The 72089-nt window shown below is 44.0% G+C and overlaps 3 protein-coding genes and 1 long non-coding RNA gene across 4 annotated transcripts in view; 1 reads left to right on the top strand and 3 right to left on the bottom strand.

Moving 5' to 3' along the window:
- Positions 1-13526: 13526 nt before the first annotated feature.
- On the bottom strand, positions 13527-38840 carry LOC139229616 (zinc-binding protein A33-like). The gene is made up of 6 exons (XM_070861128.1): positions 38214-38840; positions 38033-38128; positions 37706-37939; positions 32428-32450; positions 32224-32339; positions 13527-14155 (listed from the first exon to the last, which is right to left on the bottom strand). Exons 1-6 carry the CDS (start codon positions 38622-38624, stop codon positions 13605-13607), a joined length of 1431 nt encoding a protein of 476 aa, XP_070717229.1. The 5' UTR covers positions 38625-38840; the 3' UTR covers positions 13527-13604.
- Positions 38695-46441, top strand: LOC139229622 (uncharacterized). Its single transcript, XR_011587764.1, has 3 exons — positions 38695-38826; positions 42640-42756; positions 46097-46441. It is a non-coding gene; the product is annotated as an uncharacterized lncRNA (long non-coding RNA).
- Positions 46442-47175: 734 nt separating this feature from the next.
- Positions 47176-59936, bottom strand: LOC139229617 (zinc-binding protein A33-like). Its single transcript, XM_070861129.1, has 6 exons — positions 59490-59936; positions 59307-59402; positions 58980-59213; positions 56474-56496; positions 56271-56386; positions 47176-49254 (listed from the first exon to the last, which is right to left on the bottom strand). The coding sequence occupies exons 1-6, from the start codon at positions 59907-59909 to the stop codon at positions 48713-48715; spliced, it is 1431 nt and encodes a 476-aa protein (XP_070717230.1). The 5' UTR covers positions 59910-59936; the 3' UTR covers positions 47176-48712.
- A 10782-nt stretch (positions 59937-70718) lies between these two features.
- LOC139229618 (nuclear factor 7, brain-like) overlaps positions 70719-72089 on the bottom strand; it is a 20216-nt gene continuing 18845 nt past the window's right edge. Inside the window, exon 7 of the mRNA XM_070861130.1 lies at positions 70719-71230. The gene's annotated coding sequence lies outside the window, so the exon portion shown is untranslated. The remainder of the gene's footprint in view (positions 71231-72089) is intronic.

Here is a 72089-nt window from a genome sequence, read left to right as displayed (position 1 = left end):
TAGCTCCATTACCGAGACGAGGTTGCAAGGATGAGGTCCTACTTTTTAATTTAGCTCCTAGCTCCTTAAATTCATTTCGTAGGACCTCATCCCTTTTTTTACCTATGTCGTTGGTACCAACGTGCACCACGACAACTGGCTGTTCTCCCTCCCTTTTTAGAATGTCCTGCACCCGCTCCGAGACATACTTGACCCTTGCACCAGGGAGGCAACATACCATCCTGGAGTCTCGGTTGCGGCCGCAGAAACGCCTATCTATTCCCCTTATAATTGAATCCCCTATCACTATCGCTCCCCCACTCTTTTTCCTGCCCTCCTGTGCAACAGAGCCAGCCACGGTGCCATGAACTTGGCTGCTGCTGTCCTCTCCTGATGAGTCATCCCCCTCAACAGTACTCAAAGCAGTGTATCTGTTTTGCAGTGGGATGACCACAGGGGACCCCTGCACTACCTTCCTTGCACTACTCTTCCTGCTGGTCTTCCATTCCCTCACTGGCTGTGGACCCTTCTCCTGCGGTAAGACCAACTCGCTCCACGTGCTACTCACGTCATTCTCAGCATCGTGGATGCTCCAGAGTGAATCCACCCTCAGCTCCAACTCCGCAACGCGGACTGTCAGGAGCCGGAGGTGGATACACTTCCCGCACATGTAGTCGTCAGGGACACCGGAAGTGTCCCTGAGTTCCCACATGGTACAGGAGGAGCATATCACGTGACCGAGCTGTCCTGCCATGACTTAACCCTTAGATACACTTAAATTGGCGACAACAATGTTAAAAGTTACTGACTAATAAAGAAAAAGAAAAACTACTCACCAATCAGCAGCCAATCACTTACCACGTTGGCTGTGACGTCACCTTTTGATTTCTTTCTACTTCTTTTTTGCCTTCTCTCCCAGCTGGAGCTGCACCGGTACCACCTCTCTCGACTCCCGCCTCTCTCGACGCTCCCCGGACTGCTGAGCCTTTTATAGGCCGCTGCCTCTCTCGACTCCCACCTCTCTCGATGCTCCCCGGACTGCTGAGCCTTTTATAGGCCGCTGCCTCTCTCGACTCCCGCAACATACTGTTCAAGGAAACTATCCTGGATACACTCTATGAACACTTCCTCAAGGCTACCCTGGCCAATTTGCTTTCTCCAATCAATACGAAGGTTAAAATAGCCCATGATTATTGCCGTTCATTTATTACAAGCCTGCATTATTTCTAGATTTATACTCCGTCCAACAGTGTAGCTATTGTTAGCAGGCCTATAGACGACGTCCAGCGGAGACTTTTTCACTTTATTATGCTTTATCTCCACACAAACTGATTCAACATCCTGATCTTCTGAGCCAATATCGTTTCTCACTAATGCACTGATCTCATCATTTATTAACAGTGCTACCCCACCTAAATTTCCTTTCTGTCTGTCCTTCTGAATTGTTAAATACCCCTGACTATTTGGTTCCCAGCCCTGGTCACCTTGGAACCTCGTCTCGGTAATGGCTATCAGATTATTCCTATTTGAATCTATTTGTGCCGTCAACTCATCTATTTTGTTACGAATGCTATGTGCATTTAGACAAAGAGCTTTTAAATTTATTTTTTTTCTCCAATTTTTACCTGTTTGTTTCATCTGTCATTCAAATTCACTTTCTATATTTTTGCTTTCGAATTCCAGCATTACTCCCCTCCCTATTGACTCTATTCACAATTTCCCATCCCCCTGTGAAGCTAGTTTAAACTGCGCCCCCTGCGAGGATATTGGTCCCGGCTCTGTTGAGGTGCAACCCGTCAGGCTTGTATCGGTCCCACCGCCCCCAGAAGCGGTCCCAATGCCTCAAGAATTCAAAACCTTCTCTCCTGCACCTTCTCTCCAGCCATGCATTCATCTGCTCGATCCTATTTCTGTACTCACTAGATCGTGGTACCAATCCGGAGATTACAACCTTTGAGATCCTACTTTTTAATCTCTCTCCTCGCTCCCTAAACTCTGCCTGAAGGACCTCATCCCTCTTTCCACCTATGTCATTGGTCCTGATATGGACCACGACCTCTGGTTGTTATCCTCTCCCCCCAGAATGCCCTGCAGCCGCTTGGTGACATCCTTGACCCTGTCATCAGGGAGGCAACATACGATCCTGGAGTCACGTCTGCGGCCGCAGAAACGCCTGTCTGCTCCCCTGACTATTGAATCCTCTACCACTATAGCTCTTCCATTCTTCTTCCTTCCTGCCGTGCAGGTGAGCAACCCGGGGTGTCGTGGACTTGGCTCTGGCTGCACTCCCCAGGTGCACCGACGCCCCCCACCAGTACTCAGAAGAGAATACGTGTTTGACAGCGAGATGGACAATTATGGACAACACTAAATGGGGGGGGAGGGTGGCGGGGGTCTGTGGGCGTGTAGTTAATACAGAGGAGGACTGCGACAAAATACAACAAGAATGAATGAACTTGCAGAATAACTTCCATATTGTTACGTGTCAGATGGTGAATTGTAGGAAGAATAAGGAGGCCACATACTCCTTGAAAATAAGAATCTAACTGGGTCAGAGCATCAAAGAGATCTGAGGGTACAGGTGCACATCACTAATCACTAGCGATGCAGGTTAATAAGGTACTAAAAGTCAAACCAATCACTGCAGTTCATTTCAATATAAAGCCATATTAAACGTGTATAGAGCGTTGTTTATACGTCACTTAGAGTATTTTGAATATCACTGGTTTTCAAATTACAAAAAGGATATTGAGGCACTCGAGGAGGTGCAAAATCGATTTACAACGATGATAGCATCCAAGGGTGAGAGGTTATAATTATCAGGGAAGATTGAACAGGCTGGGGCATTTTTCTCTAGAAATGGGAAAGCTGTGGGGTGACATGATAGAAGTCATTAATATTATGAAAGATTTTGATAGGGTAGATGTAGAATGGATGCCCACTTGTGAGGAGAACAAAACTGCGGTTTATAAATATAAGACAGTCATTAATAAATCTAACAGGGAAGTAAGGAGAAACGTCTTCAACCAGAGAATGGTGAGCATGTGGAACTCGCTACCACAGGGAGCAGTTGAGGCAAAAAGCACAGATGCATTTAAGTGAAAGCTAGGTAAACTGATGAGGGAGCAAGAAATAGAAGGGTATGCTGATATGTTTAGATGAAGAGAGGTTGGAGGAGGCTCGTGTGGAGCATAAACATTGGCTGGATCTGTTGAGCCGAATGGCCTGTTATATACTGTAAAATCTGTGCAATAAAAAATCTTCAGGCTGGATCATCAAAGCATTGTTAGGGACGGAAGGGACATGAGAGGGCAGACCCCTCGAGGGAACATGTTGTGATGGGATTGTCCGTATCAAAGGCTGGGAGTTTCTGTTGGGGGAGTTTCTGTTGGGGGAGCAGGATGCATGGATTCCGTTACATCTTGAAACTTTATTGTGCCTAGCAATGTGGGTATTTAACTGACGCTGCAGTCTCCCGTCAATCTGAAGGTTGGGAACACTGTCAGAAATAATATACACTGCTTCTGTACAGCACCCTCGCTCCTGGATCTGATGTGGGGTCAGAGGCAGTAACACTGCTTTCACAAACTAGTTTCAAACTCTTTGTGGAGATTATTTCATGATTTTCTTGACCGACTTATCTAAGTACTGTAGCTGTGTTTCATTATTTCGATGTGTTCGCACAAGGGGACTTCCATCAAGTAGGGGCGATGAAAACTCTTTACCTGGGCTGATGTTCACGATCATTTCTTTCCACACTGTGTACTTTCGGGGGCCTTTGAATATTCCCAGCGGCAGATCCTGGCCGTCCCACGAAAGGACATAATCCTCTGCACTGATTCTGAAAATATCAAACTTAAACTGTAGAATTCTCGCATTTGTTGCTGTAACAGATTCAATAACACTTCAGTTCAGTGAACCTCATACCTTCTATTTCGGGAAGCTGCCTCCTGAAATCAAAGAGAAACACAGATCTGAGTTGACAGTGAGGGTCTAGGAGCAGAAATTCTTAATGCTGTGGTAAACACTGAAATATGATGCCAAGTGTGAAATATTTCAGCTGTGTCAGTGGGAGGAACAGCCCAGAACAAACAGTGACAGGACCGAGTTACTATTCGGATTCACACCCGGAAATGAACTTGGTAAAGGTGCATTACCAGATAATATTTCCCGAAATACACCGCGTAACACTTGTAGTGAGATATTTTATACTTCTGGAATAAAAATGCCATTAACAGTTCCTTAGGCGGCAGTGTTATGACAACTGAATCTCGACAGGTGACAGAGTCGTGGCGAACTGTGAGTGAGGTGCCTATCGCCAAACTTGTGAACAATAAAGATGTTTAATAATGATGAAAACCTAGGCATGTATTTCACAGCCATGTACGGTTTCTAGGACTGGAAGTTTTTTTTAATGTTTGCAATAACCAGACACTAACTGTGATGCTTCAACCAGATGCCAAGCGACTTCATAGATAGGCCAAGAGCTGTAAGGATGCATATATTTAATTCAATCTCCATTTTGTAGTCAAACAGTCCGCATTTTTGCCCTCTGTTACGAAGTGCTGTGCTTACACATATATCCAGAAGAGAAGGAAAGTAAACTTTACTGTGGGAAACATCAGGAAGAATTGACGCTGTTTTGTGAAACTAACACGAAACGCATCTGTGTGAAGTGTCTTGTTGCTAAAGGTCGGCGGGGTCACAAGACCCACAACTTCATGTAGGTAGTCGAGGCTGCGCAGATATACAGAGTACAATTGGAGGGTACAATCCATGGCAACATTTTAAAAAATCTGTTTTCTTTTCAAATTTACATTCAATTACTTTCTAATTCCAGGAAATCATCCCTGGAATCGGCCTCAAAGAGACAGGATTCGGCTCTGGACACCGCACGACGGCAGAAACAGCAGATTTCTGGAGTTAGGGTAAGGTCTCGCTTTGCTGATTTTGTGGGATCTCGGTTAGTTTTGTTCCCTTTATCGCGGTACGTTAATTAAGTTTCACTTTTCATTTGGTAGGAACAGTCGAGCAGCCTGCAGACCCACATCACATCAGAGTTCACTAAAATGCAACAGATTCTCACTGAGAAAGAGCAGCGTTTGATCAGCGAACTCAGGGAACAAGAAAGTAATATTCTAAAACCGATGGAGGAACACGTCCGTGGAATCCAACAGGAGTTAGATTGTATTAATCGAGAGATATGAGAGTTACAGAGACTGATGTAGTAACAAAACACAGTCAGACTTCTGAAGACAAGACCTTGTTTTATTTCAATACATGCTGTCAATCCAGAATTGGAGGAGCAGAAGTTTCATCCATTGTCTTTGATCCACGGCACAAACTCCGTTCCCAACACACCGACTGCATCCCTCTCATTGACCACTATCTGAGGCTGATCCAGGCTGTTCACAACCTCAGCATGCTATTTGACCCCGAGATGCATTCCGAGCACATAGGAATGCGAGGCTGTAGTCCCTGGAGGGGAGAGGCGCATTTTTTTTTGCTCTATTAGTTAGGGAAATTAACAGCTGGGAATCTGTAACTTGCCGGTACTTAATAAATTAATAACTTCAGCTAGATAAAATTATCAAACAGGAAAACTAAATCTCATAGAAACATAGAAAATGTGTGCAGAGTAGGCCATTCGGCCCTGACCATGCAACTTTAATACCCCATTCCTGCTTTCTCTCCATACCACTTGATCCCTTTAGCCGTAAGGGCCACATCGAATTCCCTTTTGAATATATCTTATGAACTGGCCTCAACAACTTTCTGTGGTAGCGAATTCCACAGGTTCACAATTCTCTGAGTGAAGAAGTTTCTCCTCATCTCGGTCCTAAAAAGCTCACCCTTTATCCTTAGACTGTGAGCCCTGGTTCAGGACTTCCCCAACATCGGGAACTTTCTTCCTGCATCTAACCTGTCCAATCCCGTCAGAATTTGACATGTTTCTATGAGATCCACTCTCATTCTTCTAAACTCCAGTGAATTTAAGCCTAGTCGACCCAGTCTTTCTTCATATGTCAGTCCTGCCATCCCGGGACACAGTTTGGTGAACCTTCGCTGCACTCCCTCAATAGCAAGAATGTCCTTCCTCAGAATATATAGAATGATAAGAAATAGGTACAGGATTAGGCCATACAGCACTTCAAGCCTGCACCACAATTCAATAAAATGATGGCTGATCATTCACCTCAGTACCCCTTGACTCCTTTCTCCCCATATCCCTTGATCCCTTTAGCTGTAAGGTCCATATATAACTCCCTTTTTAATATATCTAATGAACTAGCATCAACAACCCTCTTCGGTAGAGAATTCCACAGATTAACAACTCTCTGAGTGAAGAAGTTTCTCCTCATCTCGGTCCTAAGAAGCTTATCGCTTATCTTCAGACTGTGACCCCTGGTTCTGGACTTCCCCAATATCGAGTATATTCTTCCTGCATCTAACCTGTCCAGTCCCATCAGAATTTTATATCTTTCTATGTGATCCCCTCTCATTCTTCTAAATTCCAGTGAATACAGGCCCCGTTGATCCAGTCTCTCCTCATATGTCAGTCCTGCCATCCCGGGAATCAGTCTGGTGAACCTTCCCTGTGCTCCCTCAATAGCAAGAACGTCCTTCCTCAGATTAGGAGACCAACACTGAACAAAATATTCCATGTGAGGCATCACCAATGCCTAGTACAACCCCAGTAAGACATCCATGCTCCTATATTCAAATCCACTAGCTATGAAGCCAACATGCCATTTGCCTTCTTCACTTCCTGCTGCACCTGCATGCCAACTTTCAATGACTGATGTTCCATGACACCCAGGTCTCGTTGCACCTCCCCTTTTACTAACCTGTCACTATTCAGATAATATTCTGCCTTCGTGTTTTTGCCACCAAAGTGGATAACCTCACATGTATCCACATTATACTGCATCTGCCATGCATTTGCCCACTCACCTAACCTGTCCAAGTCATCCTGCAGCCTCTTAGCATCCTCCTCATGCAACTTAGTTTCATCTGCAAACTTGGAGATATTACGTTCAATTCCTTTATTTAAATCATTAATGTACATTGTAAATAGCTGGGGTCCCAGCACTGAACTTTACAGTACTCCACTAGTGACTGACTGCCATTCGGAAAAGGACACATTTATTCCTACTCTTTGCATCCTGTCTGCCAACTAGTTCTCTATCCAAGTCAATACATTACCACCCAATAACATGTGCTTTAATTTTGCACACTAATCTCTTGTGTGGGAGTTTGTCAAAAGCCTTTTAAAATCCAAATACACCACATCCACTGCCTCTCCCTTGTCCACTCTACTAGTTACTTCCTCAAAAAATTCTAGAAGATTTGTCAAGCATGATTTCCTTTTCATAAATCCAAGCTGATTTCAACCGATCCTGTCACTGCTTTCCAAATGCTCTGCTATTATCTCTTTAATAATTGATTCCAACATTTTCCCCACTGCCAATGTCAGGCTAACCAGTCTATAATCCCTGTTTTCTCTCTCCCTCATTTTTAAAACAGTGTGGTTAGATTAGCTACCCTCCAATCCATAGGAACTGATCCAGAATCTATAGAATGTTGGAAAATGACCAACAATGCATCCACTATTTCTAGGCCCACTTCCCTAAGTACTCTGGGATGCAGACTATCAAGCCCTGGGGATTTATTGGCCTTCAATCCCATCAATTTCCTTAACATAATTTCCTGGCTAATAAGGATTTCCTTCAGTTCCTCCTGCTCACTAGGCCCTCGGTCCCCTAATATTTCCGGAAGGTTATTTGTGTCTTGCTTATTTAAGGCGGAACCAAAGTATTTGTTCAATTGGTCTAACATTTCTTCATTCCCCATTATAACTTCACCTGATTCTGAATGCAAGAGACCTATGTTTGTCTTCACTAATCTTTTTGTTTCACATATCTATAGAAGCTTTTGCAGTCAGTTTTTATATTCACGGCAAGCTTACTCGCATACTCTATTTTCCCCCTCCTAATTACGCCATTTGTCCTCCTTTGCTGAATTCAAATTTCTCCCAGTCCTCAGGTTTGCTGCTTTTTCTGGCCAAATTATATGCCTCTTGCTTGGATTTGATGCTATCCCTAATTTCCCTTGTTAGCCAATGTTGAGCCACCTTCCCCGTTTTATTTTTACTCCAGACAGGGATGTACAATTGTTGAATTTCATCCATGTGATCTTTAAATATCTTCCATTGCCTATCCACTGTCAACCCTTTAAGTATCATTCGCCAGTCTATCTTAGCCAATTCACGTCTCATACCATCGAAGTTACCTTTCTTTAAGTTCAGGACTCTAGTCTCTGAATTAGCTGTGTCACTCTCCATATTAATGACGAATTCTACCATTTTATTGTCACGCTTCCCCAAGGGGCATCGCACAATCAGATTGTTAATTAGTCCTCTCTCATTACATAACACCCATCAATTGAATAAAAGTTCTACTTAATTAATTAAAAAGCAAAAGTAGGTTAGAGGTGGCAGGGCAGGTGGTGTGTCATAACTGCAGGATGTGGGAGTTTGTGGAGGGCATCGCAATTCTGCACAACCAAATATGTAATAAGTGTGTGCAGCTCGAGGAATTTTGGCTCAGAATTATTGAGCTGGAATCTGACTGGCAGACATTACAATGCATCAAGAAGGCGGAAGGTTACCTTGAAACTTTTTTGCACGAGGTAGTCACACTCTTTACCTTAACTAGTACTTTAGCATTCTGCAGTGGTCAGAATGGTTTGACTGCGAGTCTGGCAGGTATGGGGATCCAGAATGCACTAATGGAGGAGCCTTAGCTCTTGACCTTATCCAATAAGTACAAGGTACTTGCTGCCTGTAAGGATGAGGAAAAGGATTGCAGGGATGATGGGCAAACTGGCCACGGCACCGTGGGTACAGGGGTCCATCCAAGTGGGGGTGGGGTGATTAAGAAAGGAATGTGTTCGTGCTGGGGGACAGTATAGTCGGGGAGAGATACTGTTCTCTGCAGCCGAAGGTTATATTGCCTGTCTGGTCCAGGGTTAATGAGATAATCTTGCAGCTGGAGAAGAACTTGGAATGGGAGGGGGAGGATACAGCTGTTGTGTTTCACGTAAGAACTAACGACACTGGTAGAACTAAGAATAAGGTTCTGCTGAGGGAATTTGAGGAACTAGGGTCTCAATTAATAAACAGAAACTCAAGGGTAATAATCTCTCGATCACTACCTGAGCCTGGTGCAAATTGGCAGAGTGTCGAGCAGGCCACACAGTTAAATGTGTGGCTGAAAGAGTAGTGTGGGAAGAAGGGGTTTCAATACATGTTCCACTGGCATCAGTACTGTGGAGAGAGGAAGCTGTTCTGTCAGTAGAGGCTCCATTAAACCGGGCTGGGACCAGTGACCTGGCGATTCGGATAACTAGGGCTGTAGATAGGGCTTCAAACTAAAGACGGCGGAGGCGGCAGTGATCAGGTGAAGGGAAATGTAGAAATTTGAAGGGGAAGTTCAAAACAATAGCACAATGTAGCGTCCTGGGTAAAATAAGCAATGTGACTGGCAGGGACAGACAGTTTAACGGTAGCAGTGCAGCATAGAATAAGGTCAAAGGAAGAAAAAATCATTACAAATGTAATTAAATGCTCTATCTGATTACATGAAGCATTCGTAACAACATAGATGAACCAGTAGAACAAATACAGATCAATGGCGTTGATCTAATAGCCATTAAAGAGGCGTGGTGGCAAGGTTACCAAGATTGGGAACTAAATGTTCCAGGTTACTTGATGTTTCGACAAAACATGGTAAAGGCGTGGATAGCCCTGATAATAAAGGATGACTTCAAGACAGTATAGAGAATGGATCTCGGCTCGGAAGATCAGGAAGTTGAATCAGTATGGATGGAGTTAAGAAATAACAAGGGGCAGAAAAACAGTTGTGGGAGTAGTATATAGGTCCCCTAGCAGTAACTACACCATTGGAGAGAATATTAATCAAGAAATAGTAGCAGCTTCTAACAGAGATAATGCAATAATCATGGCGGACTTGAATCTCCATATAGATTGGACAAATCAAATGGGCAATGGCAGCCTGAGGACGTGGTCGTGAAATGCATGTAGAACAGTTTCCTAAAACAATATATAATTGACCCAACTAGGGAACCAGTTATTTTAGGTCTTGTATTGTGTAATTAGAAAGGGTTAATTATTAATCTCATAATAACTGGTCCACTGGGACAGACTGAACATAATATGATTGAATGTCACGTTAAGTTTGAGAGTGACTTGCCTCAGTCCGAAACTAAAGATTTATACTTTAATAAAGCCAAGTACATAGGTAGAAAGGATGAGTTTTCTGTATTAGAAAAATAGATTAATAGTGGTGGTAGAAAAGCATTGGTTGGCTTTAAAATAAATATTTCATAATTCGTAACAAAAATACATTCTATTGAGAAACAACAAATTCACGGGAAAAGTGACCCATCTGTCACTAACTAAAGAAGTTAAGGAGAGCATTAGATTGAAAGAAGAATCTTATCCATTTGCAAATAACAGTAGTAAGAGAGAGGATTACGAGAGTTTCAGAAATCAGCAAAGAATGACGAAACTAGTCGGTTTTGATCTCCTAATCTTGCTATTGAGAGAGTGCAGCGAAGGTTCACCAGACTGATTCCCGGGATGGCAGGACTGACATATGAGGAGAGACTAGATCAACTGGGCCTGTATTCACTGGAGTTTAGAAGGATGAGAAGGGATTTCATAGAAACATATAAAATTCTGACGGGACTGGACAGGTTAGATGCAGGAAGAATTAACCCCATGTTGGGGAAGTCCAGAACCAGAGGACACAGTCTTAGGATAAGGGGTAAGCCATTTAGGACTGAGATGAGGAAAAACTTCTTCCCTCAGAGAGTTGTTAACATGTAGAATTCCCTACCACAGAGAGTGGTGATGCCGGTTCGTTGGATATATTCAAGAGGGAGTTAGATATGGCCCTTATGGCTAAAGGGATCAAGAGGTATGGAGAGAAAGCAGGAAAGGGGTACTGAGGTGAAAGATCAGCCATGATCTTATCGAATGGTGTTGCAGGCTCGAACGGCCGAAAGAAACATAGAAAATAGGTGCAGGAGTAGGCTATTCGGCCCTTCTAGCCTGCACCGCCATTCAATGAGTTCATGGCTGAACATGCAACTTCAGTACCCCATTCCTGCTTTCTCGCCATACCCCTTGATCCCCCTAGTAGTAAGGACTTCATCTAACTCCTTTTTGAATATATTTAGTGAATTGGCCTCAACAACTTTCTGTGGTAGAGAATTCCACAGATTCACCACTCTCTGGGTGAAGAAGTTTCTCCTCATCTCGGTCCTAAATGGCTTACCCCTTATCCTTAGACTGTGACCCCTGGTTCTGGACTTCCCCAACATTGGGAACATTCTTCCTGCATCTAACCTGTCTGAACCCATCAGAATTTTAAACGTTTCTATGAGATCCCATCTCATTCTTCTGAACTGAGACAGGAAAGGACTACTCTTGCACCTATTTTCTATGTTTCTATGTTTCTATAAAAAGGGAAAACATAGAATATGGGAGAAAACAGGGAACTACAGACCAGTTAGCCTGACATGAGTCATCGGGAAAATGCATTGTTAAGGAAGTGGTATCAAGAATCAGAACATGATTAGAATCATAAAATCATAGAAATTTACTGCTCTGATGCCATTTCGGTCTATCGTCTCCGTTGCCGGCCGAAAAGAGCTGTACAGCCTAATGCCACTTTCCAGCTCTTGGCCCATAGTTATTGCACTTCAAGTTCGTATCCAGGCACTTTTTAAATGTGGTCAGAGTTTCTGCCTCTACCACTCTTTCAGGCAGTGAGTTCCAGACCCCCATCACCATCTGGGTGAAGAGATTGCAACGCAAATCCTCTCAGCAATTACTTTAAATCTATGCCCCCTGGTTGTTGACCCTCTTCTAATGGAAATAGGTCCTTCCTATCCACTCTTTCTAAGCCCTTCATAATTTTATGCACCTTAATAAGGTTTCCCCTCAGCCTCCTCTGTTCCAAAGAAAACAACTCCAGCCTATCCAATCTCTTATTCATAGCGAAAATTCTACAGTCCAGGTAACAGCCTCGTATATCTCCTCTGTACCCTCTCTAATGCAATCACATATTTCCTGTAATTTGGTGACTAGAGTGCATGGAGCACTCTTGCTTAGGCAGAGTGAATGTGGTTTTATGAAAGGGAAATCATGTTTGACAAATTTATTAGAGTGTTTGAGGATGTAACTAGCAGGGTAGATAAAGAGGAACCAGGGAATGTAGTATTGAAAAGGCACTCAATACGTTGGCGCATAAAAGGTTATTACACAAGATAAGGGCTTATGGGGTTCGGGGTAACATAGCAGCATGGATAGAGAATTGGTTAACAGACAGAAAACAGAGAGCAGGGATAAACAGGTCTATTTCAAGTTGGCAGGCTGCAACTAGTGGGGTGCCACAAAGATCAATGCAGGCGCCTCAGCCAGTTGCAATCTATATGAATGACCTAGATGAAGGGACCGAGTATAATGTATCCAAGTTTGCTGATCATGCAAGGCTATGTGGGAGGTAATTTGTGAGGAGGATAAAAGAAAAAGTCTGCAAAGGGATATAAACTGGTTAAGTGAGTGGATAATAAGGTGGCAGATGGAGTATAATACAGGGAAATATGAGGTTATTCATTTTGGTTGGAAGAATAGAAAAACAGCCCCATTTGTTTAATGGTGAGAAACTTTTAAATGTTGGTGTTGAGAGAGATTTGGGTGTCTCCGTGCTAGAAACACAGAAAGCTAGTATGCAGGTACAGCAAGCAATAAGGCAAATGGTCTGTTGGCCTTTATTGCAAGGGGCTTGGAGTATAATTCTTGCTACAATTGTCCATTGCCTTGGTAAGACCACATGTGGAGTACTGTGCACAGTTTTGGTCTCCTTAATTAAGGAAGGATATTCTTGCTTTGGAGGCGATGCAATAAAGATTCACTACATTGATTCCTGGGAGGAGAGGGCTGTCCTATGATGAGCGATAGTACAGATTGGTATTATACTCTTTGGAGTTCAGAAGAATGAGTGAGGATCTCATTAAAACATACACTATTCTGTAGTGGATTGACAGGATGGATGCTGAGAAATTGGTTTCCCTGCCTGGGATGGCTAGAACTAGGGGGCATCGTCTCAGGATAATGGGTAAGGATTTTATTTCAATTAAAAGATTGTGAATGTTTAGAATTCTCTGGCCCCGAGGGCTGTGAATGCTGAGTCTTTTATTATATTCAAGACTGAGATCGATAGATTTTTGGACTCTACGGAAATCAAGGGTTATGGAGATCGGGCAATAAAGTGGAGTTGAGGTCAATGATCAGCCATGACCTTATTGGGCTACTCCTGCTCATATTTCTTATGTTCTTATCTTCTATTCCAGTACAGGTTGGGCGCAGGTGATGCGTTGCAGGGTGAGGGTGGGCAAGTTACTCAGTGACCCGGCCCTGCTGGGGTTACAGTCAAACATTGATTACAAGCTGCATGAAAATTTGCAAATATTTATTTCACAAAAAAACCTGAAAGGAAATTGAATCAGAAACTGAAATTGGAGCGAAAATAATGTTAGTGACCTTTAATCCCGCAGACTTTCAGTGGTCCAATGTTTTTGCCGTCGCTATTCCATCCCGGATTGAAGATAGGAAAAATTTTGCCAGTGAAAGTGTGGGTGAAAGTGTAGAGATGGTGCATGTTGCCCGCATTGTAAATTGACACCTGTCCACCATTATAGTCGAAGTATACCCCAATCTTCCGGGGCTTCACACTCGGGCTGAGAGGGGTCTCTGAGGGGGAGGTAAAGGCAAGATAGCCTCTGCTGGGGAGTAACCCCACAATCCAGTATCCGACCTCGGGTCTCAGGTCGAGATCCCCTTTCCTCTTGGCAGACTGTCGAGTCACTCCCACACCCCACTCAGTCTTGTCTCCCAGCTCCACCTCCCAGTAGTGTCTACCTGATGTGAATCCCTCAGATCCCAGAACAAAAGCCCAGGAATCAAATCTCTGCAGGGTGTCAGGGAGCGGTTGCCGTTTGTTTCCGAGTCTGACACTGGTCCGGTCCTCAGAAACAATGAGCCAGGGATTCACTGTGTTCGGATCCAGAGTCAGAGAGGCTGGAACTGAGAGAAATTTAAGATAACACAGTCAGTGATTTCATTTCTTGCTGTGATTTAAACATATTCTTTGTGAATTTCCTTTTTAATCACTCCGCCCTGCTACATGTCTACCATCATACTGTTTAATGTCGTTTCCCAATCTACCTGAGCCAACTCATCCCTCGTTCCTACCTAGTTTGCTTTGTTTAAACATAAGACCCGAGATCCGGATTGAAATAAATCACTTTAAAACATACTATCAAATTTAGAACTGAGGTGAGAAGAAACTTCTTCAGTCAGAGGGTGATAAATCTTTGGAATTCTCAGCCTCAGAGGGCTGTGGACGCTTAGTCGCTGAGTATATTCAAGACAGAGATCAATAGATTTTTGGAAATTAAGAGAATCAAGGGGTATGGGGACAGTGCAGGAAAGTGGAGTTGAGGTAGAAGATCAGCCATTATCTTATTGAATGGCGGAGCAGGTTCGATGGGCGAAATGACCTATTCCTGCTCCAATTTCTTATGTTATTATGTTCTTATTTAAATGGTAGAGAATTCCTAAGATTCACAACACTCTGAGTGAAGATATTTCTACTCTTCTCAGTCCAAAATGGCCGACCCCTTAATCTGAGACTGTGAGCCCTGGTTCTAGACTTCCCAGCCAGAGGAAACATCCTCCCTGCATCTACCCTTTCAAGCCCTGTAAGAATGTTATATGGGAGATCGAGGAGGTGGCGCGGTGAGTCGTCGAGGAGGCCTATAAAAGGCCCAACAGTTGGGGAGCAGTCAGCAAGAGATCGAGGAGGCAGCACGGTGAGTCGTCGAGGAGGCCTATAAAAGGCCCAACAGTTGGGGAGCAGCCAGCGGAACGTTGAGGAGGCAGTGCAGTGTGTCGGGAGGCCAGCCGGTGCAGCTGCTGGGAGAGAAAGCAATAAAGAAGTAGAAAGAAATCGAAAGGTAACATCACAGCCAAGGGGGTAAGTGATTGGCTGGTGATTGGTGAGTCATTTTCCTTCTTTTTCTTTTCCTTTATCAGTAGGTAATCTTTATCATTGTTGCCCAATTAAGCGAACCTAAGGGTTAAGTCATGGCAGGAGAGCTCGGACACGTGTCATGCTCTTCCTGTGATATGTGGGAACTCAGGGAAGCTTCCAGTGTCCCTGACGACGACAGCTTGAAGGACCTCATCCTGTTTTTTACCTGTATCGTTGGTACCTATATGCACCACGACAACTGGCTGTTCACCCTCCCAATCCAAAATGTCCTACACCCACTCCGAGATATCCTTGACCCTTGCACCAGGGAGGCAACATAACCATCCTGGATTTCTGGGGGAAGTGGGACCTGTACAAACTGGATGGTCTGCACCTGGGCAGTTCCTGAACAAATGTCCTAGGGGCAGTGTTTACAAATGCTGCTGGGGAGGGGTTAAACTAATATGGCAGGGGGATGGGAACCTATGAAGGGAGACAGAGGGAAGTGGAAGGGGGCAGAAGCAAAAGATACAAAGAAGTAAAGTAAAAGTGGAGGGCAGAGAAACACAAGGCAAAAATCAAAAAGGGCCATAATACAGCAAAATTCTAAAGGGGCAAAGTGTGTTAAAAAGACAAGCCTGAAGGCTCTGTGCCTCAATGCGAGGAGGATTCGGAATAAGGTGGACGAATTAACTACGCAGGCAGCTATTAACGAATATGATATAATTAGCATCACGGAGACATGGCTCCAGGGTGACCAAGGCTGGGAACTCAACATCCAGGGGTATTCAACATTCAGGAAGGATAGAAGAAAGGAAAACGAGGTGGGGTAGCGTTGCTTGTTACAGAGGAAATTAATGCAATAGTAAGGAAGGACATTAGCTTGGATGATGTGGAATCGGTATGGGTGGAGATGCAAAATACCAAAGGGTAGAAAACGCTAGTAGGAGTTCTGCACAGACTACTAAACAGTAGTCGTGAGGTTGGGGACAGCATCCAATAAGAAATTAGGGATGCGTGCAATAAAGGCACTGCAGTTAACATGGGCGACTTTAATCTACATATAGATTCGGCTAACCAAACTGATAGCAATACGGTGGAAGAGGATTCGCTGGAGTGTATTAGGGCTGGTTTTCTAGACCAATATGTCAAGGAACCAACTAGAGGGCTGGCCATCCCAGACTGGGTGATGTGTAATTAGAAAGGACTAATTAGAATTTTTGTTGGGAGAGGCCCCTTGAGGGAAAGTGACCATAATATGGTAGAATGCTTTATTAAGATGGAGAGTGACACAGTTAATTCAGAGACTAGGGTTCTGAACTTAAGGAAAGTTAACTTCTATGGTATGAGATGTGAATTGACTAGAATAGACTGGCGAATGATACTTAAAAGTTGAACGGTGGATAGGCAATGGCAAACATTTAAAGATCACATGGATGAACTTCAACAATTGTACATCCCTGTCTGGAATAAAAATAAAACAGGGAAGGTGGCTCAACCGTGGCTAACAAGAGAAATTAAGCATAGTGTTAAATCCAAGGAAGAGGCATATAAATTGGCCAGAAAAAGCAGCAAACCTGAGGACTGGGAGATATTTTGAATTCAGCAGAGAAGGACAAAGGATTTAATTAGGAATGGTAAATTAGAATATGAGAGGAAGCTTGCTGGGAACATAAAAACTGACTGCAAAAGCTTCGATAGATATATGAAGAGAAAAAGATTAGTGAAGACAAACATAGGTCCCTTGCAGTCAGAATCATTTGAATTTATAATGAGCAACAAAGAAATGGCAGACTAGTTGAACAAATACTTTGGTCAATCTTCACGAAGGAAGACACAAATAACCTTCCGGAAATACTAGGGGACCGAGGATCTAGTGAGAAGGAGGAACTGGAGGAAATCTTTAATGGTCGGGAAATTCTGTTTGGGAAATTGATGAGATTAAAGGCTGGTAAATCCCTGGGGCCTGATAGTCTGCATCCTAGAGTACTTAAGGAAGTGGCCCGACAAATAGTAGATGCATTGGTGATCATTTTCCAACAGTCTGTCGACTCTGGATCAGTTCCTATGGACTGGAGGGTAGCTAATGTAACACCACTTTTTAAAAAAGGGAGAGAGAAAACGGGTAATTATAGATCTGTTAGCCTGATATCAATAGTGGGGAAAATGTTGAAATCAATTATTAAAAATGAAATAGCAGCGCATTTGGAAAGCAGCGACAGGATCGCTCCAAGTCAGCATGGATTTATGAAAGATAAATCAAGCTTGACATATCATCTAGAATTTTCTGAGGATGTAACTACTGATGGACAAGGGAGAACCAGTGGACGTGGTGTATTTGGAATTTCCAAAGGCTTTTGACAAGGTCCCACATGAGAGATTGTTGTGCAAAATTAAAGCATATGGTATTGGGGGTAATGTACTGACATGGATAGAGAATTGGTTGGCAGACAGGAAGCAGAGAGTCGGGATAAACGGGTCCTTTTCAGAATGGCAGGCAGTGAATAGTGGGCTGCCGCAGGTCTCAGTGCTGGGACCCCAGCTATTTACAATATATATCAACAGTTTAGATGAAGGAATTGATTATAATATCTCCAAGTTTGCAGATGACACTTAGCTGGGTGACGGTGTGAGCTGTGAGGAGGATGCTAGGAGGTTGCAGGGTGACTTGGACAAATTAGGTGTGTGGGCAAATGCATGGCAGATAGAGTACAACGTGCATAAATGTGAGGTTCTCCACTTTGGTGGCAAAAACATGAAGGCAGAATATTATCTGAATGGTGGCAGATTAGGAAAAGTGAAGGTGCAATGAGCCTTGGGTGTCATGGTACATCAGTCATTGAAAGTTGGCATGCAGGTACAGCAGGCGGTGAAGAAGGCAAATGGTATGTTGGCCTTCATAGCTAGGGGATTTGAGTATAGGAGCAGGGAGGTCTTTCTGCGGTTGTACAGGGCCTTGGTGAGGCCTCACCTGGAATATTGTGTTCAGTTTTGTTCTCCTAATCTGAGGAAGGACGTTCTTGCTATTGAGGGAGTGCAGTGAAGTTTCACCAGACCGATTCCTGGGATGGCTGGACTGACATATGAGGAGAGACTTGATCAACTGGGCCTTTATACATTGGACTTTAGAAGGATGAGAGGGGATATCAGAGAAACATATAAAATTCTGATGGGACTGGACAGGCTAAATGCAGGAAGAACGTTCCCGATGTTGGGGAAGTCCAGAACCAGGGGACACAGACTAAGGATAAGGGGTAAGCCATTTAGGACTGAGATGAGGAGAAACTACTTCACTCAGAGAGTTATTAACCTGTGGAATTCCCTACCGCAGAGAGTTGTTGATGCCCGTTCATTGGATATATTCAAGAGGGTGTTAGATATGGCCCTTACGGCTAAAGGGCTTAAGGGGTACGGAGAGAAATCAGGAAAGGGTACTGAGGTGAATGAACACCCATGATCTTATTAAATGGTGGTGCAGGCTCGAAGGGCCGAATAGCCTACTCCTGCACATATTTTCTATGTTTCTATGTTTCAATTAGATCATCTCTCATTCTTCTAAACTCAAGAGAATATAGGCCTAGTGTACTCAATCTCTCCTGATAGGACAAAATCCCATCTCAGGAATCGGTCTAGTGAAGCCTCATTGCACTCCCTCTATAGAAAGTATATCCTTCCTTCGGTAATGTGCCAAAAACTGTACGCAATGCTCCAGGTGTGGTCTCACTAGGGCCCTATATAATTGCATTAGGACGTCTTTAGTCCCATACTTAATCCATAAATAATAAAGACAAACATACCATTTGCTTTTCTAATTGCTTGCTGTACCTGCAGGTTAACTTTCAGTGATTCGTGTACAAGGACATCCAGATCCCTCTGAACACCAGCTCTTCCCAATCTTTCACCATTTAAAAAAATACTCTGCTTTTCTATTTTGCCCATCAAACTGGATAACATCACATTTCTTCATGTTATATTTTATTCACCATGTTCTTGCCCACTCATTTAGCCTTGAAGCCTCGTTGCATCTTCTTCATAACATATATTCCCATCTAACCTTGTGTCTTCAGTAAACTTGAATATATTACATTTGGTCCGCTCAACCAAATCATTGATATAGTTTGTGAATAGCTGGGCCCAAGCACCGATCCTTGCGGTACCCCACTAGTTACAGCCTGCCAACCTTAAAATGACCCTTTTATTTCAACTCTCTGTTTTCTGTCCGTTTACCAATCCTCAATCCATTTTACCCCCAATCCCATGAGCCCTAATTTTGTATATTAACCTCTTGTTGGCACCTTATCGAATGCCTTCTGAAAATCCAAATGCACCATATCCACGGGTTCCCCCTTACCTACTCTGATAGTTACAATCTCAAAACAATCTAACACATTTGTCAAAAGATTTCCCTTACATAAATTCCTGTTGACTCTGCCCAATCCTATTATTTTTTTCTAAGTTCCCTTAATAATAGTTTCCAGCATTTTCCCTACTAGTGATGACAGGCTAACTGGTCTGTAGTTCCCCGTTTTCTCTCTCCCTCCTTTCTGAAATAGCTACCTTATAATCTGCGGAAACCGTTCTAGAATCTATGGAATTTTGGAAGCTGACATCGATTATCTCTATAGCAGCCTCTTTCTCAACAATCGTCTGTTGGCCGTCAGGTCCAGAGGATTTATTGTCTTTCAGTTCCATTCATTTCTGCAGAGTAGTTTTTTTTTATCAGTCCCTCATTCTCGCTAGACTCTTGGTTCTCTACTATTTCCGGGAAGGTTTTTGCATCTTCTTCTGTGAAGACAGACACAAAGTATTTGTTTATTTTCTCTGCCATTTTCATGTTATATATTTTCCAACCTCAGCCATTCAGGAATTTGCATTTACTTTTGCTAATGTTTCCATTTTTACATATCTTTAGATGCTTTTACAATCTGTTTTATGTCTCTCGCTAGTTTACTCTCATATCTATTTTCCCTTTTGTTATCAGATTCTTGGTCCTCCTTTCCTGAATTCTAACGTTCTTCCAATCTTCAGGCTTACTACACTTTTTGCAACATTATAAGCCTCTTCCTTTGATTTAATAATATCTTTAACTTCTCTTGATAGCCACAGTTGGACCATTTTCAATTTTAGATTTTTGTGCCTTAAAGGAACATATGTTTGTTGTAAATTATGTATTAATTATTTAAATGCTAGCCATTTCTTGTCTGCCATCATGCCTTTTAATATAGTTTCACAATCTACCTTAGCCAACTCATCCTTCATATCTAGACAGTTTGCCTTGGTTAGATTTAAGAACCTCATTTTGGATTGAACTAAAACACTTTCAAACTCAGTATAAAATGTTGTCATATGTTCATTAATCGCTAAAGGCCATTTAATTACAAGGTTATTAATTAATCCTTTCTCATTGCACAATACTAGATCTAAAATAATCTGTTCCCAAGTTGGTTCCTCAACATACTGATCTAGAAAACTGTCTTGTGTACATTCCATCAATTCGTCCTCCATGCTATTGCTGCAGATTTGGTTTCCCCAGTCTATATCTAGGGTAAAGTCCCCATAGATTACTGTATTACCCTTGTTACATGTATCTCTAATTTCCTGATTTCTATTCTGCCCTAAATTAAAGCTACTGTTTGGGGGCTTACATATAGCTCCCAACAATGTTTTCTGCTCTTCATTAGCTCCACACAAACTGATTCTACTTGTTGATTTTCTGAGATAAGATCCTTTCTCTCTACTGTCTTAACTCCATCCTTTATCAGTGCTACCCCTCCTCTTTTTCCATTCTACATATATTTTCTAAAATTTAAGTGGCCTGGAATATATAGTTTCCAACTATTCACTTTGCAACCATGTATTCGTGATGGCTGTTAGATCAAACCTATTCATTTCTATCTGTGCTATTAATTCTTCTATTTTGTTGTGAATGATTCGCGCATTCAGATAGGAACATAGAAACTTGGAAAGTAGGACCAGTAGTAGGCCATTCGGCCCTTAGATTCTGCAACGCCATTTAATATGATCATGGCTGATCCCCTACCTCAACACCATATTCTCGCTTTCTCCCCATACCCCTTGATGCCTTTTGGTTTTAGAAACCTATCTATCTCCCTCTTAAATATATTCAGTGACTGGGCCTCCACAGCCTTCTGTGGTAGAGAAATCCACAGGTTCACCTCCCTCTGAGTAAAAAATTTCTCCTCATCAGCTGTCCTAAATTTCCTACCCCGTATCTTGAGACTGTGACCCCTTGTTCTACACTTCCCAGCCCCGGGGAAACATGCTCCCTGCATCCATTCTATTCAACACAGTCAGAAATGTACATGTTTCAATGAGATCCCCTCTCATTCTTCTAAACACTAGTGAATACAGGCCTAGTCGATCCAATCTCTCTTATACGGCCATCGCAAATATACTGCCTTTAGCTTTCGGTTATTTCTATTCTCCCTGATGTCATCTGAGTCATTCTTTCTATTGCTTCCTGTCTCAATCTGCTTATTTTTACCCAAGACGCCACTCTATGCTAGAGCCTTGATATTTCGCTTGCTGCTTATAACTTTACTCTTTCCTGCATCCTGCCACACCCCCACCAACCCCCCCCCCCTCCCCACACCCCCACCCCATACCACCACCCCTCTTCATTAGTTTCAAGTCCTGTTCACTGCCCTAGTTATTCGGTTCGCCAGGAACCTGGTCACAGCCTGGTTTTATTGTCTCCATCCAAATGGAACAGCTCCCTCTTTCTCAGTACTGATCCCTGCTTCCCACACTACTCTTTGAGCCACACCTTTAAACCTCCACTCATTTTGTCCCTATACAAATGTTCATGTGGCTCAGGTAATTATTACCTTTGGAGTTTTGCTTTTTAATTTGGATCCTAGCTCATCAAACACCCTCAGAAGAAAGTAATTACTAGTTCTGCATATGTTGTTGTGGACCAGGACAACTGGATACTCCCCCTCCGATGCTTGACCAGCCGAATTGAATTTTTTTAAGAACTAACAGAAAGAGTAGACAAGGGTGACGCAGTAGATGTACTATATTTTGATTTTCGAAACATCTTATATAAGTTACCGCAAAGTAGAATTGCGACTAAGGTCAGAACATGTAGAATCAGGGGACAAGTAGCAGAATGGACACAAGCTTGCTACAAAACAGAAAACAGAGACAAATAGTTACGGTGGCTACTCAGACTGGCGAATGGTGGGAAGTGGTGTTCCATGAGGATCGATGCTGGGACAACTGTTGTTCAACTTTTACATAAACAACGTGGACTTTTTAATAATATGTACAATTGTGGAAGGCAATAATGTTGGGAGGGACAGGGATGGAGCTATAGTAAATAAACAGCAGGACTGCAACAAAATACAGCAAGATATTAATAAATTTGCAGGACCGATGTTTAATTGGCAAATTGACTGTGAGAGCGGAGGAGCAAAAGCATGTCATAAAGAGCGCAGTCAGTGAGCAGCGCACCAAACCGGGATCCGGGGCACAGAGAAGAAAAATGTGTTTTCTTTTCAATCCTGGAGTGTCATCACAGGATAGCTGGTAACTGATTGGTTCGTTTTTGCTCTTCAAGTTACGGGCCGAGATTAAATAGCTGATTAGAGATAAAGCAGTAGCTTGGAGATTAGGAACTGAAAATTCTACATAAAATTAGTAATTTTAATAATATATTATATTAATAACTTGAATTAGGTACATCATAGTCTTAAGTTTCTGTAAAGTTAGTTAATAGTTGTATAAATAAAGACATGGCAGAGCTGCTCAGTCCCACATCCTGTGCAATATGGGCTATCCAAGTCACTTCCCGTATCCTGGACAACCAGGTGCAGGAAGTGTCATCAGTTGGAGGAGCTCGAGCTCCAGGTTTCTGAGCTTCAGTGGCAGTTGGTGTCACTGCGGTGCATCTGTGAGGCTGAGAGCTTTGTGGATAGCATGTTTCAGGAGTTGTTTACCCACAGCTAAGGTATGTGCAGACAGAGAAAGAATGGGTGACCGCCAGAAGAAGAGGACCAGGCATGTAGTGCAAGAGTCCCCTGAGTGCATCTCGCTCTCCAACCAGGATTTTGTGCTGAGTACAGGTGAGGACGATGGTTCCTCTGGGGACTACAGCCAGAGCCAGGTCCATGGCAACAAGTTTAGCTCAGCTGCACAGGAGGTGAGGAGTAAGCTGGGGAACGCAATAGCCACAGGGAAATCGATAGTTAGGAGAGCAGACAGGTGTTTCTGCAGTGGCAGATGTGACTCTAGGAATGTATTTTGCCTCCCTGATGTCTGGGTTAAGGATATCACTGAGCAGCTTCTGAGGGGAGGGGGGGGGGTGGGGTGAAAAGTCAGAGGCCTTGGTCCATATTGGAACAAATGACATAGATAGAAAGAGGGATGGGGTCCTGCAAGCAGATTCTCAGCAGCTAGGAGAGAACTTAAACAGCAGAACCTTAAAGGTAGTAACTTCTAGATTGCTACCAGTGCCATGCGCATGAGTATAGAAATTGGAGGATAGAGAAGATGAATTCGTGGCTGGAGAGATGATGAAGGCGGGGGGTGGGGGGGGGGGGGGGGGAAGAAGCTTCAGATTCCTGAGGCATTGGCACTTGCTCTGGGGAGCTGAGATCTGCATAGGTCAGACGAGCTGCACCTCAACAGAGCCAGTACCAATCTCCTCGATGGCAGGTTTGCTAGTGCTGCTGGAGGGGGTTTAAACTAAGTTTGCTGGGGGATGGGCATGAGGATGTAGCATTAAAAAGAGCCAACGAGCCCAAAGGATTGGGAGAGACAGATAGCATTAATGTTAGAAATGGTAAAGTATTGCATGTGGTCAGAGTAAGAGAGAACACAGGATGGTCTGATACGTTTACTTACATGCACCGTAAACCTATGTAGCATAGTAAACAAGATTAATGAGCTGCAGGTGCAAATAACCAGCTGGGAATATGATGCTGTGGCAATAACGGAGACCTGGTATTAAATATTCCTGGATATAAGATGTTCAGGATAGATATGGAAGGAAAGATAGGAGATAGTGTGGCAGTATTGATTCAAGAGAATGTTACAGTGCTGGAGAGAGAGGATGTCCTGTAGGGGTCAAGGACAGAATCTACGTGGCTAGATTTAATAAATGATAGACGTGCGATTACACGACTATAGACCACCAACTTGTGGGAAAAATACAGAGGAGTAATGTGGCAGGGAAACTAGAGAGAGGTGCAAGAACTATAGAAAAGTGATAATGGGGGATTTCAACTGTCCTAAAGAAAATGGGATCGTAACAGTGTAAAGGGCAGAGGAGAGGAGGAGGAGGGGGGAGAATTTCTGAAGTGTGTTCAGGGAACTTTCTTGATCAGTATGTTTCCGCCCAACGATGGAGGAGGCATTGCTGGATCTGGTTCTGGAATATGAGGTGGGTCAAGGGGAGCAAGTACCAGTAGGTGAACATTTGGTGAACAATAATCAAAGTATCATCAGGTTTAGATTCATTTTGGAAAAGGACAGGGAGCAACCAGGAGTAAAAATATTGAGTTGGAGGAAAGCCAATTTCAATGAGATGGGAACGGATCTGGCCCGGGTAAATTGGAATCAAAGATTGGCAGGCAAAACTGTAAGGAACATTAGATCGGATACAACCAAGGTGCATTCCCATCAGTGGTAAATGTAGAGCAACTAGGGGCAGGGCTCCTGGATGCTCCTGGATGCTACAGTTGTACGGGGCCTTGATGAGGCCACACCTTGAGTATTGTATACAGTTTTGGTCTCCTAACTTGAGGAAGGACATTCTTGCTATTGAGGGAGTGCAGCGAAGGTTCACCAGACTGATTCCCGGGATGGCGGGACTGACATCTCAAGAAAGACTGGATCAACTGGGCTTGTATTCACTGGAGTTCAGAAGAATGAGAGAGGCTCTCATAGAAACATTTACAATTCTGACGGGTTTAGACAGGTTAGATGCAGGAAGAATGTTCCCAATGTTGGGGAAGTCCAGAACCAGGGGTCACATTCTAAGGATAAGGGGTAAGCCATTTAGGACCGAGATGAAGAGAAACTTCTTCACCCAGAGAGTGGTGAACCTGTGGAATTCTCTAAATATATTCAAAAAGGAGTTAGCTGTAGTCCTTACTACTAGGGGGAATCAAGGGGTATGGCGAGAAAGCAGGAATGGTGAACTGAAGTTGCATGTTCAGCCATGAACTCATTGAATGGCGGTGCAGGCTCGAAGGGCCGAATGGCCTACTCCTGCACCTAGTTTATATGTTTCTACAAAGGAGATAAGACAGTAAGATGAAGCAGAAAATGAGCACGTATGACAGATGTCAGCTCGAGAATACATCTGAGATTCAGGCTAAATATAGAATGTTGAGAGGTGAAGTGAAAGAGAAAATAAGCGGGGCAAAACGATGGTATGGGAATAGAATGGCAGCTAACATAAAGTTAATCCAAAAGTCTTCTATAAGCATATAAATAGTAAACGGGTAGTAAGAGGATGGGTGGGGAAGATGTACTACCAAAAAGGAGACCTATGCATGGAGGCAGAGGATATGGCTGAGTACTTTGCATGTGCCATCACCAAGGAAGAAGATGCTGTCATAGACAGAGTATAGGAGGAGCTAGTGGAGTTACGGTATGGGATAAGAATTGATAAAGACGAAGTACTAGAAAGCTGGCTGTTCTAAAGTAAATAGGTCACCAGGACCAGATGGGATGCATCGTCGGCCATTGAGGGAAGTGAAGGAAGAAATCTCGGAAGTACTGGCCAGAATCTTCCAATCCTCATTGGAGACGGGCGTGGTGCCAGAGGACTGGAGAATTGCAAATGTTACACCCTTGTTAAAAAAAAAACATGTAAAGATAAACCCAACAACTACAAGCCAGTCAGTTTAACCTTGGTAGTGGAGAAGGTTTTAGAAATGATAATCAGGGACAAAATTAAAAATCACTTGGATCGGTGTGGATTAATTTAGGAAAGCCAACACAGATTTGTTAACGGCAAATCGTGCTTAACTAACTTGAGTTTTTTGATAAAGTAACAGAGAGTTTATCAGGGAAATGCGGTTGATGTGGTGTACATGGACTTCCAAAAGGCGTTTGATAATAGGCTTGACAGCAAAGTAGAAGCCCATGGAATAAAAGAGACAGTTGCACCGTGGATACTAAATTGGCTGAGTGACAGGAAACAGAGAGAAGTGATAAATGGCTGTTTTTTGGGCTTGAGGAAGATATCCAGTGGTCTTCCCCAGGGGCTGGTAGTGGGACCATTGCTTTACTTGAAATATATATTCATGACTCGGATGTGTGTGTACAGGGCACAATTTCAAATTGTGCAGATGATACAAAACTTGAAAGTATGGTGAACAGTGAGGATGATAGATTTCAAGATATAGACAGCATGATGAAATGGGTGGACACGTGGCAGATGAAATTTAATGGAGAAAGGTGTGAAGTGATACATTTTGGTAGAAAAAAATTAGGAGAGTAAATATTGTCTAAAGGGTACAATCCTAAAGCGGGTACATGAACAGAGAGACCTTGGCGTACATTTGCGCAAATCATTGAAGGTGGCTGGCCAGGTTGAGAAATCAATTAAAAAAGCATACGGGATACTGGGCTTCATAAATAGAGGCATAAATACAAAAGCAAGGAATATAAGTACGTAAGAAATAGGAGCAGGAGTAGGCTATACGGCCCTCCGAGCCTGCTCCGCCATTTTATATGATCTTGGCTGATCATGAACTCAGGTCCACTACCCTGCCCGCTTCCCATAACCCCATATTCCCTTATTGGTTAAGAAACTGTCTATCTCTGTCTTAAATTTATTCAATGTCCCAGCTTCCACAGGTCTCTGAGGCAGAGATATCCACAGATTTACAACCCTCTGAGAGAAGAAATTACTCGTCATCTCAGTTTTAAATGGGCAGCCCCTTATTCTAAGATTATGCCCTCTAGTTCTAGCCTCCCCCACCAGTGAAAACATTTTCTCTGCATCCACTGTGTCAAGGCCCCTCATAATCTTATACGTTTTGACAAGATCACCTCTCAATCTTCTGAACTCCAATGAGAAGGAGCCCAACCTACTCAACCTTTCCTCATAGGTTAACCCCCTCATCTCTGGAATGAACCTAGTGAACCTTTTCTGAACTGCCTCAAAGCAAGTATATCCTTTCATAAATATGGAAACCAAAACTGCACGCAGTATTCCAGGTGTGGCCTCACCAATGCCCTGTATAACTGTAGCAAGACTTCCCTGCTTTTATACTCCATCCCTTTTGCAATAAAGGCCAAGATTTTCTGTACCTGCATACTATCCTTTTGTGTTTCGTGCATGTTGGGGTAAAAGGAAGGCTTCTCTTTCTTGGGGCGGACTACCTGATATAGGAAATCGACACCTTGCCCTTCGCTCTCCGTATAATAACCACGGAATTAAACAAACGAAACATTAGGTTCAACCGGATTTATTTCGAGCAAATGCAAGGGAAGGTTCAATCGTGGAATCTTCAAAATACAAGAGGTTTCGAGTATAATTCATACAGGTTTTGGAGAGGAGCTACCCTCCTGCAAAATCACCGATAGGTCTATTGTTATCAGCGGAGTTACATTGATTTATAGATATTTATCAGACTGGCTGAGTGGTACATGCAATTGTCCATCTCACATCATATGTTAATTGCGTTGTTCCATGATTTGTACTTTGCCATAGTCGAAATGTCGCCTGAAGTAACTGTTCCAAAATACGACTTTCTTTTATCTTCCTCAGAGACTGCTAATCAAAATTGTAACTGCTGACCTTGGCTGTTTTGGTAAGTGTTACTAATGTTAACCATAATTGCGTTACAAGTGTGCTATAATTATATAAGCAAGTGTTACATACAGAGGCAATTATTCCGCAAACCCTCCTAATAATGATTAGTTGACTACCTTCAGCATTGTGTTGAGACCAACTATCTGTCTGCTCTTTGCCTGCTACAATTCTATATATCCCTTACAATGTACAAGTACCCCCACGTCCCGCTGTACTGCAGCACTTTGAAATCTTTCTTCATTTAAAAATAACTTGTTCTTTGATTTTTTTCAGCCAAAGTGCATGACCTCACACTTTCCAACATTATACTCCATCTGCTCAATTTTTGACCACTCACTTAGCCTGTCCGTTTGCAGATTTTCTGTTTCCTCCTAGAAATATAGAAACATAGAAAATAGGTGCAGGAGTAGGCCATTCGGCCCTTCGAGCCTGCACCACCATTCAATAAGATCATGGCTGATCATTGCCTCAGTACCCCTTTCCTGCTTTCTCTCCATACCCCTTTATCCCTTGAGCCGTAAGGGCCATATCTAACTCCCTCTTGAATATATCCAATGAACTGGCATCAACAACTTTCTGTGGTAGAGAATTCCACAGGTTAGCAACTCTCTGAGTGAAGAAGTTTCTCCTCATCTCAGTCCTAAATGGCGTACCCCTTATCCTAAGACTGTGTCCTCTGGCTCTGGACTTCCCCAACATCAGGAACATTCTTCCCGCATCTAACCTGTTCAGTCCTGGCAGAATCTTAAATGATTCTATGAGATCCCCTCTCATCCTTTTAAACTCCAGTGTATCAAGGCCCAGTTGATCCAGTCTCTCCTCATATGTCAGTCCAGCAATCCCGGAACCAGTCTGGTGAACATTCGCTGCACTCCCTCAATAGCAAGAACATCCTTCCTCAGATTAGGAGACCAAAACTGAACACAATATTCCAGGTGAGGCCTCACCAAGGCCCTGTACAACTGCAGTAAGAACTCCCTGCTCTTATACTCAAATGCCCTGGCTATGAAGGCCAACATACTATTTGCCTTCTTTACCACCTGCTGTACCTGCATGCCAACTTTCAATGACTGATGAACCAAGACACCCAGGTCTTGTTGCACTTCCACTTTTCCTAATCTGCCGCCATTCAGATAATATTCTGCCTTCGTGTTTTTGCCGCCAAATTGGATAGCCTCAAATGTATCCACATTATACTGCATCTGCCATGCATTTGCTCACTCACCTAACCTGTCCAAGTCACCCTACAGCCTCTTAGCCTCCTCCTCACAGCTCACACCGCCACCCAGTTTAATGTCATCTGCAAACTTGAAGATATTACACTCAATTCATTCATCTAAATAATTAATGTGTATTGTAAATAGCTGAGGTCCCAGCACTGAGCCCTGCGGCATTCCACGAGTCACTGCCTGCCATTCTGAAAAGGATCCGTTTATCCCGACTATCTGCTTCCTGTCTGCCAACCAATTCTCTATCCACGTCAGTACATCACCACCAATACCACGTGCTTTGATTTTGCACACCAATCTCTTGTGTGGGACCTTGTCAAAAGCTTGAAAGTCCAAATGCACCACATCCACTGGTGCTCCCTTGTCCACTCTGCGAGTTACATCCTCAAAAAATTCCAGAGGCTTTGTCAAGCATGATTTCCCTTTCATAAATCCATGCTGACTTGGACTGATCCTGTCACTGCTTTCCAAATGCGCTGCTATTTCATTTTTAATAATTGATTCCAACATTTTCCCCACTACTGATGTCAGGCTAACCGGTCTATAATTAACCATTTTCTCTCTCACTCCTTTTTTAAAAAATGATGTTACATTAGCTATCCTCCAGTCCATAGGAACTGATCCAGAGTCGATAGACTGTTGGAAAATGATCACCACTATTTCTATGGCCACTTTCTCAAGTACTCTGGGATGCAGACTATCAGGCCCCAGGGATTTATCGGCCTTCAATCCCATCAATTTCCCTAACACAATTTCCCGCCTAATAAGGATTTCCTTCAGTTCCTCCTTCTCACTAGACCCTCGGTCCCCTAATATTTCCGGAAGGTTATTTATGTCTTCCTTCGTGAAGACAGAACCAAAGTATTTGTTCAACTGGTCTGCCATTTCTTTGTTCCCCATCCTCACACATTGCTATTCATCCCATCGTTGTATCTTCAGCAAACTTGGCTACTCATTCCCTTCTTCCAAGTCGTTAATATAGATTGTAAATAGTTGGGGTGCCAGCACTGATCCCTGCGGCACCCCACTAGTTACCAATTGCCCACCCAAGAATGAACCATTTATCCAGACTCACTGTTTTCTGTTCGTTAGCCAATCCTCTAACCATGCGAATATATTACCCCCAACCGTGTGAACTTTTATCTTGTGCAGCAACATTTTATATGGCACCTTCTCAAATGCCTTCTGGAAGTCCAAATTCACCACATCCACTGCTTCCCCTTTATCCATCTGGTTTGTTACATCCTCAAAGAATTCCAGCAAATTTGTCAAACATGACTTCCCCTTCATAAATCCATGATGACTCTACCTGACCGAATTATCCTTTCCCAAATGTCCTGCTACTAATTATTTATGATGTTATGATGAAACTTTATAAAACACTAGTTCGGCCACAACTGGAGTATTGTGTCCAATTGTGGGCACCGTACTTTAGGAAGGATCTGAAGCCCTTAGAGTTGGTTCAGAAAAGGTTTAGGAGAATGTTTCCGAGGAAGAGGGATTTCAGTTGCGTGGATAGAATGGAGAAGATAGGGTTGTTCTCCTTGGAGCAGAGATTGAGAGGAGATTTGATAGAGGTGTTGAAAATCATGAGGGGTCTGGATAGAGTAGATCAAAGGAAACTATTACCATTGGCAGATGGGCCAATAACTCGAGGACACAGATTTAAGGTGATTGTGAAAAGAACCAAAAGTGACACAAGAATAAAAAATTACGCAGCGAGTGGCTATATTCTGAAATGCATTGCCTGAAAGTGTAGTGGAGGCAGACTCAATTACGAAATTAAAAGTGAGTTGGATAAGTACCTGAAAGAAAAATAATTGAAGTGCTACGCAGAAAGGGTGGGGAAGTGGGACTCGCTGAAGTGCTCTTGCAGAGAGCCGGCTAGGGCTTGATGGGCTGCTCGTCCTTCTTCTGTGCTGTAACCATTCTATGATATGAATATAGATCAGTGTGAGGTGGTGAATTTTGGTAGGAAGAATAAGGAGGTCACATACTCGTTGAAAATACGAATCTAAATGGGGCATAGATGCAAAGGGATCTGGGGTACTGAAATAAATACGGAATTAAAAGGCAAACTAATCACTGGGGTTCATCTCTAGAGGGATAGAGTAGAAAAGCAGGGAAGTCATCTTAAACGTGTATAGAATCTTGGTTAGACTTCACTTAAAGTATTGTAATCAGTTCTGGTTTTCATTTATAAAAAGGATATACAGGAATTGGAGGAGGTGCAAAATAGATTGACAAGAATGATAGTATGCAACAATGGGATGTTATAATTATCAGGAAAGATCGAACATGCTGGGGCATTTTTCTCCAGAAATGGGAAAGCTGAGTGGTGACCTGATAGAGGTCTTTATTATTATGATAGGGTATGACAGTGTAGATGAAAAGAGGAAGTTTCCACTTGTGTGGTGACCAAAACAAGGGTAGGAGGAGGCGCGTGTAGAGCATAAACACTGGCATGGACCTGTTGGGCCCAATGGCCTGTTTCGGTGCTGTAAATACTTGGTAAACATTAATTATCAGGCTGGGCTATTAAAACATAGTTAGTGAATCAAAGGGACAAACAGGATGACAGGAGGGCGGAACGGACCCCTTGAAGGAACAGCAGTGAGAGGGAGGGCGTATGATGGGATGGAGTGCCTCAAATGCGGGGGGGGCATAGATGGGAAAGTTGGGAGGGGTGTGGTGGGACTGAGCCACTTGGATGTGACCGTGGTGGTGGGGAGACGAGCCACTGAGCCAAGTTTCTGCCATGGGAAGGGGGAATCACAGATTCCATTATATCTTGAAACTGTTTTGTGACTATCAATCTGGCTATTGTTCTGAACCTGCAGTCACCCATCAGTCCGAAGGGTTACAACATTCAGAAATAACATACACTGCGTCTGTACAGCACCTGCACTCCTGGAGCTGACGTTGGATCAGAGGCAGTAAAGATAATTTCATAAACCAGTTTCAAACTCCTTGTGAGATTAATTCATGATTTATTTTGTTCCTATTTGTCTAAACACTGTATTTCATTATTTCGATGTGTTCACACAACGAGACTATTACAAATCTTAAATAGGGGGCGATGAAAACTCTTTACCTGGGCTGATGTTTTCTATCATTTCTTTCCACGCTGTGTACTGTAGGGGCCCTTTGAACATTCCCAGCGGCAGATTCTGGCCGTCCAATGAAAGGACATTTACCCGTTCACTGATTCTGAAAATATCAAACATTCAACTCTATATTTTTAGCAGTTTGTACTTTTAACAAGTTCAATAACGATTCAGCAGAGAGAACCTCATACCTTCTCTTCCAGGAAGCTGCCTCCTGAAATAAAACAGAAACACAGATCTGAGTTCACAGGCAGGGTCTGGGGTCAGACATTCAGAATTCAGCATCATACACGACAACATGACACCAAGTGTGAAACATTTCATCTGTGACTATTCACATCCTTGTTTACAAATCCCTCCATGGCCCTCGCCCCTCCCTATCTCTGCCATCTCTTCCAGCCTCACAACCCCCCGAAATGTCTGCACTCTAATTCTGCCCTCCTGAGCATCCCTGATTATAATCGCTCAACCATCGGTGGCCGTGCCTTCAGCTGTCTGGGTCCCAAGCTCTGGAACTCCCTCCCTAAATCTCTCGGCCCCCCTACCTCTCTTTCCTCCTTGAAGACGCTCCTTAGAACTTACTTCTTTGACCAAACTTTTGGTCAGCTGCCAGAATTTCTTCTCATGTAGGCATGGTGTCACATTTACTTGTTTTGTCTTATAACACTGCTGTGAAGCGCCTTGGGATGTTTTACTACGTTAAATGCGCTATATTACTAAACATTGTTGTTGTTTTTGTGCCAGTGGGAGGAACAGCCCAGAACAAAGAGTGACTGGACCGAGTTACTATTCGGATTCACACAGGGAAATATACTTGGTAAAGGAACACTGCCAGGTATTATTTCAGGGGATGCACAGAGCAAAACGAAGTCACATATTTTATACTGCTCCGTAAAAATGTATTGTTGCCATTAACAGTTTCTTGATTCATTCCTCAGGCGACAGTGCTGTGAACAACTGAATCGCGACAGCTGACATAGTCATGGCAAACTGCGGGCGAGGTGGCGATCGCCAAGCTTGAGATCATCATCGGCTGTCCCTCGAAATCGAGAAAGACTTGATTCCACTCTAAATGTGAGTTCTCAGGTGACTGTACAGTCCAATACGAGAACCATAGTCTCTGTCACAGGTTGAAGGAAAGGGTGGGTGGGACTGGTTTGCCGCACGCTCCTTCCGCTGCCTGCGCTTGATTTCTGCATGCTCTCGGCAACGAGACTCGAGGTGCTCAGCGCCCTCCCAGATGCTCTTCCTCCATTGTGGGCGGTCTTGGGCAAGGTACTCCCAGGTGCCAGATGCAAACAATACATATGTTTACTAATGTTGAAAACATGGATGTGTATCTATATTATTTCACAGCCATGTACGATTTCAATGATTTATAGTTTTGACGGTGACGATAACCAGACACTAACTGTGATGTTTAACTTCTTGCAAAGTGACTTCACAATAAGGTCAAGAGCTGTAAGGATGTATAGACTTAATTCAATCCCCATTTTAGTCATCTCGTCTGCATTTTGAAACCTATGGCGAACGCCTACACTTGTATTCAAAGCGCTGTATAGCTACAGCCTGCCATACTGTAGTTACACAGTCACCCACTGCTGGTGCCACAGTGCCCTCACTGGCAGCTGCAGCCTGACATGTCCGCATAATCCAATTTGAATCTAAGTGTGGACACGGCAATTTTAAATGGGAGAAAATGCAAAACATTTTCAATATCTCAGATGGTGGAAGATAGATAGATGCGAAGAGACAGCCTGCATGCCTGTCGCCTCTCGCCTGGTTTTAAAAGCACAGCCTATCAGCAGTATAGTTTTGCGCATGCGTGCTCTCTCCCTGTGTGGGATTAGCAGCCAGCAGCTTCACAGTTGGAGTCTGCCAGCTGTGGAATGTAATATAATGGGCGTCCCCACCAAGGCACTCTTACTTCTCTCTCACACACACACACACAAATTGGCACAAGATCAGGAAGATAACATGATGGTAACAAGAATGTGATCGATTGTACTTTATACACAAATTAACCGAGAGACGGAAGAAACTCCTCATCAATGATTGAACCGGACCTCCCACCACCTGGAGTTAAACTTTGCAGTTAACACCATGAGCGGCGCTTTCGCCTCAGGATCACACACCGCTTGAATTCAGTACATTGAGAGTAAGCTTGGGGCCTTTAGAAGCCTGACATGGTTATAAGTAATTAGCTTATTGGTGCAAAACTTATCATTTGGTGTAAAATCGAACCATAAGGAAAGGGTCAGTAGAAAATGAGAATGCAGTAAGGCAGATTTCAGTAAAATGAGGAGCAAAGTAGCCAAGGGGAGGTGCTAAGATATTAATGCACAGGACTGAAGAGCAACGAAGGATTCTAAATGTATAGGAGTTTTAGAAGTATAGTAGTTTTAGAAGTCCCTGGAAAAATAACGAGCAATTGAAATTAAAGCACAGATTTCAAAAGACGCGATCTTGCGGGAAATGCTTCATAGATTTAATTGAGAATATAATAGACATGATAGATCGGGAACTGCAGTGAATGCAGTGTACATGGACTTTTGGAAAGCCTTGCTAAGGTAACACACAGGCGATTACGAGAGAAGCTCATGTGGTTTGGAATTTGCGGAGGATAGCAAACTGGATTAAAACTTAGTTGGAAGGGAGAAAACAGAGAGTAGGGATTAAGGGTGGGTTTTTAGGGTGATTAGAGGTGGGTAGTGGGTCCCACTGGGTTCCGATCTGGAGGTGCAGTTAATTTGGTACAAGACCAAAGGAAGTGGTGAAGTGAGATTAATAAGATGAGGGAATGTGCTAAGTCTTGTTGGACAGAAGTAAATGCCAGTAGGTGTGGGCTGAGACAGGGGCACTAAGAGCAGAGGGATTTGGGGCTATAGGTTCACAGAGCATTAAAGGCAGCAACTCAGGTTGATAAGGCTGTTTAAAAACCTAATGGGATTCTAGGTTTTATCATGAGAGGTATGGAATATAAAATCGAATAGTGATGCATTATTGGGCTTTACACTCGAGGGACAATAATTACAATCCACTAGAGGGCAGGTGATACTAACTTACACAGAGTTGTACAGCTTTTTGAGGATGTAACTAGAAGAGTGGATGAGGGCGAACCAGTGGATGTGGTGTATTTGGACTTTCCAAAGGTTTTTGACAAGGTACCACACAAGAGATTGGTGTGCAAAATTAAAGCACATGGTATTGGGGGTAATGTATTGAAGTGGATAGAGAACTGGTTGGCAGACAGGAAGCAGAGAGTCAGGATACATGGGTCCTTTCCAGAATGGCAGGCAGTGACTAGTGGGGTGCTGCAGGGCTCTGTGCTGGGACCCCAGCTATTTACAATATACATTAATGATTTAGATGAAGGGAATTCAGTGTAGTAGCTCCAAGTTTGCAGATGACACTAAGCTGGGTGTTCGATGTGAGCTGTGACGAGGATGCTCAGAGTCTGCAGGGTGACTTGGACAGGTTAGGTGAATGGGCAAATGCATGGTAAATGCAGTATAATGTGCATAAATATGAGGTTATCAACTTTGGTGGCAAAAACATGAAGGCAGAATATTATCTGAATGGTGGCAGATGAGAAAAAGAGGAGGTGCAATGAGACCTGGGTGTCATGGTACATCAGTCATTGAAAGTTGTCATGCAGGTACAGCAGGTGGTGAAGAAGGCCAATGGCAGGTTGGCCTTCATAGCTAGGGGATTTGAGTATAGGAGCAGGGAGGTTTTACTGCAGTTGTACAGGGCCTTAGTGAGGCCTCACCTAGAAAATTGTTATCAGTTTTATTCTCCTAACCTGAGGAAGGATGTTCTTGCTATTGAGGGAGTGCAGCGAAGGTTTACAAGACTGATTCCCGGGATGGCAGGACTGACATACGAGGAGAGATTGGATCAACTGGGCTGTATTCACTGGAGTTTAGAAGGAAGACAGGGGATCTCATAGAAACAGATACAATTCTGACAGGACTGGACAGGTTAGATGCAGGAAGAATGTTCTCAATGTTGGGGAATTTCCAGAACCAGGGGTCACAGTCTAAGGATAAGCGGTAACCCATTTTGGACCAAGATGAGGAGAAAGTTTTTCACTCAGAGAGTTGTTAACCTATGGAATTCTCTACCACAGAAAGTTGTTGATGCCAATTCGTTGGATATATTCAAGAGGGAGCTAGATATGGCCCTTATGGCTAAAGGGATCAAGGGGTATGGAGGGAAAGCAGGAAAAGGGTACTGAGGTGAATGATCAGCCATGATCATATTGAATGGTGGTGCAGGCTCGAAGGGATGAATGGCCTACGCCTGCACCTATTTTCTATGTTTCTATGTGGAATTCACTTCCAAATTTAGTGGTTGAGGTAGAAACTAAGTTAACATTCAAGATTAGATTGAATAGGTGGACGAAGGGACATGAAAACCGTATGAGTAAATATGATTTGCTCTATCTAATTTCTGTTGCTTTACAACAACAACAATAACTTGCATTTATATAGTGCCTCTTCAGTAGTAAAACATCCCTAGATGCTTCACATGAGCAACATGAATTTGACAACGAGCTACTTGGGAGATATTAGGACAGGAGACCAAAAGCTTGATCCAAGAGGTAGGGTTTAAGGAGCCTCTTAAGAGAGGAAAGCGAGGTAGAGAGATTTAGGAAAATATTTGCAGAGCTTAGGATCTCGGCAGCTAAAGGCAGAGCTACTAATTGTCCAGTGATTAAAATTGGGAATGTGTTTGAGTCCAGATTTGGCAGAGCGCAGCTATCGTGGAAGGCTATAGGGCTGAAGGAAGTTGCAGAGATAGGGAAGGGCGAGGCCAAGGAGGGATTTGTAAACAAGGATGAGAATTTTAAAATCGAAACATTGATCCACCGGGAGCCAGTGTAGATCAGCGAGCACAGTGGTGATGGGTGAACAGGACTTGGTGAAAGTTAGAATATGGGCTGCGGAGTTTTGGATGAGCTCAAGTGTACGGAGGTTGGAAAACAGGAGGCCGGCTAGGAGAGCATTGCAATAGTCAAGTCCCTAGGTAGCAGAGGCATGGGTGACCGATTCAGCAGCTGATGAGCTGAGGCAGGAGCTGAGACGGGTGATGTTAAGGAGGTGGAATTAGGGGGCTTTGTTGATGGCATGTATATCTCATCTCGGGGTCAAATAGGACACCAAGGTTGCATACAGTCTGGGTCACTCTCAGACATTGGCCAAGGAGATGGATGAAGTTGGCATCTTGGGAACGGAGTTTGTGGCGGAGACCGAAGACAATGTCTTCAGCATTACCAATATTTAGTTGGAGTAAATGTCTGCTCATCCAATACTGAACGTCGGACTAGCAACGTGACATATCAGAGACAGCGCCGGGGTCGCGAGAGCTGGTGATGAGGTAGAGCTGGGTGTTGTCAGCATACATGACTTTGTGTTTTCGGAGATGTCATCGAGGCCCAGCATGTATTTAAATAAAAGGTCTTACCTTCAGAAACCAGATTGTGTCTTGTTCCTCCATCTGTCGCTGTATCGCTGATATTTCTCGGTTAATACAATCTAACTCCTGTTGGATTGCACGGCAGTTTTTCTCCATTGATTTTAGAATATTCCCCTCTTGTTCCCTGAGATCACTGATCAAACGCTGCTCTTTCTCAGTGAGAATCTGATGCATTTTAGCGAACTCGGATGTGATGTGGGTCTGTAGACTGCTCCACTGTTCCTGCCGAATGAAATATGAAACATAATAAATGAACGGCGATAAAGGGAACAAAGCTAACCGAGATCCCAGAAAACCAGCTCAGGGAGACTTTACCCTAACTCCGGAAATCTGCTGTTTCTGCCGCCGTTCGGTGTCCAGAGCCGAATCCTTTCTCTTTGTTGTCGAATCCAGAGATGATGTCAATTTATCCTAGAATCAGAAATTAATTGAATGTAAAGTTTCATCATAAAACAGATTTTTCAATGTTGCCAGAGATTGTACCCTCCCATTTTACCCTGTACATCTGCGCAGCCTCGTCTATCGCCATAAAATTGTGGGACTTGTGACCCCTCGGCCCTTTAGCAACAAGACACTTCACACAGACCAGTTTCTTGTCAGTTTCACAGAACAGCGTCAGTTCTTCCTGATGTTCCTCACAGCGAAGTTCACTGTCCGGATTCAGGTTTAATTCTCGAACTTTCTCGGCCAGATTCGCCAAGGCCCGATTAACCCTGAGGTTTATTTCCGGAAACTCCTCTCTACATTCCGGGCAGGAGTTTGTCTCCGTCTTTTCCCAACACTGTGTGATACAGGAGCGGCAGAAGTTGTGCCCACACTCCAGTATTACCGGAGCGGTGAAGAAATCAAGACAAATGGGACAAATTAATTCATCTGTTAGCTTCTGTGTCCGATGTGTGGAAGCCATGTTTTCTCTCAACACTTCCTGGTTCAATCCGCTCCCAGTTTCAATGTTTTTTTTACAGGGAGGAGCCAGAGCGAGATTGTGCCTTTACTGCGCGATCTGTTCAGCACTGAGATGTTTACCAGTTCACAGAGGTCAACGCCTACATTCGAACACAAGAGGGAAAAGATTGAACTTTGCGTGTGTGGAAAGTTCTCAATTGCAGGTTGGTCGCTTCTTCTCTTCCCAGAGAACAGTGGACCTGTGGATCAAGGTGCCCGCTTACGGTGAACGCTGATTGACGGTATTCCTTCAGGAGAGAACTAGCCCTATCTCTGGGTGGGGAGGAGATGGCCTGGGACCAGAGATAGCTACTCTGAAGGTCAGGGACAGTGTGAGCTCCGAGACTACTTTCGATTACCTAAAAGAGCCGGAGAGGAATGTTTCAGATTATCTCTCCGCTAAACTCCACTGCCTGGATATTATGTGACTCCCTCTGGTTTGGGAGTGTCTCTGTGATGACGCATTAAGGCATCACAACTGTATGGGGCATTCTGAAGAGACCCGAAGATCTTTTCAGTCTGATATTTAGTACGTTCGCCATCGAGTATTATATTCTGTTGGTGGAAAATGAAACAATCCACTCACAGTACAGATTGCTGCAGTATGTAGATTTAATCAGCAAACTGTGCATCTACAATCAATGTTAAACAAACAAACACTTGCATTTATATAGCACCTTTCAGGACCACTGGCCGTCCCAAACCGCTTCAGAGCCAAGGAAGTACTTTTGTAGTCTAGTCACTGTTGTAATGAGGGGAAAGTGGCAGCCAATTTGCACACAGCAGGCTCCCACAAAAAGCAATGTGCTAATAAGAACATAAGATGCAGGAGCAGTAGTGGGCCATACGCCCCCTCAAGCCTGCTCAACCATTTAATAAGATCCTGGTATATCAGCGATCAAAACTCCACTTTCCCGCTCGATCTCCATATCCCTTGATTCCCTGAGACACAATTTTAAAATTACCATTCATGTGCTCAAATCTTTCCATCGCCTCAACACTCCCTATATCTGTCCCCACCTCCAGCCCTACAATGCTCGGGGAAATCTGTGTGTCACCAATTCTGGCCCCTTGTCCATCCCCCATTTCTATCACCCCACCAGTGGCGGCCTTGCCTTCAGCTGCTGCGTGCTAAGCCCTGGGATTTCCTCCCTGAACTCTCTGGCTCTCCACCTGCCTTTCCTCCTTTGAGACGCTCCCTAAAACCTATCACTTTGAGCTCGCATCTAGTCACCTCTCCTAATAACTCCCTATGTGTCTCTGAGTCAATATTTGTCCAATTACGCTTCTGTGACGAGCTTCGGCATGTTATTCTACGTTAAAGGCGCTATTTAAATGCAAGTTGTTGTTAAGAACAAATAAATAAAACCCTTAAAGTAAATGTGCTGATTGCAGACTATGGGCGGCCCTGTGCTATTCTTAATCTGTTTGCTGTTATAAAACGACAAGGAAGTTTTTCCCAGGACCAAACAGATTAATTATTTTTAGTCCCAACGTCCCGAGTCAGTGATGGAATGGTCCCCTGTGGGTGAAACATTGACACTGCGGGTTCCCATCCCTGTTCTAATGATGGCCCTCTTTTTGGCATTTGGAGCCGGTTGGCCGTCAGATCAGACTGGCTGCAGGAAGTCTCGCCCCACTCCGCCGCATTTCTTGCAAGAGCACACGAGAATTGCAGCATCTGGTTCTTCACAACTGATGTAATTTTGATCTTTACAATTGGCAAAATGGGAAATACATTTCTTTGAATCCCTGTACGACATACCAGCCAACCCGTCTCTCGCCTAACAGCTGCTGCAGCTGGTGAGCCCTCAGAACATGCCACCCTCTATCCCTCCGAACCCCCAGCTCACAGAGACACTCTGTCCCTATTTCCAGCCACGCTCTATCCCGCGTGAAGAGACACTCGCCTTCTCACCTCAAGTTGCTTGAGACACTGGGCGATATTTCCCGGGACCCTGACCCAGCAGTGAGGCCGTGTCCAACAGTTGGATGAACTTTCAATCATTACTGACCTCGTCAGTCCACAGAGAGGTTTTCCACTTGCTAAGCTGAAGATACCTTTCGATGTGTTAGCCTTCCCCTTGGCCCAGATTCTCTGTAGCACAAAGGCGGCAACACATTTAGCATTCCTGGACATTGTTTCACTTTTGAAGTTGGATGAGGTTAGTTCCCTGAATAAAAACACCACTCGAAGTTATCACCGAGGGAGAACACTCAATATGACACGCTTTATGAGACAGAGGACACCCAACCTCTCTCTCACCTAGGATTATTGCCCAATTTTGTTCTGCAAGTTACGGACTCGCGTTCTTTAATCAAGCCAGATAATTTATTGAGTCTCACAAAGATACACAAAGTTAATATTCAACAAAGGCAATATGTATCCAGCGAGACTTTTGTCCGACGGTTCCTGCTTGCAAGCTCTCTGGGGCACCATCTCCTGTTCTTGCTCTGTTCTGTTGACCGTAGTCGATATTCTTCCTCTCGGTGTGTCACCGATTTTCTGCAGCCTTACGTTTACCCCCCTCGCGGTGCTGGTGCCTCACCACATTAGTCCATGGATCGTATCGGCCGAACTGATTGCATTATAGACGCATGCTGTTCCTTCGTGTCCTCCGAATTTCCCAGCATGTACACCTCGTACAGGTGGTTCCTGTTTTCTGATCTTGCCAGCGACTCAAAGTTCAGAATTCGTCTAACTGCCACTCTGCGGTTTCACAAACCTCTGTTCGGATCTTCAATTCTCGCAGACAAGTACAGATGAATTATATCGCCTCTGCCATTGTTATTACACAAATTTTAACGTTGAAAAACATATCTTTCAGTAACAGTCCTGCCGATTACACGTCACCACACTGCAGCAGAACCTAATGCACTAATGCAAGTGCTTACAACATATTGGATTAGCCTTTCCATCTTGCCTTGCAGTTACGGTTCCGCCTTAACAAAACAAGTAATAATACAAAGTCAGTTTACAAAGCAAGTAATAACACAACGTCAGTCACGCAGAGTTTTAGTTAAAACAACATATGTGAATCTATGAAACCCCCTACAGTTCCCCACCTCCAAGTTGAAGTGTTATTCACACTGAATCTTCGCAAAATCTATTGAGGTCTCAGCAATAGTTAATACCCTCCCACTTGCAGTCTTTCAATACCTTCACCACACGGACTGCATCGGTTCAAGAAGGCGGCTCACCACGACCTTCTCAAGGGCAATTAAAGATGGGCAATAAATGCTGGCCCTGCCAGAGATGCCCACATCGCATCAACGAATTTTTAAAAAGAGAGAGAAGGACGGACGCTCAGGCAGAGAGAGGGACACCTCAGGGCTTAAAATCATCATCATCATTATCATCATAGGCAGTCCCTCGGAATCGAGGAAGACTTGCTTCCACTCCTGAACTGAGTTCTTTGGTGGCTGAACAGTCCAATATAAGAGCCACAGTCCCTGTCACAGGTGGGACAGATAGTCGTTGAGGGAAGGGGAGGGTGAGACAGGTTTGCCGCATGCTCCTTCCGCTGCCTGTGCTTGCTTTCTGCATGCTCTCGGCGATGAGACTCGAGGTGCTCAGCGCCCTCCCAGATGCACTTCCTCCACTTAGGGTGGTCTTTGGCCAGGGAGTCCCAGGTGTCGGTGGGGATGTTGTACTTTATCAGGAAGGTTTTGAGGGTCTCCCTGTAAAGTTTCCTCTGCCCACCTATGGCTTGTTTGCCGTGAAGGAGTTCCGAGTAGAGCGCTTGCTTTGGGAGTCTCGTGTCGGGCATGCGGACAATGTGGCCTGCCCAGCGGAGCTGGTCGAGTGTGGTCAGTGCTTCAATACTGGGGATGTTAGCTGAGTGAGGACGCTGATGTTGGTGCGCATGACTTCCCATGGAATTTGTAGGATCTTGCGGAGACATCGTTGGTTAAAATAGGTGCTTTGTGTCTGTGTTTCCCATTGCTGCCTTGTGGTGACGCTGTTGTCTGTTCAGTTACAGCAGGCGCTCGGTTCCGCCAGATATACCTGCAGCGGTTCGCAGTAATGTACAATGAAAGTAGGCCTGCCTTAAACCCAGGGACCGTGGGGAGGCAAACACGCCCAGAGACAGGTATTTTCTGTTTAGCCCGATGCAAACAAATGGACATAGGAACCGCAAACCGAAAAGGACTGAGGCCCACAAAGTTCCCCTTCTACCATCGCAGCAGTCGCATATTGATCAATATTGTAAATGGTGACACATCATAGCAAATCGGTCTGCGGACTGACTGCGTTAAGAATGATTCAGCCCTTTCCTACTTAGAAGCTTGACAATAATCAGATAACTGAGACTAACCCAACCTGCTGTCTACGGATTTCTGACTTATTTAGGATGAACAGGAGACAGTTATTATGTTCTTTTTACACCTGTTTTTATTAAGATTCTGCAATATAATCTCCTTTACAATTATTTTACATTCTCCTTTAATAACAGTCATATAGCGAGTTAATTCTTGTATTAAAGCGAGTTGTACAACAGGTGCCAACCGTGGTTCAGTGGGCAGCACTCTCCCCTGTGAGTCAGAAGGTTGTGGATTCATGTCCACTCCAGAGACTTGAGCACCGCAGTACAGAATGACAGAAGTTTACAGCACGGTAGGGCCCATCGTGTCCGCGCCGGCCGACTAAGAGCTATTCAGCCGAATGTCACTCTCCAGCAAATGGTCCGTGGCCCTGTAGGCTACTACACTTCAGGTGCACATCCAGGTACTTTTAAATGTGCTGAGGCTTTCTGCCTCTACCACCCTTTCAGGCAGTGAGTTGCAGACCACTACCACCTTCTGGGTAAAGATATTTTCCCTCCTGCCAATTACTTCAAATCTATGCCCCCTGTTTGTTGACCATTCTGCCAAGGGAAACGGGTCCTTCCTTCCCACTCTACTTAGGCACCACATAATTTCATATACTTCAATCAGTTCTCACCTCAACCTCCTCTGTTCCAAAGAAAACAGACCCAGCCTCTTCAATCTTTCCTCATAACCCAAATTCTGCAGTCCAGGCAACGTTCTTGTAAATCGCCTCTGCACCCGTTCCTGTGCAATCACATCTTACCAGTAATGTGGTGATCAGAACTGCACACAGTACTCCAGCTGCAGCATAACCAGTATTTGATATAGTTCAAGCATAACATCCCTGCTCTTGTATGCCGTGCATTGACTAATAAAGGCAAGTATTCCATAGGCCTTCTTAACACCCTTATCTACCTGGTCTGCTTCCTTCAGGGACCTGTGGAACTGCACTCCAAGGTCTCTTTCTTCTTCTACTTTTCAGTGTCATACCATTTAATATATATTCTCTTACCTTGTTAGATCTCTCCAAATACATTACCTCCCACTAATTATGAGTGAATCAAATTTGTCCCTGTTCTGCCCACCTGACCGGTACATTGATATCTTCCAGCAATCTGCAGCTTTCTTCTTCATTTTCAACCACTCAGTGCCATCTGCAAACGTTTTAATCATAACCCCAACATTCAAGTCCAAGTCATTGATATATAGCAGGAAAGCAAGGGACCCAGCACTGAGCCCTGCAGAACCCCATTGGATACAGCTTCCCAGTCAAAAAACACCCATCAGCCATTACCCTTTGCTTCCCGCCTCTGGGCCAATTTTGATTCCAACTTGCCACTTTGCCCTGGATCCCATGGGCGTTTACTTTCCATAACAAATCTGCCATGTGGGACCTTATTAAAAGCTTTGCCAAAATCCATATACACTACATTATATGCACTGCCCTCATCGACCATCACAGTTACCTCCTCAAAAATGTCAATCAAGTTAGTCAGACACGACTTTCCCTCAACAAATCGATGCTGACTGTCCTTGGTTAATCCATGTCTTTCCAAATGAAGATTTATTCTGTCGCTGAGGAATATTTCTGATAATTTTTCCACCACTGAGGTTAGGCTGACTGGCCTGTAATTACTTGGTCTATCCCCTTCTCCCTTTTTAAACAGAGGTACAACATTAGCAGTCCTCCAGTCCTCTGGCGCCACATCTGTTGCCAGAGAAAACTGGAAAATGGTGGTCAGACCTGCTTTTTTCCCCTGTTGCTTCTCTTAACAGCCTGGGATACATTTCATGGAATACTCTCCACTTGCCTGGATCAGTGTAGCTCCAACAACACTCAAGAAGTGAACTGACACAGCAAATAATCAGGAAGGCAAATGGAATGTTGGCAATTATTGCAAGGCGTTAGAGTATAAATGCAGAGAAATCCTGCTACAACTGTATTGGTGAGGCCGCACCTGGAGTACTGCATACAGTTTTGGTCTCTGTATTTAACGAAAGATATACTTGCATTGCAGGCCATTCAGAGGAGGTTCACTAGGTTGATTCCGGAGATGAAGGAGTTGACTTATGAGGATAGGCTGATTAGGTTGGGCCTATACACATTGGAGTTCAGAAGAATGAGAGGTGATCTTACTGAAATTTATAAGATAATGAAGGGGCTCGACAAGGTGGATGCAGAGAAGATATTTCCACTCATAGGGAAAACTAAATATGGGGGCATGGTCTTAGAATAAGGGGCCGCCCATTTAAAACTGAGATGAGGAGGAATTTCTTTTCTCAGAGGGTTTTAAATCTATGAATTCTCTGCCCCAGAGAACTGTGGAGGCTCGATCATTGAATATATTTAAGGTGGAGATAGACAAGTTTTTGAGCGATAAGGGCGGAAAGTGTTATGGGGAGCAGGCAGGGAAGTGGAGCGGAGTCCATGATCAGATCAGCCATGATCTTATTGAATGACAAAGCAGGCTCAAGGGGCCAAATGTACTAATCCTGCTCCTATTTCTTATTTTCTTATGATCTTATAAGAAGCTCGACACGAACCAGGACAAAGCAACTGGCTTGATTGGCACCCCATCCACCACTTTGAACATTCACTCCCACCACCACCGGCGCAGCTTGGCTGCAGTCTGTACCATCTACAAGAGGGACTGCAGCAACTCGCCAAGGCTTCGTCGGCAGCACCTCCCAAACCCGAGTCCTTTACCACCTTGAAGGATAAGGGCAGCAGGTGCATTGGAACTCCATCACCTCCAAGTTCCCCGACAAGTTACACACCATCCTGACATATAAGTATATCGCCGTTCCTTCATCGTCTCTGGGTCAGAATCCTGGACCTCCCTCCTTTACAGCACTGTGGGAGTACCTTCACCACACGGACTGCAGCGGTTCAAGAAGGCAGCTCACTACCACCTTCTCAAGGGGCAATTAAGGGGATGGGCAATAAATGCCGGCCATGGCAGTGACACCCACATCCTATGAATGAATTAAAAAAAAGGATAGACGGAGTGATGGAGAGGCAGACGGATAGATAGGCAAACAATGGGACTAATCAAGGCTTAAAATAGGTACTGTTTTTCCCAATTCTGCCACGTGATGACGTTGTTGTCTGTTCCGTTACAGCAGGTGCTCGGTACTGCCACAGATTCCTGCAGCGGTTCCCAGTAATGTACAATGAAGTAGTCCTGCCTTAAAACCCAGGGAACGGGGAAGGCAAACACGCCCAGAGACAGGTATTTTCAGTTTATCCCGATGCAAACAAAGGGACATAGGATCCGCAGGCCGAAAAGGATGGAGGTCCAACAAGTTCCCCTTCTACCATCGCGGCTGTAGCATAATAGAACAATTTTGGAGATGGTGAAAAATCACAGAAAACTTATCTGCGGACTGACAAAATCAAGATTGATTTGGCTCTTTTGCACTTAGAGTCTTGAAATTAACCAGGTAACGGAGACCAACCCAACCAGCTGTCTACTGATTTGTGACTTATTTAGGTTTCATATGACTCAGGAAGAGCAGGAGACAGGCAATATAATGTTCCTTTTACATCAGTTTATATTAAGGTTGTGAAATATAAACTTGTTTACAATTATCTTACATTTTCCTTTAATAATAGATAGCGAGTTAATTGTTGTATTAAAGCTAGGGGCACAACAGGTGCCTGCTGTGGCTCAGTGGGCAGCACTCTCACCTCTGTGTCCGAATGTTTGTGAGTTCATGTCCCATTCCAAAGGCTTGGGCACCTAATCCAGGCGGACACTCCCAGTGCTGTACTGAGAGTGTGCTGCTCTGTCGGAGGTGCTGTCTTTCCGATTAGCAAATCCCCTGTGTTTTTCTTAAGATCAAGATATTACTTCAAACACGATCAGCAAGTGGTCAGACTATTCTGTGCTCTTTCATTCTAAACCATCGTTCTAAATACCATGACACATTCTTCGCATTTCAGTTTCATCAAATTGTACACAAGATTAATATCTGGTTACAGCCATATGGACACTTGCTGGTTAATACACAACATTATCACAGCAGCGGGGGATAGAGCAAGTGTCACATGTTGGCAGAGACCATGGGTGGTCCCCAGGCTAGAGAGGGCAGCAATAGCACCATGTAACTTTCTCAGCTTAATCTGACATAAGCGACTTGTTCATGAACACAACAAACCACGATGGCTACAGGTAGATTGTTTATAAGCATAACAGGTTTATTAAGTACTTTACATCCAGTACAAAGAAGTAATATTTAACAGGGCAATAGTCGACAGCCTGTTTCTTGGAATCTCAGCGGATGCCCTCTGAGTGACTATGCTGCGGTATCTTGTTGTATTCTATTGACTGTAATTTCTCTTATCTTCCTGTGTGTTTGCACTGTTTTAGTGTTCCAATGCTGCTTCTTTTATACCCTTTTCCCGAACAAACACTCGTGACAGCTTGCAGCTGCCTGGGCTCCCACTACATCTCATTCCAACACTCCAGTTATTAATTCAAACATCCTCTGACCTTCAATAAGACAGTCGACAGTTATCTTGCTATCCTCCCTGTTACCTCTTTTTGCAGAATGAGCTATTCTTCTCCAGGTACTACACAAATAACTTCACATAGTTCACTGCCTAACATGATCTGCAACTCTAGCGATAAGGAATGATATATGCTGCAGCCACATTATCTTATGTTGTGACTAATTAATGTCCTGTCCTTGGCTATGTTGTGGTGTTTCTAACATAACACAGTATTCTAAACTACTTCAGCATATTTATAGCAGTTACTATAGTATTGGCTCAATTTACAATCATGCTTTCCTTCTGGGCCTTCTTGTTTAGCTAAGCCTACACACATTGCAGTTGCTTCTATAATATCATATTTAAAAACATTATTACATGTTAAAATCTTCTCACAACATGCAGGTGAGTACATCTTATAACATGGGATAGGGTGAAAGGAAAGGCGTCTATGTTGTGGCCTTTGTATCAGTGGCTGTTCCAAACTCGCTCGATGTGGCTGGAGCGTAACTCAGGCGTTGCCGGAAGGGCCAGGAATTTCTGGTCAACGGTTTGCCATTCTGCTTCAAGACGGAAGATTATATTTTTGGATTCCGTTTGGCAGCAGCCACTTCCCTAACTCCAATCAATCGCCCTGCCGATCCAGCTCCTCCAATTCCCTGCTCCCCAGTAGCTTAATTGAGCCCGGCTTTACATCCGCCCGGTTTCCACCTCAAGCTGCGCTCCTCCCCCAATTGATATCATGATTTTGCCCCCTCGGGAATTCTGGGCAGAGCTCCCTCCTCAGAATGAACTCCCCCCTGGGAACGGGGCCTAGTTTGTGATGTTCCCCAGTGAGTGCTGCACAGATTGCACCAACACCCCACACTCTCTGCTCCTTAATGAAGGCGCTGAGCTGTTTATATTCAATGGGTGGACGGTTCCGTTAAAACCGCAGCCAAAGGAAGGTCACAGGGAATAAAGTTAAATGTCGATCCGGGTGATATCTCCAGAGGAATGCCAGGCTGGGGTCCCTGGAGGGAGAGACTCTATCCCAGTACAGGTTGGGCGGAGGTGATATGTTGTAGGGTGAGGATGGGAGGGTTATTCAGTGACCCGGCCCTGCTGGGGTTACAGTCAAACACTGATTACAGACTGAGTTACAATTGGAAATGTTCATCATACGAAAACACCCGGGGAGGGAATGGAGTCAGAAACCGGAATGGGAGCGGAAATGATGGAAACAGACCCTTTATTCAGTGACATTAAACCCCAGAGATTTTCAGCGGTGCCGTGTTTTTCCCGTTGTCTTTCGCTCCCGGGTTGAATATGGGAAAGATTCTCCTGTTGAAAGTGTGGTTGAAAGTGTGGAGATGGGACATGTTGTCCGCATTGTAAAATGACACCTGTCCACCCTCATAGTCCAGGTACACCCCAATCTTCCGGGGCTTCACACTCGGGGTGAGGGGGGTCAGTGAGGGGGAAGTGAAGGCAAAATAGTCCCTTCCGCGGTACAGCCCCACAGTCCAGTATCCGGTCTCTGGTCTGACGATGATTCCCCCTTTCCTCCCGGCAGAATGTCGAGCCACTCCCACAATCCATCGAGTCTTGTTCCCCACCTCCACCTCCCAGTAGTGTCTCCCTGATGTGAATCCCTCCGATCCCAGGACACAGCCCCAGGCATCAAACCTCTCCGGGGTGTCAGGAAGCGGCTGATGTTTCTTTCCCAGTCTCACACGGGTCCGGTCCTCAGACAGGATGAGCTGGGGATGCGCTGTGTCCGGATCCAGAGTCAGAGAGGCTGGAACTGGGAGGAAAGTTAAAATGACACAGTCAGTGATTTATGCCACGATTCCTCCTACTTTGGCGGAACCGTGGGAGTGTTGTCTCTGTATGCGGAGGCGCAAAATGTGAGTATGATTCTGAATGACTACTTTGCGCCTGTTTCCACAAAAGAGAGCGACGATGCAGACAGGGAGGATGAGTGTGAAATATTGAATGAAATAAACATGGTAAAAGAGTAAGTAATAAGCGGTGTAGCATGTTTGGAAGTGAATAAATCCCCAGAAATTATCCACTTCCCAGGATAAATTCCCAGAATAAAACCCCGGATTAAATGTATTGCAGGCTGTTAAGAGAAGCAAAAGAGGAAACGCAATGTATTCTTCAATTAAACCCTCTTGGATATACTCTATGAAGTCTTCCTCAAGACTACCTTTGCCAATTTGATTTGCCTAATCAATATCAAGATCAAAATCAGCCATGATTATTGCTTACCTTTCTTAAAAGCCTCCATTATTCCTTTATTTATACCTCTTCCAACATGTAGCTACTTTTAGCGGCCCTACAGACTATGCCCACCAATGGCTTCTTCCCCTTACTATTTCTTATCACCACCCAATCTGATTCAACATCTTGATCTTCTGTGAGAATATCATTTCGCACTCCTGCAACTTGGATCTGGTACATTGTAATGAGACAGGATTAATAAATGATCTCATAGCAAAGGAGTCTCCAGGAAAGAGTGCCCATAGCATTGTTCAATTTCAAATTCCGTTGCAGGGTTAGAAAGTTGGGTCTAAAACCAGTGTCCTAATGTTAAATAAATGCGATTGCAAAGTTATGAAGGAAGAGTTGGGTAAAGTGGACTGGGAAAATAAATTAGAGTGCAAGACAGTTGAAAAACAGTGGTGGACATTTAAGGAGATATTTCACAACTCTCAACAAAAATGTTTTGCATGAGAAGGAAATACTTTGCGAGAGGGAGAGCCATCGTGGTTAACTAAGGAAGTAAAGGATGGAATCAAATTTTTAAAACTGCCATACAAAATGCCAAGATTAGTGCGAAGCCTGAGGATTATGAAATATTTAAAAATCACAAAGGACGACTAAAAACATTATAAAGAGAGTGAAAGAATGAATATGAGAATAATCTAGCAAGAAATATAAAAACGGATAGGAAGAGCTTCTACATGTACATGAAAAGGAAGAGAGTAGCTAAAGTAATGTTGATCCCGTTGAGGATGAGACTGGGGAATTAATCATGGGGAACAGGCAAATAGCAGAGACTTTGAACAAATATTTTGCATCAGTCCTCATGGTAGAAGACACTAAAACATCCCACTAATAGATAACCAAGAGGCTATAGGGAGGGAGGAACTTAAAGCAATCACTATCACTAAAGAAAGAGTACTCGGTAAAATAATGGGAGTAAAAGTAGACAAGTCCCCTGGACCTAATGGCCTGCATGCTAGGGTTGCCAACATAAGTGGCTGCAGAGATAGTGGCTGCCTTGGTTGTAATCTACCAAAATTCCTTCGATTCTGGAGAGGTCCCAGCGGAGTGGAAAACCGCAAATGTAACGCCTCTATTTTTAAAAAATGGAGGCAGACAGAAAGCAGGAAACTATAGACCAGTGAGCCTAACTTATGTGGTTGGTACAATACTGGAATCCATTATTAAGAAAGCAATAGCTGGACATTTGGAAAAGCAAAATTCAATCAAGCAGAATCAGCATGGTTTTATGAAAGGGAAATCATGTTTGACAAATTTGCTAGAGTTCTTTGAGGATGTAACGAGCAGGGTGGACAAAAGGCAGTCGATGATATGCCGCATAAAAGTTTACTGCACAAGATAAGAGCTCACGGGGTTGGGGGTAAGATACTAGCATGAATAGAAGATTGGTTAACTGAAACAAAACAGAGAGCAGGGATAAATGGTTCATTTTCTGGGTGACAAACAGTAACTTATGGGGTTCCACAGGGATTAGTGCTGGGACTTCAACTATTTACAATCTAAATTAATGATTTGGACGAAGGGACCGAGTGTAATGTAGCCAAGTTTGCAGATGATATAAAGATGGGTAGGAAAGCAAGTTGTGAGGAGGACACAAAAACTCTGCCAAGGCATATAGACAGACTAAATGAGTGGGCAACCATTTGGCAGATGGAGTATAATATGGGAAAGTGTGAGGTAATCGATTTTGGCAGGAAAAATAAAAAGGCAAAGTATTATTTAAATGGAGAAAAATTGCAAAGTGCTGCAGTACTGAGTGACCTGGGGGTCCTCGTGCATAAAACACAAAAAGTTAGTTGTGCAGGTACAGCACGTAATCAGGAAGGCAAATGGAATGTTGGCCTTTATTGCAAGGGGAAGGAGTATAAAAGCAGAGAATTCCTGCTACAACTGTGTTGGTGAGGCCACACCTAGAGTACTGCGTGCAGTTTTGGTCTCCTTCGTTGAGGAAAGATCCTCATCATCATCATAGTCAGCCCCTCGAAATCGAGGAAGACTTGCTTCCACTCTAAAAGTGAGTTCTCGGGTGACTGTGCAGTCCAATATGGGAATGACAGTCTCTGTCACAGGTGGGACAGTCAATGGTTCAAGGAAAGGGTGGGTGCGTAGACTAGATTTCCACACGCTCCTTCCGCTGCCTGTGCTTGGTTTCTGCATGCTCTCGACGACGAGACTCGAGGTGCTCTGTGCCCTCCCGGATGCTTTTCTTCCACTTAGGGCTGTCTTGGACCAGGGATAGGCAGGTGCCGGAGGGAATGTTGCACTTTATCAATAATAATGGGTCACCCATTTAGAAATGAGATGAGGAGGAATTCCTTCCCTCAGAGAGTCCTGGATCTGTGGAAGTCTCTGCCCCAGAGAGCAGTAGCAACTGAGTCATTGAACATATGTAAGGTGGAGATAGATACATAGATTTTTGAGCGATAAGGGAGTGAAGAGTTATCGGGAGCGGGCATGGAAATGGAACTCAGCCTAAGATCAGATCAGCCGTGATCTTATTCAATGGCAGAGCAGGCTCGAGGGTCAAAGGGCCTACTCCTGCTCCATATTCTAATGATCTTATGTATGAAATAGCAAAGGCTCTAGCCATTATTTCCCAATGCTCTCTGGCTAATGGTGTGGTGCCAGAGGACTGGAGGACTGCTAACATGGTAACTTGTGTTTAATAATGGAGAAAGGGATAGACTGAGTAAATACAGTTCAGTCAGTCGGTGGTGGGTAAATTATTGGAAAAAAATTCTGAGTGACAGGATAAATCTTCATTAAGAAAGACACGAATTAATCAAGGACAGTCAGCGTGAATGTGTTAAGGGAAGGTCCTGTCTGATTAATTTGATTGAAATTTTCGAGGGGGTAACCAGGAGGATCGATGAGAGCAGTGCGTATGATGAAGTTATATGGATTTTAGCAAAGTTTTCGATAAGGTCCCACATGGCAGATTGGTCAGGAAACTAAAAGCCTATGGGATCAAGGGCAAAGTGACAAGTTGGTTTCAAAATTGGCTTAGAATCAGGAAGCAAAGCGTATTGATTGATGGGTGTTTTTTTAATGGAATGATGTTTCCAGTGTGCTCCCGCAGGGCTCGGCACTTGGTCCCTTGCTTTTTGTGATATCTGTCAATGATCTAGACTTGAATTTAGGGGATATGATTAAGAGATTTGCAGATGATACTAAAATCGGCTATATGGTTGATAATGGAGAAGGCAAATGGTATGTTGACCTTCATAGCTAGGGGATTTGCGTATAAGAGCAGGGAAGTCTTACTGCAGTTGTACAGGGCCTCCAGTGAGGCCTCAACTGGAATATTGTGTTCAGTTTTGGTCTCCTAATCTGAGGAAGGACATTCTTGCTATTGAGGGAGTGCAGCAAAGGTTCACCAGACTGATTCCCGGGATGGCTGGACTGACATGAGGAGAGACTGGATCAACTGGGCCTTTATACATTGGAGTTTAGAAGGATGGGAGGGTATCTCATAGAAACATATAAGATTCTGACGGGACGGGACAGGTTAGATACGGGTAGAATTTTCCCGATGTTAGGAAGTCCAGAACCAGGGGACACAGTCTTAGGATAATGGGTAGGCCATTTAGGACTGAGATGAGGAGAAACTTCTTCACTCAGAGAGTTGTTAACCTGTGGAATTCCCTAACACAGAGAGTTGTAGATGCCAGTTCATTGGATATATTCAAGAGGGATTTAGATATGCCCTTACGGCTAAGCAGATCAAGGGGTATGGAGAGAAAGCAGGAAAGGGGTACTGAGGGAATGATCAGCCATGATCTTATTGAATGGTGGTGCAGGCTTGAAGGGCCGAATGGCCTACTCCTGCACCTATTTTCTATGTTTCTATGTTAATGGAGACACAATCTGTAGATTGCAGGAAGATATCAATGGTCAGGTGGACAGAACAGTGGAAAGTGGAATTCAATCTGGAGGACTATGAGGAAATGCATTTGGGGAGGGCTAACAAGGCAAGGGAATACACATTAATACACAGTGAGAAGTGAAGGGGAACAAAGGGAACTTGGAGTGCATGTCCACAGATCCCTGAAGGTAGCAGGCCAGGTAGGTTAGGTGGTTAAGAATTCATACGAAATACTAGCCATTTTCATCGAGGCATAGAATACAAGAGCAGGGACATTATGCTTGAACTGTATAAAACACTGATTAGGCAGCAGCTGGAGTACTGCGTGCAGTTCTGATCACCACATTACAGGAACAATGTGATTGCACTAGAGGGGGTACAAAGGAGAATTACGAGAATGCTGCCTGGACTGGAACATTTTAGCTATGAGGAAATATTGGATAGGCTGGATTTGTTTTCTTTGGAGCAGAGGAGGCTGAGGGAGACCTTATTCAGATCTATAAAATTAGGATCTATAAAAGTAAGGAGCTGTTACTCAGTAAGATAATGGGACTAAACGCAGATAAATCCCCTGGACCTGATGACATGCATCCAAGAGTCTTGAGAGAAGTAGCAGCAGGGATTGTGGATGCATTGGTTGTAATTTATCAAAATTTCCTGGACTCTGGCAAACTGCAAATGTAACGGCCCTATTTAAAAAAGGAGGCAGACAAAAAGCAGGAAACTATAGACCAGTTAGCCTAACATGTGTGGTTGGGAAAATGTTGGATTCCATTTTCAAAGAAGCAGTAGCAGGACATTTGGAAAACATAATTCGGTCAGGCAGTCAGCATGGATTTATGAAGGGGAAGTCATGTTTGACAAATTTGCTGGAAATCTTTGAGGATGTAACAAACAGGGTTGATAAAGGGGAACCATGGATGTGGTGTATTTGGACTTCCAGAAGGCATTTGACAAGGTGCCACATAAAAGGTTACTGCACAAGTTAAAGCTGTGGGTAATATATTAGCATGGATAGAGGATTGGCTAACTAACAGAAAACAGAGAGTTGGGATAAATGGTTAATTCTTGGGTTGGCAACCAGTAACTACTGGGGTGCCGCAGGGATCAGTGCTGGGACCCCAACTATTTACAATCTATATTAATGACTTAGAAGAAGGGACCGAGTGTAACGTAGCCAAGTTTGCTGACAATACAAACATGGGAGGAAAAGCAATTTGTGAGGAGGACACAAAACATCTGCAAAAGTAAATAGACAGGCTAAGTGAGTGGGCAAAAATTTGGCATATTGGGTATAATGTTGGAAAGTGTGAGTCATGCACTTTGGCTGAAAAAAAATCAAAGAGCAAGTTATTATTTAAATGGAGAAAGATTATAAAGTGCTGCAGTTCAGCGTGACCTGGGGATACTTGTGCATGAAACACAAAAGATTAGTATGCAGGTAGAGCAAGTGATCAGAAAGGCCAATGGAATCTTGGCCTTTGTGCAAAAGGGATGGAGTATAAAAGCAGGAAAGTCTTGCTACAGTTATACAGAGTATTGGCGAGGCCACACCTGGAATACTGAGTAAAGTTTTGCTTTCCATTTATAAGAAAGGATATACTTGCTTTGGAGGAAGTTCAGAGAAGGTTCACTAGGTTGATTCCAGGGATGAGGGGGTTGACTTATGAGGAAAGGTTGAGTAGGTTGGGCCTCTACTCATTGGAATTCAGAAGAATGAGAGGTGATCTTATCGAAACGTATAAGATTATGAGGGGGCTTGACAAGGTGGATGCAGATAGCGTGTTTTCACTGATGGGGGAGACTAGAACTAGAGGGCATAAACTTTGAATAAGTGGCTGCCCATTTAAAACTGAGATTAGGAGAACTTTCTTCTCTCAGAGGGTTGTAAATCTGTGGAATTCATTGCCTCAGAGAGCTGTGGATGCTGGGACTTTGAATACATTTAAGACAGAGATAGACAGTTTGTTAAACGATGAGGGAATAAGGGGTTATGGGAAATGGGCAGGGAAGTGGAGCTGAGTCCATGATCCAATCAGCCATGATCGTATTAATTGGCGGAGCAGGCTCGAGGGGCCGTATGGCCTACTCCTGCTTCTATTTCTTATGTACTTTTGTTCTTATAGAATAGAGAGGAAGAGCCTATTTCCCTTAACAGAGGGGTCAGCAACCAGGATGCATAGATTTAAAGTAATTTGTGGGAGGGTTAGAGGGAGTTTGGAACTCAGGCCTGGGCAGTGTGTGCTGGGATGGAATTCCTCAGAGGCGGGTTAGGGCACTGGAGTGGGGATGGGGAGTTTCTGCTGGGGGGGGGGGGGGGGGAGCAAACACGGATTCCTTTATAACTTGAACCTGTTTTGTGCCAAGCAATGTGAGCATTTTTCTGGGCTTCAGTCACATGTCGGTGTGAAGGGTGAGAACATTGTTCTTTGTCCGAAATAATATACACTGTTTCTGTACAGCACACTCACTACTGGATCTGGTGCAAGGGTCAGAGACAAGAGCACTGATTTCAGAAAACAGTTTCAATCTCTTTGTGGTGATTATTTCATGATTTCTTTGCTCCTAATTTTCTGGATTGCATATCTATATTTCTTCACACAACGAGACTTTTTACAAAGTGTGAAATAGACGTGGTGATGAGGGCGATGAAAACTCTTTACCTGGGCTGATGTTTGCTATCATTTCTTTCCACGTAGTGTACTGAATGGGCCCTTTGAATTTTCCCAGAGTCAGATTTTGGCCGTCCAATGAAAGGAGAAGTTCATCTTCACTGATTCTGAAAATATCAAACAGTCAACTCTAGAATTCTCGTGTTTGTTCATTTAACGGATTAAATAACATTTCAGTAGAGAGAACCTCATACCTTCTCTGCCGGGAACATGCCTCCTGAAATAAAACAGAAACACAGATCTGAGTTCACACCAAGGATCTGGGAGCAGAAATTCAGAATTCAGCGGCACGCACTGCAACATGATAAGAAGTGTGAAATATTTCAGCTGTTTCAGTGGTTGGGACAGACCAGAATAAACAGTGACAGGGCCGAGATACTTTTCAGATTCACACTGGCAAATGAACTTGGTAAAGGAACATTACCAGCTATTTTTCAGGAAATGCACTCACACTCGAAGTTAGCAATTTTATATTTTTCCATCCAAATGTATTGTTGCCGTGAAAAATTGATTGATTTATTCTTTGGGCAGCAGCGCCATGTCAACAGAACTTGGTTCCAGCAATCAGAGGAATAAAGAGCGGACAGACTCGTGCCAAACTATGAGTGAGGTGGCTATCCCCAAAATTGAGAAGAATAAAGATGTTTAATAATGTTGAAAACCTACGTGTGAGTCTACATATATTTTCACAGTCAAGTACGGTTTCTAGGAATTATACTTTTGAAGGTATTGCTAAACAGAGGCTAACTATGATGTTTCAACATCTTGCAAAGTAAGTCCACAATAAGATGGAGAGCTGTGAGATGCACAGACTTAATGGAATCTCCATTTTATAGTCATTCTGTCGGCATTTTGACACTTCTATGATGAAATGCTCTGTCTCCACGTACATTCAAAGCTGTATATACCTACAGTCTGCCATGCTGTGGTTAGTCACCCACAGCTAGTGCTTCTGCGCCTCCACTGGCAGGAAAGTGTAATTGCAAACGGACATGTCTACATAATACAAGCGAATATAATTGTGGACACAGCAATTTAAAATGGGGGAAAGTCTAGAACAATTTAAATGTCTTAGATAGTGGAAGATAGATAGATGCGCAGAGATAGCCTGCATGCCTGTCGCCTCTCACCTGGTTTTATAAGTGCAACCTATCACCAGCGTAGTTTTGCGCATGCGTACTCTGTCCCTGTACAATTTCAGGTGAGCACTCAGCAGTATCTCAGCTGGAGCCTGACAGCTGTGGTCTTTAATATAATGTGACCCACACCAAGGCACTTTTACTTCTCTCTCACATATACACAAATTGCCTCAGGTGCAGTAAGAAAGCATCACGATAACAAGAAAGTGATCGATTGTACTTGCTACACAAAGTAACCAAGCGTTAGAAGAACCTCCTCAGCAATTATTGAACCGGACCTCCCAAGCAGCCGGATTTATATTCTGCACGTAGCACCGTGAGGGGCGCTTCACCCGGGGCATCTCATACCGCTTGGATTCAGGGCATTGAGAGTCAGTTTGGTGCCTTCAAGTGCCTGATCTGGTTATAAGGAATGATCAGATATATGAGCGAAATATCGGTGCACACCTTAGTATTAGGTGTAAGATCGCACCATAAACGAAAATGTCTGTAGAAAATGCAAATGGAGTAAGGCAGATTTTAGTAAAAGGAGGAACCAGCTAGCCAAGGTGAGGCATTAATAGTAAAAATGGGATATGTTAGCAAGCGATTCGGAAGGTATACAATAAGCATATTCTGTTAAAAGAAGGAAACTATTAGTAGTTTTAGAAGACCCTGGAAAAATAATGAAGCAAGAAACCAACTGAAATTAAAGCACAGATTTCAAAAGGGGGGATATTACTGGAAATATTTAATAAATTTGTTTCAGGACATGATAGTCATGGCTGATGGGGCAATGCAGTGTACGTGGAGCTTCAGAAAGCCTTGATACGGAACCACACAGGCGATGACTAGCGAAGCTCGTGTGGTGTGGAATTCGGGGAGGATAGCAACCTGGATGAAAAATGAGTTGGAAGGGAGATAACAGAGAGTAGGGATTAAGGATGGGTTTTCAGGTTGATTCGAGTTAGGCAGTGGGGTCCCACCGAGGTCCATTCTGGAGGTACAGTTAATTTGGTAGAAGACCAAAGGAAGTGATGAACGGATACTAATCAGGTGGGCAGAATTATCTCCCAGTAAGTGAAGTGTGGACTGAGACAGGGGGACTAACGGCAGGAATTCTACTCCGAACAGAAGTCACCTCCGTGCAGTAGAACAGCAGAGGGATTTGGGTACAGGTTCACAGAGCATTAAAGCAAGCTCCACAGCTTGTTAAGGATGTTTAAAAATCATAATAGGATTCTAGGTCGTATAGAATTACATGGGATACACGACAGATAAACAGGCCATTCAGCCCAACTAGTCCATACCGACATTTATTCTCCAGTCAAGCCTCCTCCTCTCTTTACTCATCTAAAGCTATCAGCATAACAAGTTGTATGACAAGAGGTATAGAATATACATACCAAGAGGGGAGTAACTGCAGAATTGGAATCCACATTGGAGGGAAGATATTTTGGATTTTCAGAGGATATAGCACAAATGCGCTCGAATGCGGAGTGATATCAGGAAATGCAATTATGAAGACAGATACCAAATATCGGGCTATTTTTAGAAATCATGAAATAAAACTAGAAATTACCTTCAGAAACGTGACTGTGTGTTGTTCCTCCATTTGTCTCTGTAACTCTGATATTTCTCGGTTAATACAATCTAACTTCTGTTGGATTGCACGGCAGTTTTCATCCATTGATTTTAGAATATTCCCCTCTTGTTCCTTGAGGTCGCTGATCAAACGCTGCTCTTTCTCAGTGAGAATCTGGTGCATTTTAGCGAACTGGGATGTGATGTGGGTCTGCAGAATGCTCGACTGTTCCTACAAAATGAAATGTGAAACATAATTAATGTACCGCGACAGAGGGAACAAAACTAACCGAGATCCCAGAAAAACAGCTCAGGGAGACCTTACCCTAACTCCGGAAATCTGTTGTTCCTGTCGCCGTGTGGTGTCCAGAGCCGAATCCTTTCTCATCATAGCCGATTCCAGGGATGATTTCAGTTTATCCTGGAATTAGAAATGAACGGAATGTAAAGTTTCGCAACAAAACAGATTTTTAAAAATATTGACAGAGATTGTACCCTCCCACTGTACCCTGTACATCTGCGCAGCCTCGTCTATCTGCATGAAGTTGTGGGACTTGTGACCCCGCGGCCCTTTAGCAACAAGACACTTCACACAGATCAGTTTCTTGTCAGTTTCACAGAAAAGCGTCAGTTCCTCCTGATGTTCCTCACAGTGAAGTTTGCTGTCCTTATTTTCCGGATTCAGGTTTAATTCTCGAACTTTCTCGGCCAGATTGGCCAAGGCCCGATTAACCCTGAGGTTTATTTCCGGAAACTCCTCTCTACACCCCGGGCAGGATTTTGTCTCCTTCTTTTCCCAACACTGTGTGATACAGGAGCGGCAGAAGTTGTGCCCACACTCCAGTGTTACCGGATCGGTGAAGAAATCCAGACAAATGGAACATTTTAAATCTTTGGTCAAACTCTCGGACTGCTGTGTGGAAGCCATATTCTCTCTCAGCACTTCCTGATTCAATCCGCTTTCAGCTTCAATGTTTGATTAAAAGGAGGAGCCAGAGCGAGTTTCAGCACGTACTGCGCGACACTGAGATGTTTACCAGTGCACAGAGGTGAACGCCTACATTAGAATACACGAGGGAAAAGATTGACCTGTGTGTGTGTGGAGATTTCCCAATTGGAGCTTAGTCGCTTCTTCTTTTCCCAGAGAACAGTGGACCTGTGGATCACTTACGGTGAGCGCTGATTGACGGTATTCCTTCAGGAGAGAGTTGGACCTGTTTCTGGGTGGGGAGGCGATGTCCTGGAACCAGAGATAGCTACCCTAAAGGCCAGGGACAGTGTGGGCTCCTGCATTACTTTCCATGACCTTAAGGAGCAGGAGAGGAGCTTTTCTGATTCTACCACCCGCCCCCAGCACCCCAACAGATTATGTGACTCCCTGGGGGTTTGGAGTGTCTCTGTGACGACACATGAAGGCAGCATAACTGTATGGGACAGTCTGGGGAGACCCGATGATCTTTTCTGTTTGGTGTTTTCATATGATCGCAATCCAACATTACATTCTGTTGATGGGAAATGAAATAATCTGCTCACAGGACAGTTTCGAGCAGTATTTGGATTTAATCCGCAACAGCGGATCTACAAAGAGAATGAAAGAATGTCTAGAAATTTTTATACCGCCTTGCACGACCACTGGACGTCTCAAAATGATTTGCAGCCAATAATGTACATTTGAGTTGTAGTCACTGTTGTCATCATCATCATCATCATAGGCAGTCCCTCGGATTCGAGGAAGACTTGCTTCCACTCCTGAAGTGAGTTCTTTGGTGGCTGAACAGTCCAATACGAGAGCCACAGACTCTGTCACAGGTGGGACAGATAGTCGTTGAGGGAAGGGGTGGATAGGGAGTCTGGTTTGCCGCACGCTCTTTCCACTGCCTGCGCTTGATTTCTGCATGCTCTCAGCATTGAGCTCTCGGTGCTCAGCGCCCTCCCGGATGCACTTCCTCCACTTAGGGCGGTCTTCGGCCAGGGACTCCCAGGTGTCAGTGGGGATGTTGCACTTTATCAGGGAGGCTGTGACAGTGTCCTTGTAGCGTTTCTGCTGCCCACCATTGGCTCGTTTGCCATGAAGGAGCTCCGAGTAGAGCAATTGGTTTGGGAGTCGTGTACCTGGCATGCAGACTATGTGGCCTGCGCAGCGGAGCTGACTGAGTGTGGCCAGTCCTTCAATGCTGGGGATGTTAGCCTGAATGAGGATGCTGGTGTTGGTGTGCCTGTCCTCCCAGGGGATTTGTAGGATTTTGCGGAGACATCGTTGGTGATATTTCTCCAGAAACTTGAGTTGTCTTCTGTACATGGCCCATGTCTCTGAGCCATACAGGAGGCAGGTATTACTACAGCCCTGTAGACCATGAGCTTGGTGGCAGTTTTGAGGGCCTGGTCTTCAAACATTCTTTTCGTTAGGTGACCGAAGGCTGCACTGGTGCACTGGAGGCAGTGTTGGATCTCATCGTCGATGCCTGCTCTTGTTGATAGGAGGCCTCCCGAGATATGGGAAGTGGTCCACGGTGTCCAGGGCCCCGCCGTGGATTTTGATGACTGGGGGGTACAGTGCTGTGCAGTGAGGACAGGCTGGTGGAGGACCTTTGTGTTACAGATGTTTAGCGTAAGGCCCATGCTTTCGTACGCCTCAGTAAATACATCAACTATACCCTGGATTCAGCCTCTGTATGTACAAAGATGCAGGCGTCGTCCGCATATTGTAGCTCGACGACAGAGGTTGGAGTGTTCTTGGATCTGGCCTGGAGACGGCGAAGGTTGAACAGGTTCACATTGGTTCTGTAATTTAGTTCCACTTCAACGGGGAGCTTGTTGACTGTGAGTTGGAGCATGGCGGAGAGAAAGATTGAGAAGAAGGTTGGAGCAATGGCGAAGCCCTGTTTGACCCCTGTTGGTAATGGATCCATTGGTTAGGATCATGGCCTGCATGTCGTCGTGGAGCAGGCGGACGATGGTGATGAACTGTTAGGGGCATCTGAAAGGGAGGAGGACACTCCATAGACCCTCACATTTGACAGTGTCAAAGGCCTTTGTAAGCTGAAGAAGGCCATTAATAAGGGCTGGCACTGTTCCCTGAATTTTTCCTGTAGCTGTTGGGCTGCAAAAATCATGTCCGTTGTGCCGTACTGTTGTAATGTGGGAAACGCAGCAGGCAATTTGCGCACAGCAAGCTCCCACAAATAGCAATATTGATAATGACCAGATACTCCATTTTTAAATATGCTGATTTAGGGATAAGTATTGGCCAGGACACCGGGGTAACTCCCCTCATCTTCTTCAAAATAGTGCCAATGGATATTTTCCGTCCACCTGAGAGAGCAGACGGGGCCTCAGTTTAACGTCTCATGAGAAAGACGTTACCTCTGATAATGTGGCACTCCCTCCATACCGCACAGGACTGCTAAGTCTCGATTTTATGTTCAAGTACCTGGAGTGGGTGTTAAACCCACACCCCTCTGACACAGAGTGTGAGAGTGCTAACCACTGAGCCACAGCTGACACTGATAATAACGTACAAGAATAGAAATTGATAGCATTTTGAATGTGCGTTGTTTTACCAACTGTTTCCCGTGGCAAGCTGAGGACGGACAGACAGCAACAGAGCAAAGAATTGTGTAAAATCAGCAGGAACTAAATGGCGAGATAAATCAAAGCAGGGTTATGATATAGTGGCTGATGCGGAGAGTTGGCTCAAACATGGATAAGAAATCGAACTAAACATTCCAGGCTACAATGTATTCAAGAGGGATTGGGAAGAGAAAAAGGCAGGAGAGTGGGTGGCAGTATTGATCAAGGATAATATTACTTCTATAAAGAAACAATAATGGCCTAGACTTTCCAGTTCACATCGCCCGTCTAAGGCCCATCTATTGCCCAAAATGGACCTCTATCGCCCATTTTGAGCAAAAAGTGGAAACTGGGGCCAAAATATCGCCGGAAAAATAGGCCCCCAAGTTTCCACTTTGATCGCTGAGATGATCACCCAAATGATCGCCCACACAAGGCCCATCCCAATTTTCAGCACTTAGCATGCACTTGGCTGGGCCGATGCGAGGCCCATAAGAGTGCTCAAAAATAGTTGCTTTTTCAGGGCCTTAGAGAGGGAAATGGGCACTGCGGAAGCCATTTTTAGCCTCTGAGGAAGGGTGGAGAATTGTTCTGAGTTATTTAGAAAGTAAAATTGATGCAAATTGTACTCAGAAATTTGGGACAGGGAATATAAATAGGTATTATCGCCTTATTTATGCATATATTGGAATTATTTATTAAATAGCTTTTACATAGTGAAGTTATTTAATGATATTCCATGGGGAAACAGAATAAACAAACAAATCTGCATGAAGAAGTGTACGTTGTAAAACTTATGCAAGTAGAGAGAAGGTTCAAAAGTTGTAGAAATGTTTTTTTATTACCAAACAAAGAACTAATGAACAACACCCTCCCTCCAACCCCCCATCCCCCGCACCAACCTACCCTTCCCTCAAAATACCCAAAACGTTACAAGAAGAAGAAATGAACATTTATTTTACAGAACAAGTGGCCATTTAAGTAATGATAACAAGTGACCATTTCAGTTATGTTAACAAGTGACCATTTCAGTGATGAAAACAAGTGACCATTTCAGTCATGACAATGAGTGAACATTTCAGTCATGACAACAAGTGATCATTTCAGTCATGACAACAAGTGACCATTTCAGTCATGCCAACAAGTGACCATTTCAGAAAGAATGGAAAGGGAACAGTTAAGTAATGATAACAAGTGAACATTTAACTTTATGCTGGGTTGCGTAAAATGTATTTATGTTTAAATGTAACCCAATAACATTGCAGATTCTAGTTACTATTTAGATCATTAAATAATACATAAATATAAATTTCAGCTACTCTCACAGCTGCCAGTAGGCTGTTCCACCGTTTGCAGCACTGGTCTGGTGTGCGCGTTTCATTGGAGGCCGATGTGACTACTTTGGCTATTTCTGACCAATTCCTGCGATATGCACGGGGTGGAGGTTTCCCCTGCCCACCCAGTGTCAGATCCTCCACCTGGAGCCGACAGCATTTACGAGGGCCTTATTTGCCTATTCGCTGAAGGGTTTGGCCCTTACTTTCCTGCACCTCCCTCCATTCTTCAAATTTATCTGTAATTTGGATAAGACTTTCTGACCTGCTTCCTTTCTCCTTTCTCTCTCTCTCTCTCTCTCTCCCAGACCCACCCGCAGCTTCTGAGCATGTGTGAAGACCCTTGACCTCTCAAAACACGAGAAAAAGCATCAACCTGAAAAAATAAAATCAACCTGCACATGCGCAGTAATGCGTTGCTAGGGAAGCTTTTTCTTTTTCATTCACTTCCGTTTTCTTTGGGCAATCAGGAGATCGCCCATTTGACATCGCTGGGCTAAGGCAGAGTGGAAAATCGCAACAACAAAAAATGGGCCTTGAGCCGGCGATCAGCACGGGTGATAGGTCCCGCGTCGCTGGAACAAGGCCCATTTTTTTCGGCCTTAGCCTGAAAGTGGAAAATCCAGCCCAATAAACTAGAGGTCATCTATTTAGTTAGAGTGAAGGGAAAGAATAGTTGCTGTTACATTGCTGGGTGTTTAATATAGAGCCCCAACTAATGAGATGGAGATAGAGGAGCAACACTGTGGGCAAATTTCAGAGAAATGTAAAAGTAATAGAACAGTCATAGTAGGGGACTTCAATTACCCGAATATAGACTGGGGAACAAACAGAGTAAAGTGCAAGGTAGGTGAGCAATTGCGAAAATATGTACAGGAGAACTTTCTTAATCAATGTTATGAACCGTTTCAAAGATTCTTGGACAAGACACCAATAGGCAGTAGTCAATGTGCTTGAGCAATACATCAAGTTTATTAAGCTTACCGACAGGCAATAGCTCAAAGAGTGGTAAGCAGCCCTTAGTCTCTGGAGCCTCTCGGACACAGGTGATGTCGTCTTCAGTCTGGACTTTGTTCTTCCAGTAGCCTTTGTGTGACCTTATTCCTTGAGTATTGATGTTTTAATCTATTTCGTAACTATTGCTTGGCTACTGTCCATATATAGTCTTTAACAAAATCACCTTTGGCTAGTTTCCATACATGGTCTTTAACAAAATCATCTTTTTTAATTGCTTCTAATGGTCAAAATGCCATTGTCACTCAGACCAGAGGTTATATCTTGGCCACGCCTGCCTGCAGTAATTTTCCATCAACCCTTCTTTTTCCATGTTATACTTTCTGTCACCTCACTGGAATTTGCCTCATCTCTTCTATTCCTTCTTTTCCTTCTTCTTAGGCGGTCCCTCGTATCGAGGATGACTTGCTTCCACACCAAACAGGGATGAGTTCACAGGTGTTTCAAGGAAGGATCTGATATTTTCGATCCGGAGCTACATGTTGAAGGGTGGGAGATGCCTGTGCCTGGATTGTTTTAACGTGTGGTGACCATCGCACATCAGCCACCACACGGGCTTGACAGAGCTCAGCCTTTATCCAGTGGCAAGGGGTAAACAGGACAACTGGAGACCAGCTCTGCTGCACGGACCCAGTTTGCACACATATCGCAGTGTGGGCTGGCCCGTGCTGCCCCTGGGCCCTCGCCTCTTCTGGGCACTGAACTCACGCGTCTCCTGGGTCGCTCTACAATCTCTTGCTGCTCCTTCGCCCTGACCTTTGCACTCCTCTGCTGTTTTCCGCCTCTCCTGCTCTACCTGCTCACGTTCCAATCAGCGATCTTAATTTTGGTAACGTCGAATCCAGTCGTCCTTCGCTAAGTTATCACCTTCCTGCACCGGCTCGCGTTGCTCCATGAAGTGGCATATCACCAGGCTGCTCCCGGTCCACCGCACCTCCGCTCCTTTTATGGCTCCGACCTGCGGCTGGTGGTTTCTTGCAGGTTGGGGCCGCCACGCTGTGCTAACAAGCAGTTCACAGTCTGGTACCAAGGGCCCATCTCAAACTATCTCTCTAATCTTGGTTATGTCCAGACTATCTCACTTTAATCTAACAGATGGATACACGAACTCCCATGATATGCCTTATTTTATGTTCATTTATACTAACTATCTTTCAAATAACTTTGTAATTAGTTTTGTTGAACGAACTCTAATTTATTTAACAATTTAACCTTCACTCACAGTCTTTGGTTGCTTGGTATTTGAACGTAGTCAAAACTGCTTTTTGACTGCCTCTGCGTACATTCAAATAATCTCTAACATTCCCAAGTCCACAGAGAATCATGGGCAAGATTAAGTGGTCAATGACTACAACTAACACGAATCTCTAATACCAGTCTTTCGTACAATCCCTTCCTTGAGGATGAAATGTTTTAAACATTGATTCCTCGACTACCATAATCTACTTTCTGACAAGCATCGCTGCAAATGTAAGTTACGACTATTCATAGCACGCCGAGAAACTTTACGGTTTAAACTCTGCAAATAGCATATCATAATCAAAACAATAAATGTTAATATTATTTGGATAGGTATGATTGCCTAACAAATCAGTTTATACAATGGGTGTTGTCCCACATTATACGTGGTTTCCACCAACTGTTACTCCCTAGCGCCAGAATCTATCTCCGTGTTTTAAGGAGGACACAAACAACCTTCTGGATATAAAAGGGGTCAGAGGGTCTAGTAAGAAGGAGGAACTGAGGGAAATCCTTATTAGTCAGGAAATTGTGTTGGGGAAATTGATGGGATTGAAGGCCGATAAATCCCCAGGGTCTGATGGACTGCATCCCAGAGTACTTAAGGAGGTGGCCTTGGAAATAGCGGATGCATTGACAGTCATTTTCCAACATTCCATAGACTCTGGAACAGTTCCTATGGAATGGAGGGTAGCCAATGCAACCCCACTTATTAAAAAAGGAGGAAGAAAGAAAACAGGGAATTATAGACCGGTCAGCCTGATATCGGTAGTGGGTAAAATGATGGAATCAATTATTAAGGATGTCATAGCAGCGCATTTGGCAAGAGGTGACATGATAGGTCCAAGTCAGCATGGATTTGTGAAAGGGAAATCATGCTTGACAAATCTTCTGGAATTTTTTGAGGATGTTTCAAGTAGAGTGGACAAGGGAGAACCAGTTGATGTGGTGTATTTGGACTTTCAGAAGGCTTTTGACAAGGTCCCACACAAGAGATTAATGTGCAAAGTGAAAGCACATGGGATTGGGGGTAGTGTGCTGACGTGGATTGAGAACTGGTTGGCAGACAGGAAGCAAAGAGTAGGAGTAAATGGGTACTTTTCAGAATGGCAGGCAGTGACTAGTGGGGTACCGCAAGGTTCTGTCCTGGGGCCCCAGCTGTTTACATTGTACATTAATGTTTTAATCGAGGGGATTAAATGTAGGATCTCCAAATTTGCGGATGACACTAAGTTGGGTGGCAGTGTGAGCTGCGAGGAGGATGCTATGAGGCTGCAGATTGACTTGGATAGGTTTGGTGAGTGGGTAAATGCATGCCAGATGAAGTATACTGTGGATAAATGTGAGGTTATCCACTTTGGTGGTAAAAACAGAGAGACAGACTATTATCTGAATGGTGACAGATTAGGAAAAGGGGAGGTGCAATGAGACCTGGGTGTCATGATACATCAGTCATTGAAGGTTGGCATGCAGGTACAGCAGGTGGTTAAGAAAGCAAATGGCATGCTGGCCTTCATAGCGAGGGGATTTGAGTACAGGGGCAGGGAGGTGTTACTACAGTTGTACAGGGCCTTGGTGAGGCCACACCTATTGTGTACAGTTTTGGTCTCCTAACTTGTGGAAGGACATTCTTGCTATTGAGGGAGTGCAGCGAAGGTTCACCAGACTGATTCCCGGGATGGCGGGACTGACATATCAAAAAAGATTGGATCAACTGGGCTTGTATTCACTGGAGTTCAGAAGAATGTGAAGGGATCTCATAGAAACGTTTAAAATTCTGATGGGTTTAGACAGGTTAGATGCAGGAAGAATGTTCCCAATGTTGGGGAAGTCCAGAACCAGGGGTCACAGTCTAAGGATAAGGGGTAAGCCATTTAGGACCGAGATGAGGAGAAACTTTTTCACCCAGAGAGTGGTGAACCTGTGGAATTCTCTACCACAGAAAGGTGTTGAGGCCAATTCACTAAATATATTCAAAAATTAGTTAGATGTAGTCCTTACTGCTAGGGGGATCAAGGGGTATGGCGAGAAAGCAGTAATGGGGTACTGAAGTTGCATTTTCAGCCATGAACTCATTGAATGGCGGTGCAGGCTCGAAGGGCCAAATAGCCTACTCCTGCACCTATTTTCTCTGTTTCTGTTTTTCTATCATCGCTTTCTCGATTTGGGCATTGTTCGTAGGGAGACTCAGAAATGAACGTTTCCCCCATTCTTATAGTCCATTCCTTTGAGGAGGAGGAGCAACCTCTGACCACTTACTCTAATTCAATTCACTGTTTTGTTATTCCAGTACTGGTTCTCCTGTGGTATCATCTGTTTCATCTATTTTTCTTGATGTTATCCCGCCTGGAGTCAGCACTACATTGCTTCGGATCTTTTCCTTCAGTGTGCTCAATTACTTTTTTTAAATGCTGGTTAGAAAGAGGCATATATAAAATACACTATCATTACAAGTTGTAGACCTACCAGAAATTGAGAAATAATACAAATCTTAGGGTGTGTTGAAATATTCAGCCAAATACCCCACCAGTGTGAATGTCGTACCAATTGTACCACATAATTGTGAAGCTTAAACTTAAATATGAGCTGGCAACAGCAGTCAAGAATTTCAGCAAATTGTGCTTCGCGAATGATGGAATTTTCATCTTTTCAAATGGCAAACTACAAATGAACTTTAGTTAAATCCCCGTTCCACACCCTAGCCAACCCATCTCTCCCCTAAAAGATATTGCTGCTGTTGATCCATCAGAACATGCCACCCGAACTATCTCCGATCCGCCAGTCCACAGAGACACTCTGTCCCTATTTCCAGGCACACTGTACCCGACGTGCAGAGACACTCACTGAACCCAAGTTATTGAGATACTGGCAGATATTTCCCGGGTACCTGACCCAGCAAGGAAGCCATGTCCAACAGATGGAAGAACGTCCATTCATTACTGACCTTCGCAGTCTGCAGAGAGATCTCCCTCTTGCTAAGCTGAAGATACTTTGAATGGATAGATCTGTTATGGCAAGGTCGTAGCTAACTAATTTAGTAGAATTTTTCGAGGAGGTAACCAGGAGGGTCGAAGATGGTGGTGCTTATGATGTACTGTATATGGAACTTAGCAACGCATTTGATAAGGATCCACATAGCAGACAGGGCACGAAAGTAAATGCCCATGTGATCCAGGGCAAAGTGGCAAGTTGGATCCAAAATTGGCTCAGAGGTAGGAAGTAAAGAGTAATGGTTGATAGGTGTATTGTGACGGGAAGACTGTATCCAGTGGGGTTCTGCAGTGCTCAGTGCTGCGTCCCTTGCTTTCTGTGGTATATATCAATGATTTTGGCTTGAATGTTGGGGTATGATTACGAAAATAAGCTGTGCATTGATAATGAAAAGAAAGCTGCGGACTGCAGGAAGATATAAATGTACTGGTTAGGTGGGCAGAACAGTGTCAAATAAAAAATCAATCCAGATACGTGTGAGGTATTGCAGTTGGGGAGGTGTTACGGCAAGAGAATAAAATTAAATGGTAGGATGCTGAAAAGTGTAAAGGAACAAAGGGACCTTGGAATGCAGGTCCACAGCTCTCTGACGGTAGTAGGCCAGGTAGATACGGTAGTTAAGAAGGCATATGGAATACTTGCCATTATTAGTCGAGGCATGGAATACAACAGCAAGGCCGTTGTGCTTGAAGATTATAAAACACTGGTTAGGCAGCAACTGGAGTACTGTGTGCAGTTCTGTTCACCACATTACAGGAAAGATGTCATTGCACTAGAGAGGGTACAGAGGAGATCTACAAGAATGTTGGCTGGACTGGAAAATTTTGCCTGTGAGGAAAGATTGGAACAGTGGAGGATGAGGGGAGACCTGATTGAGGTGTATGCAATTGTGAGCGGCCTGGTTATACTGGAGAGGAAGGAACTGTTTCCCTTGGCAGAAGGGTTAACCACCAGGGGACATATATTTAAAGTAATTGGGGGCAGGCATAGACGAGATATGAGGGGAAATTTCTTCACCCAGACGGTAGTGGGGCTGAAACTCACTGCCTGGATGTATGGTAGAAGCAGAAACCCTCAATGCATTTAAGAAATACCTGAATGTGCACTTAAAGTGCCGTAACCTACAGAGCTGTGGACCAAGAGCTGGAAAGTGCGATTAGGCTGGATAGCTCTTGGTCTGTTAGCGCGGACAGGATGGGCCGAAATGTCCTCCTTCCGTGCTGTAAATGTCTATGATTCTATGATATGTTAACCTTCCCCTTGGCCCATATTCTCTGCAACACAAAGCGTGCAACACACTCACCACTCCTGGACATTGTTTCAATTTTGAACTTGGATGAGGTTAGTTCCCTGAAAAAGAACTCCACTGTAAGTTATTACGGGGGGAGAACCCTCAATATGCGAATCTTTATGATACAGATGACACCCAACCTATCCCACCTAGGATTCTTGCCCAATTATGACCTGCAAGGTACGGACCCGCTTTCATGAATCAAGCCAGAGACTGTATTGAGTATCACAAAGTTATACAAAGTTAATATTCAACAAAGGCAATAGGTATACAGCGAGACTTGAGTCCGACGGTTCCTACTTCCAAGCTCTCTGGGGCACCACCTCCTGTTCTTGCTGCGTTCTGTTGACCGTAGTCGATATTCTTCCTCTAGGTGTGCCACCGAGTTTACCGGGCTCGGGGTGCTGGTGCCTCACCACATTAGGTCATGGATCGGATAGTCCGAACTGATTGCATTATAGACGCATGTTGTTCTTTTGTGTCCTCCTGATGTCCCAGCATGTACACCTCGTACAGCTGGTTCCTGTATTCTGATCTTGCTAGCGACTCAAAGTTCATACTTCTTCCAACTGCCACTCTGCGGTTTCACAACCCTCTGTTCGGATCTTCAATTCTCGCAGACAAGCACAGACGAATTATAGTGTCTTTACCATTGTTTTTACAGAAATGTTAAGGTTGAAAAACATGTCTCTCAGCAACAGTCATGCCCATTCCATGTCACAACACTTCAGCAGAACCTAATGCACTAATGCAAGTGCTTACAGCATATTAGATTAGCCTTTCCATCTTGCCTTGCGGTTGCAGTTCTGCCTTAACAAAACAAGTAATAATACGTCAGTAACGCAGAGTTATAGTTAAAACAACATATGTGAATCTATCAAACCCTCTACAGTTCCCCACCTCCAGGTTGAAGTGTTATTCGCACTGATTCCTCGCACAATCTATTGATGCATCAGCAATAGCTCATACCCTCCCACTTGCAGTCTTTCGATACCTTCACGACAAGGACTGCAGCGGTTCAAGAAGGCGGCTCACCACCACGTTCTTAAGGGCAATTAGGGATGGGCAATAAAGCTTGGCCTTGGCAGCGACGACCACATCGCATGAACGAATTTTTAAAAAGAGAGAGATGGAGGGACCCATCAAGGCAGAAAACAGGTGCTTTTTGTCTGTTTTTCCCATTGCTGCATCGTGGTGACGCTGTTGTCTGTTCAATTACCGCAGGCGCCCGGTTCTGCCAGAGATTCTTGCAGCAGTTCCCAGTAATGTACAATGAAAGTAGCCTGCCTTAAACCTAGGGACCGGGGGAGGCAAACTCGCCCAGAGACAGATATTTTCTGTTTAGCCCGATGCAAACAAAGGGACATAGGAACCGCAAGCCGAAAAGGACTGAGGCCAAGTTCCACGTCTGCCATCGCAGCTGTCACATAATAGAACACTATTGGAGATGGTGACACATCATAGCAAACCTGTCTGCGGACTGACAGCGTCAAGAATGATTCGGCCCTTTCCCACTTAGAGCCTTGACATTAGCCAGGTAACTAAGACCACCCCAAGCAGCTGTCTACGGATTTGTGACTTATTTACGTTTGCATATGAATCAGGAAGAGCAGGTATTATAATGATCATTTTACACCCGTTTTTATTAAGATTCTGCAATATAATCTCC

The sequence above is a fragment of the Pristiophorus japonicus genome, chromosome 19 (assembly GCF_044704955.1).
Source record: "Pristiophorus japonicus isolate sPriJap1 chromosome 19, sPriJap1.hap1, whole genome shotgun sequence".
Classification (NCBI taxonomy): Eukaryota; Metazoa; Chordata; class Chondrichthyes; family Pristiophoridae; genus Pristiophorus; species Pristiophorus japonicus.
The sequence above is the reverse complement of the archived record's forward strand: the minus strand, read 5'-3'. Positions and strand labels throughout refer to the sequence as shown.

What these genes read in the sequence shown, in the direction of transcription:
- LOC139229617 (XM_070861129.1), bottom strand. Translation starts at nt 59,909, where the DNA reads ATGGCTTCCACACAGCAGTCCGAGAGTTTGACCAAAGATTTAAAATGT. An exon ending in GCATGTTCCCGGCAGAGAAG is followed by an intron (nt 56,387 to 56,473) that starts GTATGAGGTTCT and finishes TGATATTTTCAG; the next exon opens with AATCAGTGAAGATGAACTTC. An exon ending in GATAGCAAACATCAGCCCAG is followed by an intron (nt 49,255 to 56,270) that starts GTAAAGAGTTTT and finishes CTTTCCTCCCAG; the next exon opens with TTCCAGCCTCTCTGACTCTG.
- LOC139229616 (XM_070861128.1), bottom strand. Translation starts at nt 38,624, where the DNA reads ATGGCTTCCACACATCGGACACAGAAGCTAACAGATGAATTAATTTGT. An exon ending in ACACAATCTGGTTTCTGAAG is followed by an intron (nt 32,451 to 37,705) that starts GTAAGACCTTTT and finishes GTTTTATTTCAG; the next exon opens with GAGGCAGCTTCCTGGAAGAG. An exon ending in GCAGCTTCCTGGAAGAGAAG is followed by an intron (nt 32,340 to 32,427) that starts GTATGAGGTTCT and finishes TGATATTTTCAG; the next exon opens with AATCAGTGAACGGGTAAATG.